Source organism: Cyprinodon variegatus, unplaced genomic scaffold (assembly GCF_000732505.1).
Source record: "Cyprinodon variegatus isolate N-32 unplaced genomic scaffold, C_variegatus-1.0 Scaffold468, whole genome shotgun sequence".
Taxonomy (NCBI): Eukaryota; Metazoa; Chordata; class Actinopteri; order Cyprinodontiformes; family Cyprinodontidae; genus Cyprinodon; species Cyprinodon variegatus.
In genome coordinates this window covers 636,025-689,017 of record NW_015150921.1, presented here as the reverse complement: position 1 = coordinate 689,017, position 52,993 = coordinate 636,025, and the positions used below count along the sequence as shown (strand labels likewise).

General features: G+C 36.2%; 1 protein-coding gene across 2 annotated transcripts; it reads right to left on the bottom strand.

Annotated features, from left to right (window-relative positions):
- Positions 1-18,507: 18,507 nt before the first annotated feature.
- LOC107094171 (egl nine homolog 2-like) lies at positions 18,508-38,635 on the bottom strand. 2 transcript variants are annotated; one of them, XM_015389615.1, is made up of 6 exons: positions 38,325-38,635; positions 34,744-36,135; positions 21,154-21,273; positions 20,755-20,891; positions 19,338-19,405; positions 18,508-19,255 (listed from the first exon to the last, which is right to left on the bottom strand). In XM_015389615.1, the coding sequence occupies exons 2-6, from the start codon at positions 35,932-35,934 to the stop codon at positions 19,203-19,205; spliced, it is 1,569 nt and encodes a 522-aa protein (XP_015245101.1). In that variant the 5' UTR covers positions 35,935-36,135; positions 38,325-38,635; the 3' UTR covers positions 18,508-19,202. The 2 variants fall into 2 exon arrangements, with proteins under 2 accessions (XP_015245101.1, XP_015245100.1); XM_015389614.1 differs by having other exon boundaries at positions 38,329-38,635.
- Between the last annotated feature and the right edge of the window lie 14,358 nt (positions 38,636-52,993).

Genomic DNA, 52,993 nt, shown 5'->3' with positions numbered 1-52,993 from the left:
TGTGTTTGGGTTGATGGTCCTGTCATGTCCCTTTCACAATATTTTGTCTGTAAGAAACAAAATTCCTACTGTATATACAACAATTATTTCTTAAAACAATGAGATTTCTTTATTAACTAGAAATACGGTAGTTCAAGTTTCTCACTCTAAAGAGGTGGCTGAAGCTTATTGCTGCTGTGGCAACTATTATGTAATCCCCATCCAGTGGACGACCTTTTGTTAGCATGGAGGACAGTTGATGATGGTCCGTGTTGACACAACAGTCATAAATTCTCAAGGTGTGTGAATCACATTCCTTTGAAAATTATGTTTGTCTTTTTGTCTAGGTAATATATGAACTGACCTAAATGGCAGGTTTTATGTACAAATACCTCCTACCCTCTTCTTCCAAGACCTTTATTAACTGGAAAGATTTTTTATCCTTGTTCAATCCCTTCATAATCTACATCTGTTTTTCTTGATGAAAAGCTCGACAAACATTTAATATTAAAATAAGGAGTCTTTAAATTCCACCGGATAAGTGGGTTAATATGATTTTGGTAGCTTGAGGCTTTGAGGAAATTAAAACACACATGAATTTTGTGGTGCTTGATTTAAAATAACGAATTTACAGTCCAGATAGTCTGGATGCCTTTTCCGTGCGAGTAAACAGAGACTGAGAAAAAAAAAACATCTTAATCTCAGATGAATTCATGTCTAAATTTCCTGATGCACTCCACTTCCTGTCCTTCTCAACGCCCCCTCCAACAGTTTGTAGATCACATGCCTGCCTGTAATCCCCTTACAGTAGCCGATAATGCCCGCTGTCCTGACCTGTGTGTTGCAACAGTAGATTAAAGCATTGGATGATTAGAAAAACTATTTCTGACCTCAATGACCCACTGAGTCCTGGAAAATGACTTGTTCACACTTCAGTAGCTGACTTGTACAGTAAATGATACACACTGTAGATTTTTGTCTGTAGATAGCCATCCGGAACCATTATCTTTCCCCTCGGCTGCAGGTCCTTAGTGCACTAATCCCTCTGCTTTGCTTTCGCACGACTGGATTAACCCCAAGTAACACCATTTCCATACACCTTGGCTTTATATAGGGATTTATAGACATTAACAACCTACCGGTACCTGTCATGTTAAGGCTTTTCTTTTTAACAAATTTCTGGTCGTCTAACCTTTCTTGAAGCTTTCATTATATCGGACATTGGTAGTTTTTTTAAATCTCAAACTTGAGGTTTTAGTAGCATAGTTCACAAATGTCCAATGGGATTGAGGATGTTGTCAAGCCTATTCTTGACGTTTGTCTTCCAAAATGTCCAAGTTACCATCATCTCATCCAAACAGTCATAAGAGGAAAGAAAAGTAAGAAAAAGGATGTTCATTAACAACCCAGGAGCCAACAAAAAGCACTTTATGAAAATGAGGGGACTGCAACTGCAGTATGACTGTTCACAGTGAAGACAGGTTCAAATTAACATGAACTTAGAAAGGGCTTAAGAAACATAGAAACTATCAAATTTGACAATAAACTGCTGCTTCAAGCATTAACAACTGAAATACATTGTGGGATTTTTAAATGCTTTTATTCTATTTGACCACAGCGCAGAGTTTTACTGAGCGGTGGAGGTAGCTGCATGCTGCCGGTCTGTTTTTCAGACAAATCATTGCCAAAGTAAATTAAATTATGAAAAAACACCTTTAAAGGGTTTCAAGTTTACCTGAAATTGACAGTAAGGGGGTTGAAATTTGATCCACAAAATACAACAAAACTAGTTTAGAATTGCTACGTCTATCCTGAGATGCAGCAGTTTTTGTTGAGTGGTGTTTGGGAATACATTAACAGATCTGTGTTTTTTCCAGATGAAAAGGAACTGTATTTTTTTCCATTGCACACATGCCTCATGCATGCTCAGTATGAGAGATTGCCGCATGGTCAGTGACTCAAAGTAGCCAACTGGGCCTTATCAGGCCCAATATGATCATTTCCAAAGCATGATGTCAAGCATTTGCCATTCTTATAAGAAAGAAACCTTTTTTTACTGGTTCAGAGCAGTATTGGGACACACATGCAGAGGTTGGTTATAAAAAATACAGTGACAGCATGACTGTACTGTTGCCAAGCAGGTTTCCTGTTTTTAGTTGTGTATGGATACTGTTATTTGAAAATATGCAGGTTTTAGCATGCAGGGGCCTGTTGTACAATATCATAGAAAAGAGAGTGCACAACTCTCAATGTTATATTCATTTAAGTAAACATTTTGGAAAACAATAGAGGGCAAACAGTTCAAACACTTCTTAGCTCTTTTAACTATTTTATAATGCTATTCCTTTATCACCCATGCACAAAGTGGTATTTACTTGATTCATGCATCTCTAACTTATTCTCATGAGTTCTGTCTGAGCAGCAGTGTTTAAAAATTGAGCAGATATAGAATAACTACGTGTGTTCCCCCTGTGGGAAGCAGCAACCATAACCGTGTTTTGCCTGCACTGTAAACAAACTTTTTCTGATCAAAGAGGGGTGATTTGAGTCAGAGCACAATGATTGTGGCTTAGAATTTGGACAAAGTGGCAATTTTGGCAGCCAAACTGAACACGACAGCATTTTGTTTTGTTTTTTTATTTTTTCTAGCTAATGTCTATGTCATAAAAATCAGTTTTTTGACTGTGAAAGGTCCTGGACTTTGTTCAGCCCTCAGAAGTGGTGTGATAAGTCATGAAATTGTGGCACCCAGATGGGAAAATTTGGCTTTTTCTTGTGAAGACAAGTGTTTTCCCTAGGATTGGAAAAAAGAAAAAAAAAACGATATTTCTTAAAAAATTAAAACCCACATGGCACTAAATGTATTATTTTATCATATATTAACCTGTAGGTGACTGAAATCCTTCAAAAAAAAGCCTGATGTAGGACCTTTAACAATTTGGCAACAATGTTGACATTGTCACTTTTGTTGAGAATAGTTGAAACATTGAAGGTCGGGAGCTGAGCTGTTTTAGGGAGACAGTAAATATACAAGCTTATTCAATCTTAGTTAATCTTACCGTGGGAAACCTTAACAAATAGAAACTAGAAGATTGGAGGTCCATGGAGAACAAGTAAGAAGTCAGAACCAGGGTTCAGACAGTCTGATCACTCCTCTGTGTAGGAATTGGCCAAGGGATAAGTGCTCAAACACACCATCTCATAAGAAGAGTCTCCCTGTAAAGCTCTCTGGTACAGGGAATTATATGTAGGCTCCATATTGACCCAAGACATTTTATACACACAGAAACAATTACATAAATAGGGGAAATATCAGGGAAGAATACAATAAATAGCTGATGAGGCCTATAACACGTCCCATATTTTTAGAAATGGATATACAAAAATAAAAGTTGCTGAAAATCTAAGCTGGATTTGCAAAATACAGTCTGAAGGTATATATATATATATATATATATATATATATATATATATATATATATATATATATATATATATTTAAATTATCAAACCTGGTTGAACTATTCTGATATGTGCTGGTTAGGAAACGCGTTATCGTTCATTATGACAAAATTACCTATTGGTGATGTTTCGTCACCTTTTTTTGTCATTCATTCTTACGCACTGAAGAGGGTTTGTTGCCGCTTTGAAGTTTTGCTCCCTGGTTTAGAAGAACAAAAGTTCATCTATGTAGAGGAAGGTGAAATTCCAACAGTGCTTGGCTGGGCTGGTGGAAAACAATAAGCCATAATGACACCTTTTTCTGAACAAGCCGTACTCAGTGTCCCAGTAGAACAGAAGAAAGAAGGTTGTTTTTTTTCCTGTTAATTGTCACTTTTGAGTCCACATTAAAGCAAAAACAACTCTAAACATGTGGGAAACTAACTTTGAGAAAAACAGCTGGTTCCATCTTTATACAAAATGTGAATCTAAAAGTGGAGCTATAATCTCTGAAACTAAAACATTTACTTTAAACAATGTGGAGTAGCCTGATTTATATCTGCACCCCTTTATCAGTCTGAATGGAACAGTCATAGACTTCATGTCAAATTTCTGACGCTCAGCAAAAAATTCTGAAAGATTTTTTTCTATGTTCTTCGTTAAATATTGTCATAACGTCAAGCATTTTCCTTTTTTGTCTTCAGTTCTGTATTTATAGGATTATTGTAGAATTTGTCATGTTCTGTTAGTCCTTCTTTTTTCTTGGTCTGTGTGATTTCTGCATTTTTATTCTCTTACGTAATAACCTAGTTTCTGTGTATTCCTTAAAGTTTTGGTGGGCATCTGGTTGCATGATATATTTCATCGTTTGACAATCGATCAATTTTCTTTAACCACATACTGGGTAAAGAAAAGTTCTGTTACTCTGTTTTATTGACCAGGTTTCTATTGTCTGACATTTCATTACTAAAGTCTTTTTTCTTATTGCAGTTTTTTCATTTATCATTTTAGCTCAAATTCAGTTAAGTTGGATAAATAATTTTTTTTTATTCTCTCAAATTAATTTTAATTTCATTTGAGTTATCATTGCCCCACTTGGTGTCTATATTATTCTGTGCTGGTCCAAAGCAACAAGCTGGAGTCAGTGAGATGATGAGGGGCCACCATTACTATTCAAATTAACCAAGCACACTTATCTAGTGTTGTATAAAGATGAAACAATATTTGATTACACCTCCTCTTCCTTTAATATTTCTGTTTATTGTTTTATTTTTGAGAAAAGTGCAGCAAAAACCTTTTATTGACAAAGATAACTTGTACGGGCAATGTCGATTCCTTTTATATGTAGCTGAAAATATTTTTTTCCAATAAAGTTAACTATTATTTTTTTAAATATGTCATGCTGCGCTCTAGATTGCAGAACAGCTTGTCTACCTTTAAACACCTATGAACTTGGATGGAATCCTACTTCTAATCCATTAAGGTTTGATATTAAGTTGATCCACCCTTTACTTGCATAACAGCATTAAATATTGTGAGAGGACTTTTCACAAGGTTTATGGGTGTGTTTATAACCATTTTCATCAGTTTCACAGTGATGGTGAAAGCAGTGTCATGGTCAACCTCTATTATCATTCATATCAAATGTATTCCATCAGGTTGAGGTCTATGCTCAGACCAGAGTTGGTCTTCCTTGTGTTTATGGAGGAGCTTGACTGGCTGGAAAACGAGCCCCTTTCACTGAAACTAAAGAAAATAACCCACCGGAGACTTTCATACACTCAGGTTTAAAGACAAAATCTTCACCAAGTGTAATATTACATCTGAGCTAATTAAGCACAGTGCCAGAAAACTCCTCACACCTCCTGTTTCAATCAGTATCATGATAAAGAATCAGTATATGTCAAATGCAGAATTGAGATTTTTAATACATCACTTTGAACAACAATGCAGACATTCTTTTATATTGAAAAGCTGTTAATTTATTGATAAAGCTCCTGTTTACAAATCTTTGTTTAGGTAAATTCTTGCTTTGATATTGGATGTAATTACCATAATATTGATAAGTTTAATCACTTGAGTTGCAGGAACTTTGAAAATAATCTAAGAGAAAATGAAATGTATGTTTCAGCCTTTATATTGTAGCTTTGAGGTCTCATGAAAAAATGAGGAACTGAAACTCTGGAAGTGCAGTGATAGTAAAGTCTTGATTAGAATCAAGGTAAATAATGAACTAATACAACCTGGCTGTAGTACACAACAAACAACAATAAAATACTTATGAGATCTTTCCTCTTTTTCTGTTCTAAATAACATAAAATAAAAAGTATCATGGTTTAAAAGAATGTTTAATTTTCCTGAATTTCCTAAGTAACAGGTGAAAATGACTGAAGGTACAACAGGAAAGGTAAGGATAGACCCAGGAAGTAAGTATCACACACATATGCTGAGATCAATAAAACAAGGATAAACCCAGACATCAAATTTCCTACATATGATAAGTTGAGGACTTAAGAGCTACTGACAGCTAAAAAAAAACAACCTAAAGTAAAAGCCCAAAGAGTCCGTAGATGAAACAGGCCAACACTTAATTAAGACTCGTTCTTCAACAATCTTTTCTTTCTATGCGAGGAAGCAGATGCACATACCACGTACCGCAGGTGTGGTATGTAAAAACTGGGTGACTCAGTGGCATCATGTGCTTCATTTTCAGTCTGATGCAACATTCTGGCCTTGTTTCATTTCTCAAAGCTCTGCACAGGTGTCCGCCTATTCAGTAGATCTACAGAACAGGATGCTGAGCACAAAGCAGCCAGTCTCTAAAGTTAGTAGAGAATTACATGATTGTTAGGTTTCTGTTTATCTATTTTATTTTATTCAATAAAAATGAATATTAATTACCCCTAAAATTAAATCAATTTAAGTAAATAATTAAATAAATGAAATTTTTTTTTTCTTTCTTCTGTTCTCTGTCCTTTTTCATTAGCAGTGCATAGTTAAGGGAAGATATTGAAGCCTTTCATCAAGGGAATTTTGTCCCAAATTGAGTTGCTTACATCACAATTTTTACTATCTGCTTTTACTGCCATGAAAAATCTAGGAGACAAAAAGACAGAACATTACATGATTAAAGAGCTACAAATTTACTGTTTAAGAGAACGGTCAATTAACATAAAACTTTACTGAAAATGTTTCAAATGACAAAACTGAAGGTCAACACGATGTCTCCGCACTGCAGCTCACTCGCCTTACTCAAAATCTCTCTGGTTAAAAAAAAAAAATTATAACCACCACATAAATAAAATACTAAACCAATAAACTGTTTCTTATCAACTGAAGCAAAACTTAAAATACCAGAGAAAATAAATTCTTAACATGTGAACGTTACCGTTATGAAGAAAATAAACCAGATTTTGCAACAACAGAGTTTTTATCTGGAACAACTGATAAAAAACTACAAAAAAGTGACACAACTCTGAAAGAAATGCATGCAGTTCAAAATCATCTATATTTGGAGAAAGGGCAAAGAAATAGGGGGTGCAAAGCTGGGCTTTAGGAGATTTTAAATCATTAGGATATTAAAATTAACAACAATGGGTTCTTGAGAGAAAGACAACTAATTAATGAATGGGAATAGACTATAGAAACAAACAAAAAGGTTAAATAGGAGTAATTGGATTCACAAAAAGAAGTAAAGCTGAAGCCATGATCAAGTTATATTATATGTCTACTTTCTCTAGTAAAAAAATCTGTGTTTAAATGAATAAAATATAGATTGGGAGTGTGGGAGTATTTAAGGGGAGATAAGCCCCAATCTTGTGCACTGTTAACTTCTTTATCATTTCAGTTTTTATTCATTTTATTACAACTTTTCAAATTTTGATTTTCTTATCTATTATTTATGCCTGTATTTAATTTTCTATTTTCAGCTATTTATTCTGTGTCTGCTGTTTTGAAATAGCTTCCTACATTAAGTTGGCTTTAACTGATTGGTTTTGCTTGAATAGTCTTGAAATCAGAAAAAAAACCTACTAAATAAATACAAAGAGCAGTTTTTAGTTGAAGGAGTCGTTCATAAAGGTTAAATAATCATTAAAAATTATGATCTTTACTGAGATGCAGTTGTGTGACTTTAAATGGTTAGAAGAGTCAAGAAACTCTTCAAAAGGGCCTGAAAGTGAACAGTGAAAAAAACCCTCCTCAGACTGGAAAATGGCAACAAACAGCAGCTCACTAAAACCATTTTAGCCAAAGTAGTCAATTTCTTTAGTTAAATGCAACAGTTTTACTATCAGTTGTTTAATATCTTAAATAAAGCTTTTTTCCATGTTTAACTGAAATTATGTGACTTTCTTTTATCCATCCATTATCTGACACACTTGTCCTAAATGGGGTCGCGAGGGGTGCTGGTGCCTATCTCCAGCTCAATGGGCGAGAGGCGACTTTCTTTTATATATATAGAAATAATTTGACATACTTGGGTGAACTATTTCTGATTAAAAAAAATTATATATAAAAAAATAATATTAGCAATGAAAGTCTATTTAACTGAGGACATTTAGTTAAAAAAGTTAAGACATTTTGGAGTTTTAGCATCACTAAAGTCTATACAAGTAGACTTCATTAAACCCTAACCTTCCATAATTTAGGATTTTCTGTATTGGTTGTATTGGTTCAAATTAGTTGTGGATGAACATTATATAGAGATGAGAGTTTATTTAAGAAAGTAGTGTCTGTCAGAGAGATATGACTGCATAAAACCTGTTAAATAGTGGAACTGAGGACAGCATGAAGGACACAGACTGATTATAAAAACAGCCTCTCCTCACACGGCATCCTGGATGGTCAGTGTGGAAACAAAACTATTTATGGGAACGTCAATAGGTCAATTGGATCATTTTGTCCAAAAGAGAGATTTTTTTTGTTTAACCACAGATGCTAACTTTAGATATATGTGTTAAAATCAGGTGAAGTAAAAATAACAGGAGGGATGAAATAGGTTGTTACTGATCTAAAACGACAAAATAAAGATTTATGGTGGAACTACAGGAGGTAAGGAAAGCACAGACTGTCCTTTCATGACATGAGAGCACATACCTTTGGAACACCTGTCAACATATCATGTGCTCTGTTCTCTCTGAACTATACAGGTTTGTCATTCTCATCTGGAGGCCTCGTTCTATTTCTATTCATTATGAAGACTTTTTATCCAAAGAATGGAGGATTTTATAGGTAGGCATGTTTTTATAAGGTCAGGTTTTATTTGTCTGTCAGTGTTACAGAATAATTTAGCCAGCTTTAGATGCAGAAACCAAGCAGAGAAATGCTCATTACTCTGCTGAAGTAAGCAATGAAGCATTTATAGAGTTGGTATTTTCTGTGTATTTCATGTAACATGCTGCCCTCTTGTGTTTTTGGTTGTATTACAAGGGAAATAGGTACTCTGCTGTAAACACTCCACATAAAGGATTATGGATGATCCAAGGAGTAACTAATGTCCTTGTATCTTCTTGATAATTTTATGTGAAGCTTGATGCAAAAAGTTTAGTTTGTTATACCTACAAGCTAAGCTGTGATGATTTTAAAGTAAGGGACCAGGTTTCTACAAGTTCTTTTACAGCTTTTACAGTTTCACGATTTTGTTCGTACTGCTATTTATCTGCTTAGTGGGATCTATTGATACATTTTTTTTTTATATCATGTTTTTTTTATAAAGATAATAGTTTAATTCATTATAAAATAAATATTATGTCTAAAGTATTTGTTGATAGATATGCAAAACTCAACTATCAGCTCAGTGGTCATGCTGTTGGAATATTTCACCTTTGGTCACACTTCAAAGACGATCTTAAATTAATTTTCTTATGATATTATTTCATTGTCTGACACAAAGATGCTCAGATTTGTAAAGTGAAGGAAAAATAATGTTTTAATGTTGTTTTTACCAGCAGATTGTGCCAACCAGTAAGATTTGACCTGTTAAGGACAGAAGGTTTTAGCACTTACTTATATAAGGGACCAAATAAAAAAAAATAATAATAATAAAAAAATATATATATATGTATTATATATAATTTTTTTCTTTCTTTTATTTAGTAAAACAAAGCTAATATTGACTTTTTTTTTTTAACTCTTGGACGTTGTCTCTGGACACATGTCCAAGTACATTCTGCACAATTTTCAAATTTTATTTGTAAAAATCTGTCTGTAAAGTTTGAAATAATGCATGTTATCTTTCTTTCGACAAAAAAATCCTATGAAGTACCATTTTCACTTTTTTCTACTTTTAACTTGAATATTAACACTGCAATTATAGTGTGTTATGTGGGCATATCTAGTGTTATTTGTCCCATTCTGCTGGAAAGTAAAAGTAAGTTTCTTACCATTAATTAAAGATGTAAAGGCTGCAAAGGAGCTGCACTATCTCCCTAGCCCCACTAAGTGGCAGTATATGAACGCCACACCTTGTGTTTCACATTGAACTGTTTCCACCAAGAAAATCTGAGGTAAATTTGGTGCAATTCCAGATAAAATGATGTTAACAGGAAATGCGTAATTTTCTCTTTTGAAATGTGTTTTATGCTTCTGAGGATCTAACTGGGAGCAACATGAACAGATAACTGCAAAGTTGATTTTTAAATAAAATTTGAAAATCTTTGAAATTTTATCTTTTTGTTAATCTTAATAATTAAAAGAGGAGCAATAAAATAATTTGAGTAATCCATCTGCCCGTCCGTTTAGAGATAGATACAAAATATATTAGATATAAAAATTTGTAAAAATCCGAGTCCCTTTTCGTTATAGAAAAAAAATATTTCTTATGAAGGTAGTGCTGAGTTTCACTTAAATAAATTTGGGGTCACAAGCATTTTAAACTAAGTAAATATTCATTCATTATAATCCTTTGCTGCAACAGAACAAACTATATTTACTTAATACTGTATTTTCACAAATTTTTTATCCTGATGTCTGACTTGCTTTATGAAATTATAAAAAAAAAAACATAGAACATTTTTCTCACATTCACAACACATGTTATCTCAAGGGACTTTACAGAGACAATTCAACCAGATCATACAGTCAAATTTGTTTAAATTTTTGTATCTAACGAAAACCAGCTGATTGCATCGACTCATTGACTCTACAGCAATCCCTCACACCCAGCATGCATGTAGGGACAGTGGAAGAAAAACTCCCTTTTAACGGGAAGAAACCTCCAGCAGATCCAGGCTCAGTGTGAGCGGCCATCTGCTGAGGCCGACTGGGGTTCAAGGAGACAAACGCAGACATAGCAGAGATCCAAAAGGCAACTGTCAACCAGCTCCACAGGCGGCCTAGTCCAGGAAACACACAGCCAGGCAGAGGAGCTCCAAGCCAGCTCCTATGTCAGAGGATGAAGAGAGCACATCCAGTTAGTCACACTCAGAGAAACAGGACTACAATGAAAAACAGGCCCAGCTCCAACATCTATAAACAAAGGTGTTGATGGCAACAGCACAGCTGATATTTCTCTCCAGGATGGAGTGACAACCAAAGAGGAACAGACCAGATGAAGCTACTATAAGGAAAAAGCAGAGAGAGCAGAACGTCAGAGATTAAAATAATAAATTCTGCAGAATGAGACAACAGAGATAGAATGAAGCAGAATGATGAAAAAGGGGTCCCTATGTCCTCCAGCAAGCTAAGCTTCTAGCACCAAAGCAATGAGATAGCTCAGGATAACCTGAGCCACTCTAACTATAAGCTTTATCGAAAAGGAAAGTTTTAAGCCTTCCCTAAAAAATAGACAGGGTGTCTGCCTCACCAACTAAAACTGGCAGTAAAACAAAAACAATCAAACAAAAAATAAATTAAAAAAAAAACATTTTTGATCATTGTTGTGACACTCTTTATTCTTAAATATGTGGGGATCAGTCCTGGCTATTGTCCTTTGTTTAGTTTTTTAATTTTCGACGCATGTCTTAGGTACCAGCCCCATGTATAACAACGCTGTTCTTCTGTGCCACTTCTGTTCTCTTCCCTGCTGGCTCCACCTGCTCCTTGCTGTAGTCATATTTATTATTTGTATACATCCTCAATACTTGTGGAATTTGATGCACTGCAGTTCTTTTCTTGCAGCAGAGGCCACAATGTTTACAACTGATCAATGTCTTTTTGATATTTTTTAACCTAGAAGTAAATTGCACCACGCTAGATTTAAAGCCCCACCACTAAATGATGCATGGTTATACTTTGCTAAAGGCCTTGGCTGCGAGCAGGAAAAACAGTAGTCAGCACTATTGACAAATGTGCATGTGTATTTACTTCTCAGTTTTGTTTGTTTATTTGTTTTTCTCCACACATTTGGTTTGTTACTATTGAGTAGCGAGTTCCTAAACAGTATGGTGTAGGAGCATATGATGAGTTTGTTGTTTTGTGCGTATGAACATTGTTTTCTGTTTTGATGAGTCATTTATTTTGGCAGAGCTGCTGTGATGATATGAGGGTGATAACTGTAAGGGGGGGAGTGATGCATGTGGAAACCAACCATTACGTGTGCCCCGCATTTGCTTCATGTCTGCAACAAACAAAGTGAACAGGACATTTTTGACTCTGAATTTCACAATTTTCTTTTTCTTTAATCTGTGTGTGTGAATGAAAGGAAAAACAAACAGGCTGAAGTGAGAATGTCGAAAGGGAATGCTTTAAATATTTAAAGAATCATTAAGGAAACTAAACAGGAAGAATAAACAATAAAAAGCAAAGAAACACATTTCATTGAGTTGTCTGGGAGACGGTTCATAGTCCAAAGATGGTCAATTTAGTTTAAAAAAAAAACACTACTTTTTTTTTTTTTTCCCACAGCCTGATAGTCTAATCAGACTAAATTTTCCTTTTCTTTTAGGACAGTTAAGATCATACATTTACACATAATATAAAATGGACTTTCCTCATGTCTTTATTTATTTATTTTTTATTTATTTATATTCAGAGAAGAACTTGATTGGATTCACAGTCAAAATGTATGGCCATAGTGTCGTATTCAGCAATTTAAATTTTGTTTAATCTCTCAGCAGTCATTTAGTAAAAAGTTCAGGCAGTGATCCAAACATATAATAATAATATTTATAATAATTTAACTTTATTAATCTCCCACTGGAAGAATGTTACCTCTGCATTTAACCCATTCCTTTGGGGAGCAGTGGGCTGCCATTGTGCGGCCCCTGAGGAGCAGTTTGGGGGTTAAGGGTCTTCCTCAGGGACCCAGAGTGGAGGCTGTAGGGATTGAACTGGGTTTTTGCAACCTTCTCAGAGCAGAAGCGCACTGCTTTAACCACTACGCCAACACTCCCCTACTTCCCTATGCAAAGACTTAAATGTTAGTGGAGTTATTTTTGAAATTGTATAAAATTAAAGTTTGAAAAAAAAAATTGTTCTGAAAGGGGGAAATTATTTTAAAAGTAAAATAAATATTTTGGGGAGAACTGATTTTCACACTGATAGCAAAATAAAATAGTTTTTTTAAATTAAAGATTGAAAAAAAAGTTTAAGAGAAAACATGTTTTCATAGAATACATATAAGATAAACTGAAATTCGGAAAAGGATTTCCAAGCGAAAATAGCTCAGTCAAAATGATATTAGCACTCTTAATTATTGCTGGGGTTTTTTGTTTGTTTGTTTTTTGCAATCAGAGTGTAAACATTTTCAAAATCTCAGCCATGACGCTCTAGTCAGGACTTTTCTCTGGATGTGAAAAATTTATTATGTCGGGCTGTGTTCCTATTGGTCAGTTTCAACAGCATTGACAGCTGAGGGATGATATTAGCCTGGAATGTGGAGGAGAGCTTATGGCTGTGCTTATGGGCGGAGCTTAAAATTTACTGTGTGAAGCTGGGCAGAGCTGTCTACAACTGCATGAGATGGCTGGCATGGTGATACATTAAAACACTTAGAAACACAGTAAGTTGCATAATACAAACACCATGCCAGCCAGGTTGTGTTACAACCTCAAAAATAACTTCGATTGCAGCAGATAACAGTCTGTCTTGTTTTAGAATATAGGGAGTATACCTATCACTAATGGTATTACTGATAAGTTTATGTCTGCAGCTAACATCTTATCTCATTGTGTGATAGATAAAACAACAAGGTCAATATCAATGAGTCAACGTTCCTTCAAAACGCTACATTATCTGTTTCGTTTTTTGTTTTTGTTTTTTTTTTTGCTTTTTTACTTTTATTTCAGCCTTTACAGGCTTCTCTCTGAGTATGTTTCACTCAGGAATATTACTCAAGCTCCAGCTGTTGTTTTTACAATAATACCAGCCAATGCAAATAAGCCAATTTAATGTCTGAATGAATTCCTATTGTGTTTTCTGATATTTTTTTTATCGTATTAGGTTGGTCAAAGTATGCTTTTGCCATAAACTCTTGGATTATCTTTAGCCTGTTCAGGTACACTGAAAACAACAAAACTCAAGAGAATGTAATTATTTAGTTCAGAAAGTGAAGCTTATATATTTTTATAGCAGGTATCGTAAATTCTTGCCCTCGATGTAGTGACCTGCACTTTTTATATGCGTCTGTTTCCACATATCTAGATCAAATGAGTAATTTACCTCCTCAGTATGAAGTCAAATTTTCCAGTCCTGCTAATTACCCGATTATTGAACTCAGGTGTGTTGAAGCTGAAACATATCTAAAAAGAGCAGGACACCCGACCAAGAAGGCCAGTATTAGAGAGGCACCATACAACAAAGGAACATTGGAAGTTACGTAAATCTTCTCCAATATGTTATTTATTTTAAAACTTCAGACAAGTCAAAGTTTGAATAAATTGATAACCTGGTATTGTACTTTTACAATCCTTCTTTGAATTTATAATTATGTTTAATAATTTTTAGGAGAGAACTAAAAGTTAATTAGAGCTCATTCAGACCCTTTTATAGTCATCTTTTTACTTGTGAGGGTACAAACAAGAATTTGGTTAGTGAGCATGCACATTCATGTGGATGTAGCCATAGTAACATTAGCAGGTTACCATATTTTGTGGTTCCCGGTCTCTTCCATGTTTCACCAGCAGCAACACTTACTGACAACCTGCAGGTGAGACCCTAATTGTTGGAATCCCTACTTTTGGTAGAATAGAGATAGAAAATAGTAGTGATAGCAAGGGGTTGTTAGCACTCTAGCACTGGCTCACCTTTGACCAGAATCACACTTTATATAGAGCATGCTATTGTGGGCTTTTCTCTTTGCAAGAGTCGAGTCACCTAAAAAACATGCCAGTTTCATATTTCGTATTTCTAGCAGGTGATTTCTAGCAGATTATACCGGTAATTAAAGAGCAGATCTTCAAAGTGGATGCAAAATAACTGCAATTCAGCAGTGTCAGGAAATGGGATTATGTTTTTCTTTTGTGCCCTGTCTGGTTCAGTTCTGCAGACTTTCCTGCAGGCTGGTTGCTGGGGTGGGCATGTCATCCTCTGCTGCATCTTCCCAAAGTACTTCTGAAAGTCAGATGGAAACATGCAAAATATGTGCGGCCATTTAGTGCCTTAAAGGAGGCAAAACACCAGGAAAAACACCAGAGGATGGAGAGACGTTCTATATTTATGTACACGTTTGGACTATCAAAATAGACAATAGTAGAATGATATAAGGAATGCATGTCCTTGCAGGTGGGCATAGATTAATGTAGCAGGAGGACAGAAAATCTTAATGCAATGAAATGAAAAAATTACTAAAATTGAATATTGTGGTATGTTTAGTAAAACATAGAATATCAAAAGATTCTACAAAGAGACAAAACATGTACCAGGGGGTACGTAAATTGCAGATCTCTTGCCAAGTGCAAACAGGATATTTCTATCCCTCAATATGATGAAACATAACGGTGTACTAAGCAAAGTTACCTTCATAAATTATTATAGATCCATTTTTTTTCATATATTATCATTATTCATGTAGATGGATAATGATTATTATTACCACCATCCCCAAGGCTTTCAATGTAACCTTTATTGTTCACTCTGAAACTGCGTGTAGAAATGCTCATTTTATCTGTTTAAACCAAACTGGTTAGCACATCTTAACATTAGTTGGGTAATCTTTGAAATCAATATGCTACTTATTTATTTAACATCCCAAAGAGAATTATTTCAACCTTTTATTTCTTTTCATTTCAAAGAATGTACCTTGCAGATATTGAAAACCCAGTTACAGTGTTTTAGAAAATTAGAGTTCAAATAACACTAATAAAATAATAAATAAACTTTACTATGTATATTATGTAATGGCCATATTTGTTAAATATGGAGCTTTATTATTTCTAGACCATAATCATCACAATAACAAGAAATAAAGATTTTAAAGTATTGTACCTAATGTGTGACTAATTTATATATCTTTTAATGTTGGAAATAAGTTACAAAAATTATTGATCTTTTCTAAAATATTTAAATATCTATGAGGACTTTAAGGTAGGTATGTCTACAGTCAAGATATTTCCATCTAATAGATTAATCTGGAAATTCTAGCTCAGATCTTAAAATGGTGCAATGCACTAATGCAGAGTTAGAATTTGTTGTGATGCCAACTGCTAACATCTATACAAGCTCAGAATTTATTGTTCTCAATTTTTTGCCTCAGAATAATGTAAGAACATATTTACTAAAGAGAGGTTGTGCTTCATGAGTAACATTGGATTTTTGAAACACCAACCATCAAAACATCTTAGTTTTTACACTTAAAAGAAAAACTGATGAAGGTTCTCAGTCATCCAGGTCATAGTCATTCTGTAAAAATTCAAAAAATATCCACTGGACTTGGTTTTCAAGATTTGAAGACGTTTCGCCACCTCTCCAGGAATTGAGAAAGCTTCCTGGAGAGGTGGCGAAACGTCTTCAAATCTTGGAAACCAAGTCCAGTGGATATTTTTTGAATTTTTATGGAAAGTTTAAAGAAAAACAAATCACAGTAATTACACACACACAGTTAATAATGAGATTCAGCCCTTTTTATTACAAGGAGAATACAATAGAAATGTTTACCTTCTTAACAGAAGCAAAACCAGGAGATAAAAAATGAGTACATATAAAAAAAAAGCAAACAATCGCTTTAATTCTAACGGTTCTTTTAGTATTCCTGAGGCATCAGTTAATGAAATATGTGTTTTAAAGAAATTTAGGCTGAAATGCTTATTTTTTTCTTTTCCATTTCAACATTGATTTTAATTATCTACAAAGAAACTCAACTAGTGAATTGTTGTTCAATGTACTCCTTAAACCGGCCTAACCACGCTCCACTGCTCAGCAGTAGAGGTGGTCAGCAGCACCAAATTCCTGGGGATGCACATCACAGACAACCTCACCTGGACTGTAAACACCACCTCACTGGTCAAAAGGACAAGGAAGCACCATAGAAAGGCTTTCCAGCTCTCACTGTGTGGTGTGGAGGCTGCAGCGCCTCAGACTTGAAGAATGTGAGTAGAGTGGTGAGAACAGCAGAGAGGATCATCAGGGCTCCTCTTCCCTCCATGACAGACATTTCGTCCCAGAGCTGTGTGTCCTGAGCCCGAAACATCATCAACAACCCCTCACATCCCCACCATGGATTGTTCTCCCTGCTGGCCTCTGGGAAGATGCTTCTCACCATCCACTGCAGGACCAGCAGGTTCTGTTGCAGCTTCTTCCCCCTGCCATCAGACTGTTGAACTGTTTAAGTCTAAACTGGACTCTGCATCACACTCGCAACATTATTCTGCACCATCAATGTGGCTGAAACTTTTAAATAGAACACAACTCCTTGTTTACAGCATTTTGCACCACTTTTTTTTTGCACTGCACTAGACCTTTCCATATTAATGCCCTTTTGCACCGTTATTTTTTTTTAACCATTTTTCCTTTCTGCAATACTGTTTACATAACGATCCCTGCTGCACTTTAAACAGTGTTTGCTTCACTGTTGGAAGCTTCTTATTTCACTGCTAGAAAGTAGACACTTTGTATATACAAGATGACAACAAGTATAAGTATATAAGTATAAGTCTAAGTATAACTTATGACTTGCTCATGCAATTTTTTTTCCAAATACATTTCATTTATACTTTAGCACATCCCTCCATATTGGTAGTTTTGATTCCATATTAGAGTCTGTATATTTAATTTCTTATGCATCAGGAAAACCTTTTTAAAACAATTCTTAGGTAAAAAAAAAAAAAAAAGTTTTCTTCAAGAAAAAAGAAACTTCAAAACAAGGCAAAACATTTGTTTATTTGTTCTTGTATTAGATGGAATTGCATTCAAAACTATATCATCCACAGCATTACAAAGCATTAACCTAAATCTTTACAGTTTTTTTCTATCATTTACGCATGTCATTTAATGAAACAATAAAGTGCTTTTCTTTTTTCCAAAAAACTTTCTCTTCAACTACTCAACCAAAACACTGAGACAATACATGCGGCCCCTCTCCAGCCAAGTGGAAATTGTCACAAACACATTTACACCCAGAAATACTCAGTCCAACAAGTGAGCAGGCGAATGTTTCACCCACAGTGTTTAGTTCAAACATAAAGCCGGAGCTTAAAACTCTTGAATTGCCTAAATTTGAAGCTAAGATTAAGAAAAACATTGTTGCATGAAGCGGTTGTCTATCTTGTCAGGTAGATTTAATCCTCCTTGGTCAGAAGAGACATACAGGCAACAAATTCACTCAGCAGACTTGTTCAACTCTGTCTTTCCAGCTGTTAGAGCAGCTAACCTGTTGTCTCTTATGTGAGCTGTGTGCAGAACTTGTCCAACACGTCGATGAACAAATCACTAAGATAGATTCTCACCTTGAGCCAAACTTTTGTGTCTAAGTAGAAATAATTTTAATGCTATGCTAACTCCTGAAAGCTAGTGTGAAATGTTTAATGTATAAGTGCATCTCATTAAATTTGAAAAGTTTATAATTGGCAATTCAACTCACTGGGTCTTTTTATACATTCGTTACAGATAAGGTGTTTATTTTGTTAAATTAATAACAGCTAAAAGATTAACAGTATTACTTTTTCTGAAATTATTTCAGAAAAAGTAATACACTTACACTGTATGAATGCAGTTCACACAGGAGATCACATACAAGTTGCATATATTTGGAAATGTGAACGGTAACGAAAATAAAAATAAAAAAATCGGAATTGAGCATTAAGGCCTGCAGTGTGAACGTAGCCTAAGAGGAGGAATTGAGGAGTCAAACTAAACCTTAAAGTTATCCTCATGCATTAATCTGTAATGTTTGGGGTAAATGTTAAATCAGAGGTATATGATCCTTGTTTTTCTTTTTACAAACACACACTTTGCCACATGAAGAGACAAGAGGACAGAGCTGCACAGGACTGGGAAAAAGGAACTCGGATTTCAACTATTCGCATTCTTTCATTGATATGTTAATAATTCACAACATTGCTGAAAACTGTAGAAGCAGAACTGCAACAAAATAAGTCGCTCATAATATTCTTTTTTTTTAGTGGGTCTTTTTTTTCCCTCTCACAATTGAAGATTTAGATCCCACTATTGGCTTCTTTGCCAGTCCGCTGGGCTCTTGTTATTTCTACCAGGTGTTCGTTCAGCAGCCCGATCATTATGCTGCAGCTCGCCGTGTGAATCCAGCAGCTGGATGCTCGTCGGGAAAAAGCTTTGTGTAGCTGCAGCGGCGGCAGGCGGTTTCACCCCGCCTGCCTCTGCGATGACGGCGTCCGTTAGCAGTACAGTAAGGCACATGATAGTTTGAGGGTGCTCTCTGGACACTTGTTGTTTTATGACCTGCTGTTTTGAGTGACAGGCACTTGAATGCCCTTCTGTCCTGCAGCTGTGAATAAACAAAAGCAAATATTAGTTACCGGCAATATTACATTTAATCAAATACGTGCTAAAATACTATTGAGACTTACCCAGTTTGTACTTTTCTCTAGCCTCCAACCTCTCTTTGGCATCAAAGTACCAGACTGTGATAGCATAACTGAAAAAGACAAGGGTTGAAAATGAAGAATTTATAAGTAACCGGAAAAAAATCTTTTCAAACACATATTTTCTTTTTATATTAAAGTAAAAATTATTCAGATCTTCTAAAACTTTTTTAAACTCGGACCACTTCTTATTCCCTTTGTTCCTTCATTTCAAATCCCAAAATGGCAGCTATCGTAAGTTCCAGTGTTAGCATAATTATCTGAATTCTGTAGTTTTTATTTTTTTTATACTGTGATTCATGCTGATTGCTAATATAATATTGCATTATAAGACGTTTTAAAATGCTAGGGTAGAAATAATTTCCATCTATCTATAAAACTGAAATGAAAATCAGTGAACGAAGCACTGATATGCTTTGGTCCAACTGAACAAAAGAAAGGTGTGATAATGAGCTTGTGAATTCACAAATATAAAGAAATATTTTGCATTCTCAGATGAAGTACACTGAAGCCTTTTGCTTGACGTCTGCGTGACCTTTCTTCTCCATTTCCCAAAACTGAAATTGTTTTGACTGGTGTCTAGAGCAGATAAATTCCTCTCCTTATGTACTTATACCAAAACACCATCTTTTCCTCCCAGATCTTACATGTCGCAGCAACAATAAAACTGGACGGAATAGAAATAAACCACTGAGAACAGACTAAGTGAATACAAAGTTAACAAATGGGGCCGATGCAGTTACTAACAGAAGGATTCCACCAACCATACAGCACCAATCCTCGGAAAAGGACATTAGAGGGTTAATTTCGAGGGTTTCTCATCTCTCCTGTGGGCCTTTGTTGTTTATTCCTGTGTGTGCCTCTTCAGCACGAGTCCTGCCATCGAACCTTCCTCCCCTCGCCCTCCCACCGACCACCACAGGAAACGCATACTTCCTGCTTCCAGCCCCACCTCGCCCCCCAGCAGTCCAACCGGCAGAAACGGGAAGGGGAGTTTTCACGTGATCTCCATGGACAAAACTCCTTTCTGCAATGATGTAAATAATCCTGTTGTGTAAGTGTTGACATTGGCATGTTTATGCCCAGAGGGTCTATCGCGTATCAGAATCAAGGAAAAGTAAACTGTTGTTAATCCTAATTTCACTACATAATTATGAAACTGTTTTTTTCTCCTGTTATTTTTTGAGAGTAGGTCAAAGAAAAGGAAAGCAAAACCTCAGTTTTTATGAAGAATTTTGATTATTGTTCTATTCTATATAAAAACGTATATAAAATAGAACATATACATATTTTATATATATATATATATATATATATATATATATATTTAATTAGGTAAAGAAATAATTCAGAGGCTTTATTTTGCCAGAAAAAGTTGCAAATTCCAGCAGCTGTCACTAACCGAGTGGCGAAAGATGGCTTGACTTCATGTGGGTTTCTGCGATCAGACCAGAAGATGAGCAACCTGTCGAACAGAGGCTCGATGTTGGCCACAACGTTTTTGCCTTCAGGGTAAATCTGCAGCAAACCGCCATGTGTCTACAAAGACCAATGGGATGGATTAGTCACATTCCTGCAGGCCACAATTGTGACCTAATGTAAGATTTAAAATAAATGAAAATAAAAAGACTTGATATAGAGAGCTCACTTACACAGAAATGAAAAAAATAGCTTCTAAATAGTTATAGGAGCAATCTTTTTTTTTTCTATTATACATTTTACTATTCATGAAAACAATAAAGAATAAAATGAAAAAGAACCCAGAAGCTCTATGTTGTGGTAAAAGAGGACAACAGCCTACCTTAACATCCCAGTTCTTGTTAAGATAGTAAATGCATGTGATGCAGCGTCCATCTCCATTGGGGTTATCAACATGGCGGACATACCCAGCACCATTCCCTGGGTAACACGCAACCATGGCCTAAAAATAATGAAAATAGGAAAAATAAGTAATGTACACTTTAGACAAGAACAACAGGTTAATTATCATATTCAAATGTGCAAATACAAAAATGTCTATTGTTTCATTAAATGTGGGAAGTGCAGAGGGATTGATGTTTCAATTTACTTTTTGAGAAGCATATAGAAATTGAACAGGACAATTTTCTTTTTAGTCATCTAACCGGGTGACAATGAACTCAAGAAAAAAAAAAATACCTGTTTTCTCATGACCACTGAATCCATATTAGTTTTATGTGATTCCTTCCAACTAAAAACACTCTTCAGTGTGGAAGTCGATACTAACTGGCAAGGATTTTGTAGTTAATAGAGCTAGAAACTTGAGCTTTGAGGCCATCAAAAGGAAACTATTGTGTTTGACTTGTCAGGAAATTTCTGTAGTTCATACAGGCTGAAGGAGGCTGCAAGATAAGTAATGATCATAGATTTATATGACACATCATCTGCTTCTGCTATTAAAAATATGAAGACTGAAAAGCAAGAAAAGATCATCAAAATGCTGTTAATTATTGTTTTTCAAACTTTTATTGGCTAAAATCCGAATTGGCAAGAAAAAAACATCATGAAATCAGGTCTCAAAAGTTTGCCCCAAAATTCAAAGATCTCTGTTTGATAAGAACAAATAAAAAGGAGCATCTCTTTCCCATTTTAAATTCCTCGCCACAATTATCTAAAGGAGCAATAAGCTAAATATCACCATTAGGCGGGCTGTTGAGCACTGCCTGTAGACCAAAGCAAGATGTGTAACAGACGACGCCTCTCACTACTTCCAATCCAGCTCGCAAGAACCCAAAACACACTTAAAGTCGAATTTTATGTATTCCAATGAGTTAATAAATGAATCATTTTATTTTTGTTTCCCTGTAAGCATAAAATTGAGCAAAAATCTAGAAAGGTTAATGAGCTCTGTGTGAAACTGTGAGCCGTAAATGAGGGCTGGCAATAGGTAATAAGTAGGGCACAACTCAAACTGATTTGGCTGTGAACAAGGAGGGAAACACCAGTGGATTTGGAGAATAGCAGCACAGAAAGCCTCAGAAGGCACTGAATTCATTTGAGTGATTGAAAAACAACATGGTGACAGGTGTGACTGGCCTACCTAAAGGTGAAATCGATAACGCAGCAGAGCAGAGGCTGTTATTCATGAGTGATGGGCTCATCGCCCAGCTGAGGCGAAGCACTGACTCAAGCCTTTCCGTGTGGAACAGAACGTTTGAGTCTCACTATAGTTATTCCAAGAAACTAGCGGCTTGTTTTAGTCTGAGGAAGCAGCTTGTGAAGTATTTACCCCGGGTCTGAAACATGATCGTGTTCCACTAGATCACACAGCCATGGCACACACCGCCGCCACTTAACTTCCAGTACGTCTACAGACTCTCAGTCTCGTGTTGACCCTTGTGTGGAATGTGCATTGACCCAGCAGCTTTCACGCAAGCCTCAGTTTCCTCCGAGTCCCCAGAGAAAGCAGCGCGCACCAGCCCAAACAGCCTCCAACGCTCAGACGTCAAGCAGGGGAAATACCAGCGTGAGACCATTGTTTAGGAGACGGCATACTGTATCTGGAGATCATTTCTGAGCTGGGAAAAAAAAAAGCTGAACCCTGACATATTTCTCAACATTAGTGAAATATATATAAACTGTTAGTGGATGTTTTTAAGGATAGTTTATGCTACACGTCGGAGTTTTATATGCATATCTCTGACTGCTCATCTGTAGCCAAATGAAATAAACCGAGATGAACCCATAAGAATTCTGCAGCCAATTCATATCGAACCATTTATACGTCACACAAGGAGCAGAGACAGAGTTACATTGGCTATATTACAGGATTTACACAGCAAAAAAAAAATGTTCTTAACCCCTTAAAGCCCGATCCAAGAATAAAACAAAACAGAAAATTAGTTTTTTTTTGGTTTAAAGTTCTTATTTGGCCTTTTAACAAAATATGTAAAAAGAGAAAAACAGAAATACATTTTTGATATTATTAATTTATTACTATGCGATAAGTCAAGATGATTTATGTGTAGTCTTCTGCCCTCTGTTATCACGTATTTCTGATTGTGTACAATAGGATTTTGAGCAAAGTTTTTACCATTAAATTATGCAAAAGGTGTCAGACGCAAAACATTTCAAAAACCGTATGTATCAAATATGATACATTTGGCATTACAGGGTTAAAATAAGTGCAATTTTTCCTGAATTGAGCAAATAGGTGAGACAATTTGCCAATGTAATTAAACAACTTATGTTTAAAATAATAAAAAAACAACAACTGCAGTCTCTTATTTCAAATGCATAATACCTAATTATCTTATTTTAAGGGTAAAAATACTGATTCATTGGCAGGTAATTTTATTTACTCACTCAGCTTAAGGGTAATTACACTTATTTTAAGACATTTTTAGATTGTTTTTGTGGTGTACATATCATTTTAAAACAAAAATAATTCTGAAACTTTGACTTGTGATTCCTACTAAACATTTTACCTGTAAAATTTCTCAGTTATTTCCCAACAGAGGCTAAATGTTCAAAGATTAAACCTGACCAGTTGTGTTTCATTATTTACCAACAAGTGTCTTCTGACTGAAAGTAATACCTAAATTTTAGAGTGACCCAGTCGGAGTCTTGACTTAAATCTGAAAGACAATCTTTTGAGGGGGATAAAAATTGGAGTCATAGTAAGGAGGCCTCCAAACTTCAAAGGTTTGGATCACATCACCAAAGACTAATTCATCAGAATACCGGTGGAAAATGGAAAATGCTGATTAGAAATTAAAAAAAAGGTTTGATTACTCCAATGCCAGAAAAAATGTGCCATTTATACATATTTATTAGCTGATATATTTATCCAATTTCTACTGGTGTGCCAATAACTGATGATTTGTGTATCAGCTGAGTCGAAAGATTGAAAAAGCTTTTGTTTTTTTAAATGGCACTGTAGGTCATTGGAATGCAGACTGTGAATGCGTGGCACCTGAATGAATCATGTCCAATGTCCTAAACCATTAGGCTTGTATTAAAACACTTTTCATTGAGCCCATATTACTGAAATTCAAAAGGTCTGATACAATATAAGGATATCAATATATCAAAATCATCATAATCACCAAAAATCTAGAGTGGGAAACTTCAATCTGGGTGTAAATAATCTATTTGAGGTTGGTGTAGGGAACTAAGTCGTTGAATTAAACATTTCAAAAATATTCTAGGACTTCTTATTTCACAGTTTTATTTTTTTATTATTCTCAGTGTTTGCTGATTGCTACATTTAACCATTTGTTTATCATGGCCTTTCTGCAGCTACCTTAAAAATCAATCTCACATCTTATCAGTACGGAACCCGAAAACCTAAATACAAAGAAGGAGGGGGGGCTGCAGTTATGATGCTTTTGTAAATTATGTCAACTATAACCTCCTTAAGATCCTTTGGGATTTTTGGCTGATGGTGATGACGGTATGGGAAGATGTTTACAAATGATTGTTCCTGTTTCTGCTGGCAGCTCATTAAAGCATCATTAGGAGGCGTTGTTTTCAATTGGTTTGCTAAAATGTATGGGTTTAAAACTGGTTTTTTTCAGCAGTTCTAACCAGAACGTAATCGAGATCCTATAAAGATTTGATCCTTATGGATTAGACGTGCAGACAACATGAGAAAACGCTCTCTAAAATGTTTTTTATTTTCAGCAAAACTGAGAAAATCTGTTCAGAAAACCCACATAATGACATTTCAACAGAAAGATATTGGGAGCTGCTGTCATCGTCAAGTTCAGATGTTAGTCTTTGCTTCATGTTATTGTTCCTATCATGGCTTCTAATCTGGAAACAGCCCCTTTTGGGCAAACATGAAACGCTGTTTGAGAGAGTATACTGAATGCAAATGTTTACCTTTTTCTTCTTCTTTTTTTTACAATTTTGGTGTAATTGCTGCTCAAGGTGGGTTGCTCTATCAGCTAAAGGCATGTTTAGGAGTCTCTAAACTCCAGTTAACGATTAATCAATTACTAAATTAGTTGATTAGTTGATAATGAATTAAAAAGAAAACTGTAAAACAAGTTGGAAACTGGAAAGCAAGACACAACAAACAAGCATAGATCAATAATTGGTGTCAATGGTGCTGATGGAGAGATGTGTCGTGACCTTAGTTCTGATGACCGTGTCAGAACAGTCACGGTCACAGAGGCACACACACTGAAGTGAAGATACAGCAAGTCACTGTAAATACTTTGTATGTGTTTTGCTTTGTTTTTTGTTTTGTTTTTTTATTGCAAACTGTAATATTCTTTTGCAGAAATTCCAAATAATAAAAACCCAACTAATCTAGGCAATAAGCTAAAATATGGCAACTTTTGCTTTTATTACTAACAGGGCGTAAGCCCCATTCAAGTGTTGCAAATATTTATTTTTATCATTAAATTCCATGTCTGCCATTAAACATGGTCGATTTTAAAATCTAAGATGATTTAGTTGCAGAAATCACTGGCATCAAAGTTATTTTTTCTTCTATCTATAGAACCCAAATTCAATTATATCCTAGCTAATTTGAAAAAGGATTAGAATCTTTTTTTTTTTTTTTTGCACAACCTTTTAACAACCAAGTGTTTGTTTTTTCTTTTTTCTTTACATCAATTTATTTACCCTAACAAGTGGCTTATCACTGCAAAGGCTGTCCTCTGCTTTTAACAAATCTGTCTGAGAAGCCTTCTAGGTCTAAGGTTCCCACTTAGGAACCCAGAGTGGTAGTCTGCTGGATTCAAACCAGAGAGCCTGAACTCACCAGTAGGACACCGATTCCCATTGGCACTCCAATAAAACATAAAATATTGGTAACATTCAAGAGACATCTCATCCATAATTTTTACTCCTTCCAACCCAACTGTAAGTATAAAAAAAGCTTCATGCACCTTTTTTTTTTTTTTTTTTTTACAATTTATTCCCCTTGAAATACTGAGACACAGAGTCTGAAATAGTGCATCCTATCTGCCCTTTCCTGCTTCCTGTCTGCTGAAATCTGTGCCCCATTCAAGTCTGAGTGTAATCACCACCTGTCTGCAAGGTATAAGATTCAAACCCTCCTGTTCGGTGGCATGACAGGAAAACTAAAAACAAAACGAAAAAAGAAAACACTAAATGCAATGACGTCCAGGCAGGCAGAACCTGCCTGGTCGGGAAGAGAGCGGCCATTGGTGAGTGCTCATCTAGATAAGAGGAATGACGGTGGAGAGCGCCATGAGAGGCTTGATAAGGCTGAACAAATACAGGCCTGAAATATGCTTGCGTATGAGAGGTGGGGCACTGACGGCGATATCTAGGGCTTTAAACATGGCAGGGTAATTACAGGTTGTAGTTTATTCAATATTTTTGAAACTGCAACAAGCTGCTTCTGATGCTTTCAGCTTCTACTGTGGAAACATTGTGACATGTTAATGCATCAAGAGTGTCCAAACTCATTTTATACTGTATGACTGGGATTTAGGTTAGAGGTCTCCTCTACTTGACCTTTCAAATGCATCATGACCTGCAGAGCTGGCATTAAGATACGAGCTGCAGGAGACTAAAGCAGAGGTGAAAAAGGGCTTATTTATCTATCCTCTATTTATTAATCTAAAGCTTAGCAGGACAACTAATGTGTAGTTTGAGCTTTAAATAAATTTTTCTTTTAGAATAAGGTTAAAACAAGTTGGGGGTTTTTCCAGGGGGTGTAAAACTATAGAATAATAATTAAAGACCAATAGTCTTCCAATAGAAAAAAAAAGGAGAGCCAAATAAGAGAAGAAAAGCCAACAAAATGAATCGCACCACTTAAGTCATTCAGCAGGTGGTGGAAGCTGTCAGTCAGCTGAATAGAATAAAGCTTCCCTCACAGAAAACACAGATTCATGGGAAACAGTTATGGTGTTGAAATAAAACAATTACCGGTTGCAAAGTCAGCCTCAGTCCACAGGAACATGGCTTATAAAAAAGCCACAAACGGTTTATAAAAAAAAGTTGCCGCCACTTCAATGTACACATCGCCAATGAGAACGCTGCAGTTATATAAGCCGGTTCCGTTGATGGGCGTAACAGAAGAAATCAATGCCTGGATGTGCCATAATTTTCTTCAACTGAATGAAAACAAAACTGAAGTAATAATCTTTGGACTAATAGAGGAGAGATCTAAAATTAGCACACAGCTTCAGTCGCTTCAGCTAGTAACCACCGATCAGGCCCGAAATCTAGGTGTAGTGCTGGATTCAGACTTGAACCTCCAAAAGCATTCAAAGACAGTTACAAGGTCAGCTTTCTATCACCTGAAGAACATTTCCAGGATTAAAGGACTAATGTCTCAGCATGATCTGGAAAAACTAATCCATGCGTTAATTTTTTGTCGAATTGATTACTGCAACAGTGTTTTCACAGGTCTGCCTAAAGAGTCGATCAGACAGCTGCAGCTGATCTAGAACGCTGCTGCCCGTGTCCTCACTAAGACTAAGAAAGTAGAGCACATCACCCCAGTTCTAAAGTCCTTACACTGGCTCCCTGTATCTCAGAGAATAGACTTTAAAATACTTCTGTTAGTCTATAAATTTCTGAATGGCTTTGCACCTAAATACATCACAGACTTGCTATCAGTGTATCAATCCTCCAGAGCACTCAGGTCTTCTGGCTCCAGCCTGCTCTGCATACCTAGAACCAGAACTAAACATGGAGAAGCAGCATTTAGTTCCTATGCTCCACTTATATGGAACAAACTTCCAGAAAACTGTAAAAGTGCGGAAAGCCTGAGTTCCTTTAAATCAAGATTAAAAACACATTTGTTTAGGATTGCCTTTGACTGTTCTAGTTAAACAGTTCAACTGAAACATCATTAGTTCAACTTTTTTATTTTCTTTAGTCCAACTGTTTATATATTCTTTTTTTTTTCTGCATTTGGTATTTAATTTTTTTCCTACTTGTTTGGATTCAGTTTTATTTTCCTATATTTTAATCATGTAAAGCACTTTGCATTGTCTTTGTACTGAATTGTGCTATACAAATAAATTTGCCTTGCCTTGCCTAACAGGGGTGGTTGACCTACAATGTTATTGATGTAAAAAAAAAATAGATGTGGCTCAGATGCACAAACCTAAACATGAAACTAGCATTATCAGATTTTTCCAATCTGAAATCGGTCTAAAAAATGATGGTTTTTGCTCACCCAAAGCACCTACTGCGTTTGGATACACAGCTTGAACGTCAAACTGTTTTTGCAGTTACACCTAATCTCGTCTCCATGTGGATAGGGCCTAAACGAGGCCCTCACCAATGAGGCCCTTGGAACCCGATGCTGATACTGATTTTGTGTTCTCTTGAGGTCTGACCTGAACTTTTTTTTTTATTTAACTCAAAATAAGGAATATAAATAATGATCTAAATTGAAGAAATTTGAAAAATGATTCCAATCATTTGCTGAATCTCTACTGAGACCTGATGTTTGAGAAAAATCAAGTGATAAATACGCAAACACAGCTGTAATGAAACAATAGAAAACCATTTAAAGAAAAAAAAAAAGGAAACTGACAAAAACTTAGTATATGTTCTCAATCCTTCCAACCACCATATGTTCTCAATCCTTCCAACCACCAGTTTTAACCTGCTCCACAAAATAAAATGCCTCTGAGTCACTGCTGGAGAAAATCTAAAGGAGGCCAAAGTTTATCTAAAGGACGGTTCAGATGCAGAGGTTTACGTGTGCAGCGTGACACTTTGCTTTTTCCATGTCAGCCCAGATGACTCAGGCTCTGAGAGGAACACAGAATTAAATAACAATCTATTAAAAACATGTCTACTACATCAGCGCCATCTTTCCTAGGTTACCGGTATATCATTTTCTTTTTATTTATCAATATCATTTAGATAAAGGCCAGGCTGAGATTTCACTTTCAGCTCTGAGCTGTTAGGACTTTCTACAAATCTTCATCGACACACGACGGAATCAAACAAAAAGGAAATGCGTTTTCTCAAACTGTGCTTTCCAGTTTCATCTCTATGGAAACAAAGTACCTCACCACAGCTGATGCTTAAACACACAAACACGTCACACCACAAGTCATAAGTTGTTCCAATTGCCTGCCGTCAATCACATCTTCTCCCCCCCCCCGAGATTTTTACGGCACTAACTGCTCGCTTTTAGTGGACTGACAGAAAAGGGGGTACGAGAGAGAGGAGGAGAGGTAAAGGACCACAGGCCAGATTTGAACCCGTGTCGGCCACATTGAGGACTAAGGCTTCCGTACATGGGACATGCACGATAACCACAGCAGAAAGTTGTGCCCCTATGATGGTGTCACTATGGACTGTGTTCAAACACTCCGGATATGTTTACATCTTCACCAACAGTGGCTGATTTCCAAACAATAAGGAATTAATTTATGAATTTATTCTTAGACTAACAAGAAAAATCAAAAGGAGAGTAGTATATGCAAATGTTAAGGGGGCTAAGGACTAATGCAAATGTCAGCATGATGTGAAGGATTATCATGAGATACTCAGATTAAAACTTGTAGCTGATCGGCTGCAATCCTTCCTGTTCAGAGTTTTTTGCCCTAATGACGAGTGTTAAGTCCCAGTTCTATACTATATGTAATCCAAAATAATAGATGACGTGGAAATAACAGTTATGGAAAAAAATATTTAACCACCATTTTTTACTCTGTTATATTATTTTTTCTATCAGGTAGTAAACCTTCCTAACAAAAATTTAAAGAAACATACCTTTAGTATAGTGATAATGTCCCTTATATCTCACTAATGGTATTAACCTATGTAGAAAGCTGCCATTTTGCTTAAAAAACTTCAGAGATCTGCATTGGAGCTTAAGCAGCAAATACAGATTATTTCTTACATTGTTAAGGATAACCAGGAATAATTATTTAACAAAATAATGTCACAAGAAGGTATCACAGTTTCCAAAAAAAAAAAAAAAGGATTTGGGATTAAAAAAAAAAAAACCCAAAGAAAAAAAAAAGACAAAATTATGACCCCAAAACTTGCTTCTTTTAGTTCTGTCTTCATAAAAAACATTGGAACCCCCAAACTAATATATGGGAAATATAATATAGTTATAAACAAAGATGCATTATATTGTTTTTGGTTAAATTAGCAAACAAAAAGCAGAAAGAGCTTTTCTGAGAAAACAAATATATACCTGTAATGCAGAAACTTCTTTTCGGAAATGTTCATGCTACCAACCATTGTTAAAAGATGTTAGCTATGGAGAAGCGATTGTCTTGGACTTCGGCTTAATGCCACCAGCTGGATATCCTAAGATATAAAACATTTTACTAACTGGAACAATAAACTAAATTTGACTGGTCAGGATGATAATTAGGACTAAACTGGAACAAATAAATATACCAGAGTTCCTGCCCATCATTGGTTTGATTATATATTTTTGAATTTAAACTGAACAAATTTGTCTTGCAGGAGATTTGAGTTGGGATCTGCAGCTCAATAACACTAACTGAATTGAACAGAGAGTTATGTGTCTTTTCAAAGCAGTTCTTGTAAAATCCTAAATGTTTTCATTAAATTGTGCATATTGGGGGCGAATCTGTATAATGCAGAGATCCACTGTAACCAGAAAGAATATCTCCGACAGCAAATCAAGGGACACTCTGTTAACGCTAGCAAGGAGCTGTCCTGATGCCCTATTGTCGTACAAATTTCTAGCTGCTACTTGCAAAGCTACCATGCTAGGCCTTAAAGAGAGGCCGTCTAAGTGTGCACTGCAGCAGCTGACATAATGCTGATGCTTGCACTGCATCATCATCCCCCCCCTAAATACTTTGCTCACGAATCTCCCTTTCCCTCTCATTTCCAGTCCATCCCCACCCGCTGCCTTTAACCAACTCTCAGCTGCATTCTTTTCCTTTTTGGTCATTTAATTTCATTTATCTATTTGCTCAAGAGTTGCATGGTGATATAATAGACATTTTAAACAAATGCACTCAATTTCAGCCGAGCCTGGTTTTCTATTGGTCCCCCCCTCCCCTCCCAGATGGTACAGGCTGAATGACCTTAAATAAAAAAAAAAATTAAAAAAAAAAGATTATACAAGACTTTCTCTACATAAGCACTTTATCACTACCTTAGGGTAACTTTATAGTCAGTTGGTGTATATATATTTATATCCCGCAGTCCTGCTGACTAACAGACGACAGGCATCAGAAACGTTACTCACTCCTGGAGAGGCAGCATTCAGGACACCGCCAGCCAGCCAGCCCATCCATTTCTCCCTCATACACCACGTACCCCTCCACTCTACTCTGTATGTGTCTGTTACCAAGGTAACAGAAGGCAAATATTTTGTAAGTGAGGCAAAGCAGGGTTGATAAAATAAAGGAGAAAGAGAGTGAAAGAAAAAGGAAGAGTAACTGGATGGAAAAGCTCCAGTGACCTTTTACTAAGCTGCACTCCAACCAGATACACCTCCTCTCCTTTCCAACAACTTCCTGTCGTGCACATGGCACGGCTCTGCCCATGTCTCTCTGCTTTGTGTTTTTAACTTGTCAGAAGCACCAAACTGCATTTGCTCGTAGCACATACACTGCAGCCTTATTAGCTGACGGACATTTTTACCAGGGGGAATACATTTAAAAAAAATAAAATAAAAAAAGCCAGACAGAAATAAAAAGATATATATGCCAATATATACATATATTAGGGCTGCAACTAACGATTATTTTACAAATCAGTTAATCTGTTGATTATTTTTTCAATTAACTGATTAATATTCGGAGAGCCAAATGGTCCTTAAAGAAGATTTTAACTAGATTAGACCAGGTGAAACTAAAACTCTGGATACAGCATATTGACAGATGAAAATCTGAAATGCAAAATGTTTATACATCTTTTACAGTTTTGGTATAATTACAGCTCTGAGTGGGTCACCGTCGGCTAAAGACATGCAGTTTCTTGTTAGTTAATTTGAACAGTGTATGCCTGGCTTTAAATGCTGCATTGCATGAAATGATGCATTATCTTGGTGAGGGATAATGAAACCTGACAATTTAGAAGACTTTAAAGAATAAAATAAAACTTTAAATTGTAAGCTATGAAAGGATAAACAAAATGTTCTGATTTATCTTGGAGATTCTCCTCAGCAGATACCAGGAAAATTAATTATCCTGCTATCAAGATATATCAAGGATTTATAAATTTAATGTTTTAGAACCAAAACAACTGCTCGAGTCAGACTGTTCCTACAGTTTTAAGGCTGGTGCCATCCAGCTTGATCGTTCTAAGCAGCCTGGTTAGACTTAAGATTTAGTTAAAAACAATAAGAAAAGCCACCAGCAGTAGGCTGACTATTGCAGCAGATATCTTAACTAGTCAACCAGCTGATTTCAGCCTAATATCCAGTAAGAGCTTCACTGTAAACACAAGAAAAGAATGAGGGTGCGACAATAAGCAACGCACTGACTTTCCTCAGTTCCAGTTTCATGGTTTTCGTTTTAAATCAGGTCCCTTTCAAATTAATGTTTTCCTTGACAAAAAAAAAATGGGACGCAGGTTCTTCAATAAAACTTTGAAATAGATCACCTCATATATATATATATACATATATATAGTCTAAATATATAAGATTTTTCTCAACTAAAAGATGCATTGAACATGAGGCGTCTGAAGTTTGTTGCTGTTTTTATGTGCAGTAAATAGAGGAAGTTCTAGTGATTTTTTTTAGGTTAATGCTTTTAATAAATAGGAGAACAAAAAAAAAGAAACAAAACACAATCTAAATAATTCTTATGCTTTAAAAAATGACACTAAATAAGCATCTCTAAATGCAGCAGGTATAATTCCTTATACTCCGATCTACATCAGTTCAATAGAATCAATTAATAGAAAGTTAAATGATAAATATAATAAGTATAATGATATGTCACTGTAGCAGCAGTAGCAATAATTGCCAGGCTGTTTTTTTTCATAACATTTAGACCCCTGCTTCACATTTTTGGGGAGAAAAACTTTTCAAAAAGTGCCGTGTCATGTTTCTTAACAGCTAAACAGACGTTCACTCCTTGTAACTTTAAAAGACACGTCGTCACTCAGGTCTGAAAAGAGCACAGTCATTCTACAGCCGAGCAGGCAAGGGGCACCGGGCTGACCTTGCCTCATGCTTATGTAAATTACAACAGTGTGCATGCACTGAGGGCAAAGGCTGATTTTAAAACATACTGGATGAACAAGGCCATGGTGCAAATACCAGAGGAAGTAGATAGGAGCACTTAAAGGCCACACAGAAGAACACCAATCATTGCAGATAAAATGCAAGGCTTCTCCACACCTTTTAAACTTCATTAACTAAAAGATCTCATTTCCAGGCCTAGACTGTGGGTGTTTGGTCTTTAGCTGCCTGTATTCAGGTGTCGCCTTTCCCTCGATTTCCCGTTGGGAGGTAGTAATGTGAAAGGAAGCCCCCTAGATCTATTTCCTCATGGGACATAACAGTTTACACAGTTCAGCATGACCAGAATAATCTGAAGCCAAGGCTTGACATCGGGTTTTGATCTTTCTGCCAGGGTTTTACAAAAACAATTTTGATTTGCATTGTCAGGAGGTGTTACAATGTGAATCCTGCTGGCACTGTGAGCGTTCTTTGGCTAGGAGCTTGCAAGATCCTGGAAAAAACACAGTTACCACTAAAAAGTTTATATATGTGGAAAAAAAGAGGTGGAGAGGAATTCCATGTGTCTTTTTGTGTGTTTTTGCTTTGTTTTGTCCCCCCCCCTTCCTTCAAACAACTCACGTGGAATAAGAGATCAGATTACGGGAAGAAAAATAAACAAAAACATCTCCCTTCGTCCATGCTAGCGTCATGTTTGTGTGGTCAAAGTGATGGTAGAAAATACCGGCAGAGATAAAGCGATGACAGAAGAGATATTTTTTTTTCTTTTTTCTTCTTCTTCTAGGCAGCGGTGATAGAAAAATGCAGAAACATGGGCAGTGTCCTCCCGTCTCCACGTGCTGAAAAGTCACATGGCTCATACTGACACGCTACCTTTGGAGGGATTGCGTTCGTTTGTGTGTGCATGCCCACATGTCGGCTTTACAAACGCAAAGATAAAGTAGAACAGATGCATCCAATAAACCATAACGTTGAAAGACGTCATCCGGACACTACTAAGGGTTATTTTGTCGGCTCTATTTACCCTGAGAAGCACTGGAATAACATTTCCTCTGTATGTTTGGCTTCTGTATGGGAAGCTTGGGACCTGCATTGTTTCTCCTCTATGCAGATAACGCCAACACCATAATGCTGCAGCCACTGTGAACTAAAATATCTCTACCTCTGAAAAACACATCCAGGTATGCTGGGGAAACTAAAGGTAACAGTCTGACCTACTAAGCTGACAGTATGAGTAAGAAGGTAATCATTAAACTGACTTGAGCTTGGGAGCCCACACCCACTCACCTTAGTGCGTCCGTTGATGACACAGTTCCCCAACTGTCCATTGGCAGCGCTGTACATGACGGCCTCGTCGATGTAAGCCATCAGTGTCCCAATGTTGTGGCATCCGGGCTCGTTCCCCTTCACCCAGGCGATTTGGTCCCCCCGGATGCTCCGGGAGGGAATGCTTTTCTGGCTCACCAGCTGGCCGCCTCGAAACTTCCCACTCTGGTTCAGGACCTCTACCTCGCCCAAGACCCTGTCGCCCAGCTGCGTCCCTAGAAAGTTGTCCTTCACACAAATACCGTAGTGCTTCATGCAGGGGATGATATACTGCTTGGCGACGCGCTCAGATGACCAGCCAGTGCCCGAAGGAGGCAGCAGAGCTGGGATGGACGGCAGGCTGCGGACAGCTGGAGGGTCTGAGGGTGCAGCGTAGTGTCCGTTATGCAGGTTGGCATTATCAGGGTCATAGTTTGGATGGTTATAAGAGCCACTGCTATTGACATTGGCCCTAAGTGGGGCGACTGGTCGGGCCACCCTGCGGGGTTCTGATGACTTGTTGGCAACACTTCCGTCTGACAACTTCCTCCGCTTTAAATCTGAATCCCCTGCTCCGCAAGCCGGCTCTGCTGAGCTTCCTAAGCCCGGTGACCCTGCCACATGACCATTAGGGATTTCTGATCCCATGTCCCAGTTCTCCCCACCCCTCCTCTTCTGTTGCTGTGCCAGCCTGACTTTTAAATCCTCGCCGATTCTCCTCATTCCTAAAGAGAATTTCTCCTGAGTAATTCGGTCCACATTCTCTACCATGAGGCCTCTGCTGTTGAAGGGGCGAACTGATCCAGCCGTCTTAGCGCCCATCCCGTTCACCTGAGCCTGGTAACCATAAGGCGTTTGGGCCAAAACCTCGCCCTGGCTGGCTTCCACTGTGGCTGACGGAGACACCACCCCATCATTGTAGAGCGGGACACCGCTTTTGGACTGCTTCGTCGGGCTGGTGATGCCCGGGGAGTTTGTCTGAGAGGCCATGTCCGCAAGCAGCTCAGCAGCCGTCTGTGTCCCGGTGGGCCCTGTGCAGAAACTGTTTAAACCCATGTCTGCCCGGTACGAGCTATGGATCTCTGTCTGCTGGTTTCTTCTGTCCTCTGGGAAGACGATGGATCCGAGGGGAGAGTTTGGCTTCAAGAGCTCAGTCAGCCCCAAACTCTCCATTTGATCTCGTCGTCTGCTGATTGCACACGCACCTCACGTCCTCGCTTCATTTTCCAACTGAGCCCCTGTTTCCTCTTACTGAGAGGAGCGCTGCAAGTATCATGTCCCCACTCCTTCGTCTGCTCTGATTTCACCAGTCACTCTAAAGCTCTGTGTTTGTTTCTGTGCAGCTTTTAAACACATTCAGACAGCGTGGGACATCTGTGGAGAGTAAAATGATACGTTTTTAGGGTCTATAAATAGATGTCATGAAGACCATCTGTCATGGTCAGCATCAGTAAATAAATCTCTACAATTCAGTAATGCATTGCAGACATGTTGCTGTATAATGATCAATTGTGCCACATATCAACACATCGATAGGGAATTAATTACATGTTAAATTAATAATTGTTCATATGGTTCATAATAATAACATCCTAAATTATTTCATTATGGTTGGCATCAAAGACAGTATAAAAACTAAAAGTGGCTATAAGATTTCTAACATAAAATGAAATCAGACTTTATTTAAGGAGTTTGACAACCATTTGTGTTTTTATATCTTGGACACATAAAATATTTACATAGATAATTTTACTTTAAAATATTTTTATGAGACTTTGCCATTGTTTATTACCTCAATAAGTTTTTTTTTATGGTAAAGAAATTAGAAATTTAAGCTAGAAACAAACTAGTCAATTAATAGCTCCATATTTAATTGATTAACTATGCTACACATTCAATGCATTACAGCAAGTAATATGAATTTGTTTTATTTGTAATCCTTACGTATACATAGTGGGGGAAAATAAGTTATTAATTACATTAAACCATTTAAAAAATTGACAACAATTACTTTTAAACTGACATTTTTGTTCATTTTACCTTCCTATGATTATATAGTATGGTAAGCAAACTTTGTAGTTAAAAATCAAAATGGATTTATATTTTAACAAGTAAAATAAGAACATACCAAAGACACTAGTATTGTATCTATAGATTATAAAATAAAATAGAATTTTTAGGCTGAAATTCTAAGAAAATCGATGTCTCCAAGTCCCTTTGTGTGAAGAATGGAGAACAAAATTAACAGGAACATTTACCATTTTTTCAATATGTTGCCTTAAAACTTTCAACCATCTATCGGTGACTGGAAACAATTATTGAAATAATGAGGGGACACTGAACTTTCTTCTTTTTTAAAAAATGAAACAATACGATTTGCAATGGCGTAACGACACAAAGAAAAAGGCCCGTAAGCAACATTATCTGGGTGGGCCCCATATGCAGTTGCTCTTCTTTGCTTTTTCTTTTCTGGAATCTAACACATTTTACGGTTATGGTTTTATGGTTCTGGATTACCCATAATTCCTAGTCATAGTGTGGGAAAAAAAAAAATCTTTATTGCGGTTTGAAACATATTATATGAGTGTATATTTTACCAACCGTTTAATGTACTCTACACAGTTATTAACATAGTAATTAAAAGTGCCACTGTCTGCTTTGCTATTGGTGTGTTTAAACGGCTCACGATCATGTTGAAATCTGCCATGTGTTGGGGTATAAATAAGGTTCCGGTCAGTCAAACTAGTACCAGGTGGGTTTAAGATAAATTTTTTGCACCATTATATCTGCAAAAAGACGTCCTAGTCCACAATTGATTAGGGGGGCAACCAGGTGTCAATGACAGGGCCCCTAAGAGGTCGGGGGCCCCTAAGCAACTGCAGTCTCTGCTTACCGATAGTTATGCCACTGACGTTTTGAAAGGTCGTTATGGAAACGTAGCAACTGAATTAGTAAAGGATAATAAAAACTTAATGAGGGTTAGGGACTACTGCTGGTGGGTGTGGTTTAAACTTGCAAGTGGGCCCTAAATCAAATTCTGCTCAGGGCCTTGTACAATCTTAGTTCGGCCCTGAAAGGTAGCCTGGTGAGTAAAAAAATCCAAACATTTTGTCAATGCCTGCATTCCTGTGTGTCCTTTGTCTACATCTAAGCAGTAAAAAATTAATAAATAAAATGCCCAGCACAGTGGTGTTGCATTATCACTACATACAACCAGACTCAATGTTTGTGTCATGTTCTTTTTCTCAATCACACTGATCTGAATATGACAGAAACCAATTGTTTCACTTTGATGACTTTAACAAAACTAAAATGAAAGAAAATAAATTAAAAACCCATACCCTCGGTTACTGCTTAAAAAAAATTTGCTTATATTTAAACAAAAAAGATTACGCAACCATCAAAATAATTTATTTCGTCTTTGTCAGGTTTTGATCACATATATTACGTTACATTTATCAGAATATTGAATTATTAACCTTATATTTAACGTAGCAACGTGTGTTTTTAAATCTATATAATGAAGCAATAAGGTAGAAAATAAAAGCATGTGAAATCATTACCTACCCAGGGCAGCCATACAGCAATGCAAATCCTCCGCGAGCCTACGTGACAGGCTGAGAGTACGCATGTTATTTCCGGGAGTGTCTCTGCTGCGCGCGGCGGTGCGTCCCATCCAATTTTACGTCGGTTATAAATAATGCCCAGGTGCCGACAGCGATCAAACACCGCTCTGTGACGCGTTAAATCCCGACCTAGAGACGGAGGGGGGTGCTTTGAGCCTGACAGCTTTCACTTTAACAACCAAAGCCAGCGGTCCCCGTTGTGTCGAGGAGCGCCCCGAGTTTCTGTCTCCCTCCCCCGTCCTCCTCACAGCCTCCTATCACCATCCTCTGTCTCTGCTCCCGCCTTTCATTTGCATGCACGAGAGCCATGTGACCTGCATCTACCGTTAACATTCACATGTGCTGTCATTATCCGCTCAGTGTGTCTGAATATTTACTGTACTGTAGAAAAATGTATATTCCAGGCAACCTTGGAAAAGACAGTGCCAACTTATGATTAATTATGACATACAGGAGCATTTTCTGAAACAAGAATGTTAAATGACCTCTTATTTCTATGGAGTGCTCTGAACTACAAACAGTCAAATGCTACTAAAGCCTTAGGTCAGGGGTAACCAATTAAAACTGTGAAAGAGGATTAGGGCCACTGAAAAAAAAGTTAACTGATTTTTTAAATATTATTTCAGTTTAATATGGGAAAAGTCAGAATTCTGACTTTAATCTCATATTTCTGACTTTTTTCTCAGAATTCTGACTTTTTTTCTCAAAAGTCTGACTTTAATCTCAGAATACTGACTGAATGACCTCTTACTTCTACAGAGTGCTCTGACCTACAAATAGTCGAATGCTACCAAAGCCTTAGGTCAGGGGTAACCAATTAAAAGTATGCAAGAGGTTTAGGGCCACTGAAAAAGATAAAAAAAAAAAAAAAAAAAAAAAACGTTTTAAAGTTAACTGATTTTTAAGTATTATTTCAGTTTAAATATAGGAAAAAGTCAGAATTCTGACTTTATTTTCAGAATTCTGACTCACTCTCAGATTTCTGACTTTTTTCTCAGAATTCTGACTTTAATCTCAGAATTCTGACTTTTTTCTCAGAATACTGACTGAATGACCTCTTATTTCTACTGTGTGCTCTGAACTACAAATTGTCAAATGCTACCTAAGCCTTAGGTCAGGGGTAACCAATTAAAAGTGTGGAGGAGGATTATGGCCACTGAAAAAAAAGTTAACTGATTTTTAAATATTATTTCAATTTAATATGGGAAAAAGTGAGAATTCTGACTTTAATCTCAGATTTCTGGCTTTTTTCTCAGAATTCTGACTTTTTTTCTCAAAATTCTGACTTTAATCTCAGATTCTGACTTTAATCTCTGAATACTGACTGAATGACCTCTGACCTACAAATAGTCGAATGCTACCAAAGCCTTAGGTCAGGGGTAACCAATTAAAAGTATGCAAGAGGTTAAGGGCAGAGATGGGAAGTAACGAAGTACAAATACTTTGTTACTGTACTCAAGTAGATTTTTCTGATATTTTTACTTTACTTTACTACTTATTTTTATGGTGAATTTTTACTTCTACTCCTTACATTTTTACACAAATATCTGTACTTTCTACTCCTTACATTTAAAAAAATTGGCTCGTTACTTTAGTTTTGAATCATTTCAATGGAGTTACCGTTATTATTTTTCACGTCATCAATACCAAATTCAATCTAATTGGATGGGAATCTACGTTGCATTTGACGCACCACTACAAGATGAATCGACAGATTCGGCGGTATTCATTGGCGGCAAATCATTGCAGCTTGGTGGCGGTGGCGTTAGCATAGTAGTATGGACGACGAGATGATTGAAAATGAACACAACGGAGATCTAGTCCTATTGGCAGACATCCATTTAAAATGTAGGCAACGGCATGAAAAAAGTGGTTTCTACTTTTACTTTTATACTTTAAGTAAATTTACAAGCCTGTACTTTGTTACTTTTACTTGAGTAAAGAAGTTTAATCAGTACTTCCACCTTTACCAGAGTATTTTTTAACACAAGTATCTGTACTTTTACTCAAGTACGGAAAGTGAGTACTTTTGCCATCTCTGGTTAAGGGCCACTGAAAAAGATTTTAAAAAAAAAAAAAAAAAAAAAGTTAACTGACTTTTAAGTATTATTTCAATTTAATATGTGAAAAAGTCAGAATTCTGACTTTATTTTCAGAATTCTGACTTTAATCTCAGATTTCTGACTTTTTTCTCAGAATTCTGACTTTAACCTCAGAATTTTAACTTTAATCTCAGAATACTGACTGAATGACCTCTTATTTCTATGGAGTGCTCTGACATACAAATAGTCAAATGATGCTGAAACCTTAGGTCAGGGATAAGCAATTAAAAGTATGCAAGAAGATTAGGGCCACTAAAAAAGATTTTTAAAAATGTTAACTGATTTTAAATATTATTTCAGTTTAATATGGGCAAAAGTCAAGATTTTGACTTTAATCTCGGATTTCGGACTTTTTTCTCAGATTTCGGACTTTTTTCTCAGAATTCTGAATTTTTTTCTCAGAAATCTGACTTTAATCTTAGAATTCTGAATTTTTTTCTCAGAATTCTGGCTTTAATCTCCTAATTTTGGATCTTAATGTAGATCGGCACCATGAAGAAAGAGGTGTGGTAGCAATCAGCTTCACTGACAAATATGTGAGTTGTTTGAGAGGGCTAGTAACACATTGGTGGAAAATGACGGAATTTACTTTTTACGTGCCAGAGGGGTCCCCAGTGATGCTATTTTATAAAAGGAAGAGCAGAAGGAGATTGAAACAAGAGAGCTAGTTTAGTCTCTAAAACAGACATGGCTACGGCTTGATGCTAACATGTTTGTTAGCTGTCAGAATTCAGTCTGACAAAAAGTCAGAATTCTGAGAAAAGTCAGAATTTTGAGAAAGAAAAGTCAGAATTCTGAGATTAAAGTCAGAATTCTGACTTTTTCTCATATTATACTAAAATAAAATGTAAAAATCAGTTAACTTTTTTAATTTTTTCAGTGGCCCTAATCCTCTTCCCTATAAAAGTCAGCGAGGTCTGAATAAAGAAAATCAACAAAGGTCCGATGACATTTTTAATTATAATTTGTTACCTAAAATAGAATTGAACACTGAAATAAAATGAGGTTTTTATGCATCTTTGTTATACATTGACCTATTAAATGAAAAAAATATATAGAAAAAAATTTGACATTTTTCCATTATAAAATCAAAATGTTTTTTTTTTTTTTATAGAAAACAACAATCGTTCTGTTTACTATACAGACAATTTCCTGATTCAGCACCTCCATGGACCCCCTAGGGGTCGCATACCCCCTGTTGAAGACCTCCGCCCTATATAATCCTTCTATGACCCCTTTAAACTTGTGTTTGATTGGCGACAAAGCCATTCTCAAGCACATATCAAGGTGCTCATTTTGAGCTTGGATCCATACTTATTTTTGACTAAGGTCATGGCGGGGAATCCTGCTTCACAGCAGTAGGTTGAGCCAAACATACTCAAAATGTGCAGGGACATCTCTGAGTACACTGTTTCACTTTTCTGTTACACCGCAGTTCTTCCAGCAGTCCAGACATTCTTTCACTTTTTCTCATCGCCTTCTCCTTCTTTCGACACTGCTGTTGGACAACATCTGGTAATTTATAAATGTTTTAAATCAGGTTGGGTCTGGATTAGCCAGCTGGTGAGTCCAGATCCGGACCCCGGTCCGCTAAACCGGTACCTCTGTCTTAGGCTATTAGCCAGTATCTTCTCAAGTTTCCACAATGGATCTGGTTGTGGTCCTTCTTTAAATGGCAATCTTTTGGGAATCCTGACCAGAAGTCCATAAATCAGTTTATTGTCATTAAACTGTCACAAGTACAGAGCAACGAAATGAACTCTCTGCAATTAACCCATCCCCTTGGGGATCCCCTTTGGGATGGGTTGATTGCAGAGAGACCATCATGGGGGCCGCTGTCCTGCAGGTTTTAAAGGTTTCCCTGCTTTAGCACAGCTGATCATCCCTCTATTTACTTTGCTATCAAATCCAATTTGACAACGGTAAGACTGTCATTTTATGTATAAGGACAGTTGCCCAAAATATAGGTTAGTCTCTACATCCTTCAGACTTTTTTGTAGCTTTATTGTTATATTCCTGCAAGACTGGACAGAACCATATAGGCTTGGAGGTCTACCAAGGCTAATCCTCCGGCTTCCCTTTAGGATTTTCATTTCCAGTGTAATTCCTTTAATAAACTCTTGTGAAAAAAAAAGGTTTGAAGCATGACTTATTATGATATCATCCACCTAAGATGTTGCATAGCTTTTTGGTTTTGGCCTAATATTTATATATTCCGCCCCTTCTCTACTTCCTCTGGCCTTCGAGATGAAGACTTGACCAAGTTTCCATTGTTGGACTGAAATGTCTCCCTGGATTTGGCCTCTTTTGGGGTAACTCCCTCTCCATCTGTTGGTTGGTCAGTTTCCTCAAAATCGGAATTAAATTAGGTGTTTTTCCACTTCTGAGAGATCCTCTTATACCTCTGCTTTACCTTCAGGGCCCTCTTCATCCTGTTCCAAAATCTAGAAATCCAGAGCTTCTCTCACAGAGATCATTGTGTACAGTGACCTTCTCATTGTGCTCGGAGTAAAAGGAATGCCGGGCAAGCAACATATTGGGGGTTTGTATGTAGATATGTGATTGTTTCATTAGTGAAAATTGGTTTATGAGAGGAACAACATATAACCATCGTAGTATAAACCCCCCAAAAGATGTTACCTGTTAGTGAACACTTAAGTGTATGTGTTGGACTTACATTGTGGGGACCATTTTCCATAAATAATTACATATTTTAGGGACAGACTGCTCCTCATTTGGACCAATACCTGGTTGCTATGGGTACAAATGCTGTTTTAGTGTTAGGTGTTAGTTTTAGGACATAGGGTGACTTTAGTTTAGGTTGGGGTTATGGTTAGGTATGAACCAGTAATGGTTAGATTTAAGGTAAGGGTCACAGCTGGGCTGCAGAAATGGATTAGAAATTGCTGGAAGTCAATGGAGAGTCTCCACAAGGATAGAGAAATGTGATTGTGGAATAGGCATTGCTTCTTAGCTGATTGATAAATAGATAATCTGTATTCATTTCATATGGTGGTTCGTTTTGATCATTAACACTGGAGGAGAAACAAGGTTGACTAAAACATTCGAAATCCATTAAAAGTCTTAATCATCATTTTTTTTATTGTGTACATGTTTACCGTGAAGGATATTGTAAAAACTTGAGGCAATTAGATGTGAAACAAATTATTCATAGGTGTATTACCACTGAAATCGGTCAGATTTTATTTCGGGTGAAATTCTAACATGTCATGTCATGTTAAGGACGCCTTTCTAAGCTGAATAAAACAAGTAGCCTACTATATGAGGTCATTCTTATCGTAACTTAGAATCAACCGAATTATTAGTTGTAGTATAAAAACCTGGACTCAATATTTTTGGGAAGTTATTCATTTTCATTTGGCAAAATAAACAAACTAGCTGCTTTTTGCAAGCTAGATCCCCTGAAAACGGATTTAAATATATGAACACAGATTATATTGCCTGTGGTTTCTTCAAAATTAAGAACAAATTGCTATATTTGATAACTTTGTGGAAATAAGCTTTAGTGCTTAGGGCAGATTGTTGAAGTTATGAACTGCTGCAAACTTGATTTATAGTCTGACACCAGCTTCAGGCAGAGGGATCATATAATATTTAATCTAATTTCTAGTGTTGCTGTTTGTTACCTGCCAATGTGCTCTTCATATACAGCTTGCATTTGTGAATTCAAAATTTTTATATTTCTGTACATATTTGTTTTGAGTGTATGTTTTACTTTTCTATTAGTATCACCTCATTATCAAAGCAAATCCCTAGTATGTGTAAAAACCCTATTTGGTAAAAAAGTATTTCTGATTTTAACTTTTAAAATCCCTCCTCAGGTTTTTAATGGGACAATCATATTTTGCAGGATGTCTGGGTTTATTATGCAGTATGAGTATGATGTGCATGCAAAATAAGTTATATGTCTTCTAATATCTGATTGTAATAACAATATTATCATTTTGCATATTTATAATCACTTTTAAATTGTTACTGTCATATTTTGAACATTAATGTTTTTATCTTGAAGACCTGGATTAGAAAACTTAATCAACAAATCTGGAAAAACTAATATTTTTTCCCAAATTATACACAAATTGTTACCATCCAAAATAACCTCACATCTCCAAATGTATTGTAGTTGTATCACACATAATGCTGACCTATTTTTGACCTCAGTGGTATAAATCTTTGCTTAGACTGGCTATTTTCCTGTTCACTTCTATATTTGCTTTGTTAGAGGAGATGAGGTAATGTGCTGTTATGCAGTCGGGCCAGGGGTTAGGGGCTGGATTAACGCCTCACCCTTGAGGATTAGGGACACAGGGTTATGACACAGAACTCTCAGGTCCATGTCTATCTCCTATCAATGCAGCCTCAGGACAAGACTAGTAATTTTTACCTTTGGCTTTGCCTTCATCAATATATAACAAATGGTAGAAATATATATATATATGTATAGTGATTTGTGGCTATATGTATCTGTGCTGCAGAAAACTTGAGTTATATTACAGTATCATTTGGAGTGGTGACCTAGTGGTTAGTGCATAGAGCTTGGAATCCTGAGGTTCTGAGTTTGAGTTCCACTCCCACAGACTGCCAGTCTTGGTCTCTGAGCAAGACCCTTAACCCTACAATGGCAGCGGTACATTTCTCTACTGTCAGTTCAATAAAATTCAGTTATTATTATCAGATATCAATGAAGACAGTAGTGGAATTAAGAAACCTTAAGAATACAATGTAGAAAGTGATTAGTCTAATCTGTATAAATGTTTTTTTTAATACAAAATACTAAGGAGGAGAGGTTTCCCAGTTCTGTTTATGAGGTAGGGTGGCACACATCTTCAAACAAAGGAGTAAAAGCAATGTTAGCAAATAAAGCCCACAATGAAAGTTGTGTTTGCATAACAAGAGATTTACTGTAACACCAGTTGCAATTTTTACTTTCATCTCATGCAGTATGTTTCATATTGGTTGCGTAAAAATAAAAAAAAAATGACTAAGAATCTTCATCAGCATGTTTCATATTGGTGTATTTTTTTCATACAGAATTGTATGCTGATGTTAGACACAAGCACCAAAATGTTTGCATGGCAAAAACTGGTAAAACAATCTATTGTTCACATAACCAGTGACAACTGATAATGCATTATCACTCTATTATTTTTGAAAGCATAAGTTCTAGGTCAGATGATTAGAATAGAAATCAAATTTTGCTTTTAATTGTAGGACAAAGGTTAAGCCTAACTTTTCTTTTGTAATGAAATAGCCCTCATTGAGGCTCAAATATTTTGTTTGATATATTTTTTTGTCTGTTTGTGTCTTTTATTCATGATGAAAAGAAATGTGTGAAAACGTCAATGTCAAAATTATTATAAGTTATGTTATTTAAATTTATAATAAGAAAAAAACAAGGAAGCAAAATCAAATATATATGGATAGGTAAATAATGGTTTCAGCTATTAGTAAAATTAAATGCTATAAGTAAAGCATAGATTTCTATGACTCAAGTTTCGCACATTACTGTCGTTAACGGTTAGATTTTAGACCATATTTAGCACAATAAATTTATATATATATATATATTTCAAAGGAATTTATATTTAGCATTATCAGTAAGCATCTGTGTTTGGTCGGTTATTCATTTGATGTAACAATGCTTCTTGGCAATACATTGAATACTAAGTCTCCTAGATGGAGCCACATTTAAAAAAAAAAAAAAAGCATTGCAAGGGGTTATTGCTGGTGTATTTAAGAAAAATTGATGGCTTCATGTATATAAAAAAAACCATGATGTTGGCACTGAAGCAGCATCTCAAAATATCAGCAAGGAAGTTACATTTCTGGGTACAAATTGGTTGTTCAAATGAACATTTCAATTCCTACAGTGAAATGAGTTACACAGAGCCGTATGGACAACATAGAAAGTGTTTTGGAAAAGAAAACATTTATGTGCTGATATGAAAAGTTGTGTTTATGAACAAGGCAACATATGAAAGCTGACTTTGTTACAGCAGCACTGTCAGGAGAAAACAGCAAAAACTCTAGAAAAATAACTTTCTGGAAAGAGACACACACTGTTTACGCCAAGTTATGCAGTTTCCAAGGAAATGCCAAATAATGAAGAAAAGAAGCTGTTTTTTTCCCTCTGATGAGATGAAGATAACGTTCCTCTCTTCAAACCTTGGAGGTTTCCTGGTGTTGTGCAGCCCCTGGATGTCATCTCTTCCGAGAAGCCAGAGCATTGCCAACAACTTTTTTTTTTTTTTTTTTTTTTTTTTAATAAATTAAATTCTACACCAAACTCAACACTCCAAGAGAAATGCACAATCATTCCCAAAGAAAAATGTGTAAAAGATTTCAAGATGTTTAAAAAGTACTACAAAAATTTAAGTAAAAATTCTTTAACAAAAATTGGGTTACACTAGAAAAAGTCTTCTAAACATTTTTTTTATAAATGATAAAGAGACTATTAAGATAAAGAGACAGTTTATAAATGTTTGATAAGTATGTATATCTGCATCTAAACCTTCGATGAAGGTAAATAGATAATTTATTAAAGTATGAAGCCTACTGATGTTAGGACAAGAGCAAGGCCAACATGACAGGGCAAGTTTAATTAAAAATAAAGGTTATTTTTAGGTCTTAAGTCCATTGTTGTCAGGGTTTTTACCTTTTATAGTTGGCTTAAATGCAGTTTATAAATGATCAAATATTAAAAAACCATAACCAGATTGAATTAAAAGCAAAAGCACAACATCATTTTTTATTTAAAAAATGTTTTTTGCAAGTCACTTTACTACTCTTGTGAAAAAATAAATTATTATAATTTGTTGAAAACCTGCTTTAGCAACAGGAAAACAAAATATTCAAACAGTGCTTACCATAAGAACTCAGAATGCCATTGTGTAAAATGACATGCAACCACAACTTTGCTGTCTGCTTGATAAAACTAAAAGTGTTCTCTGTAAAAATACAATGAAAACGTCTATTCTGTCGTAGAGAAAAAAAACCCCAGCTAAATTACATTTTGTCAAATAACTTACAAGCAAAATGAGAAATTTCACTATACATTACTGTCCATAATGTAGAATGGTTGTAACTTGCGCTTATTGGCTTTTAGCACAATATGTAGAATGAAATATAGCAGTATAAATAACTTTATCAACCCCCTATAAAAACAAGAAAAACTCAAAACAGCTTTAAAAACTTGCCAAACAAAAAAGTGGCGTATTAACAGCATTGACCATCAAGAGGGTCGGCCAGGACAAAGAGAATGCATCTCTTCTTTACTTTGCATGGCACACGTTCACATAAAGAAATCATTTCATGATGAAATATGCATCATATTCAATTGGTAGAGATTAACAACATCACAAATTATTATCACAGAAAGAGGTTAAATTACCATTTTTATGTCTCTAATGTACAAAATGAAAGTAAAAGTCTCAAATCTGAAAAAAACAAAAACAGTAACAAACTTTGTAACTTTGTGTAACAAAGTAAATATTATATTTTCTAGATCAGGATAATGTATTGAAAAATAATAACAAAAATACCTTTAGTACCTTAATACAAAAAAGTACCGGTAGATGTATATGTCTGTCTTTTTAGTGTGTGAAAGGTTATTCATATTTAGCTCTTGTTTGGCTTTAGTGAAATAATTTGGGAAGAAGCTTATCGTTACATGACAATCTGATCATAACAATTGCTCAATGACAATATAGTGCTAAGTGGTGTGAATATAAGATTTCATCAAAGAGGGGTTGACTCTGAAATTGGTCGCTTGTAAGGGGTGCAAACGGAAAAACAAAAAAAGGAGCGACAGGAAGTGTTTGATTCTGAAGCAGCATTTTGGTAAGTTGGCCAAAGGTTAACTTTTATTGAGGGTGGGGAACTGAAAGGAGATAGTGTGCGTAATGGGACACCAAATAATTCCCTGAAGAAATTACTTCTAACTCAGTGTTTGATTCTTTGCATTATTTTCTCAGTCCTCATTCTTGTTGACAACCTTGGTTTTCAGGTATTACTCTGACAGTGATAAAATAATCTCAACAGCAGTAGGAGAAGTTATTGTTTAGGTTTCATTAAAAAAGTTCTCTGCACCCTTCCTGCTCAGTCAGCTAAAACAGTAAACAAAACATTCAATATCTTGACCAAAATCTTAGTCATAATTTTTTTTTCAACAGAAACCATCACACCAAGAATCCCATAACTTTATGCTATCTAAAACACAGTTAGATAAATCAATGAATAAAGAAAGTGAATAACTTATTCTGGAAATGATTCACACCCATCCTGTGATACATATCATTTATATTCTTGTGTATTTGCAGAGCAACAGGCTGCATCGTTAAAGTGTAACCTTTCTGGCTTCATTAGTGTGAGTCAATCATTTATCTGCTGACCGGCTGACGCTTGTATCTAACACTTGTTTGTTCCAGGGGCTGAAAAACTGCATGCTCTTTGCCAAGGTCAGTGCTCCCTGTGCAGCTGGCTGGAATCCCCCAGACTGTGCAGCGCAGATTAGTGCAGCTCCGCACGTATACACATCTCCTCCTCTGTCCCTCTCCCTATCTGTCTCTCCCTCTACTTCCTCCTTTTTGTTGATGCAACAAAACTCATGTAGAGATAACAAAGAGTTAACATATGGTGGAGGCCTAGAGCTGGACTTACTTTTCACAACGGGTTTGTGCACCTTGTTTTTAAGTTTGGCTTGGCTAAAACACTCCATTTAAAAATCAATTAATTCATGTTTAATCTTGTTTTTAGAAAAATACATTTAGTCACACTGAAAAGCCATCATCCTCAGAGGGCAAATGATGAGTGTCACTTCAGAAGACCCCTCTTTAAAAATAGATGGAAGTACTCAGATGTCATCTAAGGTTTGCTTTTTATCTATGTTGGTAGAATGCAAGTGAGAAAAAAGTTAAGGGTCATTTTTCTATATGTCTTATAGTAAGACATATAAAACAAATGACCCTAAACTTCAAGACATCTGAAAACAAACACTGACTGTACGGAGTGGGTGAAAACTCATTTATGTTATCAAAAATAAATACATTTTTGGGCCTTTTCAAAGCAACAAAATGTCAAAATTTATGAAATGTCCCCCTAAGAATGTGATATATTACTATCATGTGCAAAGTCAAAAGTTAGACTATCCAAAGCAAATAGAATAGTGCAACTCTGTTAATTCTAATTAAAAAAAGATACTACCTGACAAAAAAGACCCATCTAATCATTGCCAAAAACATCTTGATGATCTTAAACATTTGGGAAAATTTTCAAAAGGCCAATGAAATGAAAATAGAATATTTTTGGAAGATGGATGTCCGATCAAAAATACACTAAATATAGTGCATTTTAGTGGAGAGGCCTAGTCAAAGTCCAGGATGCTGTGACTTGATTTCGAACAAGCTGTTCCTGCTGAAAATACCATAATTAAAGCAGATCTGCAAAGAATAGTGGCCCATATTCCCCAACATCAATGCAGAAGGCGGATATGCATTGGGTTCATAATGAGGGTTTTGATAACTTTTTACGCTTATCATTTGGCAACAGGGGAGTTGAATGCAGGATATTGCTCTGCAACAGAAGTGTCACCTGGCTTTCAATGCCGTCTTTGGGTAGGATACTTCACCTGCATAGCCAACTTATGGTTTTCAGAGGGATCAGTGGCAGCTGTGTATTGCAACCTCATTTCTATCAGTGAGCCCCAGGGCAGCTGTGGCTGCTATGTAGCTTGCCACCATCAGTGTATGGGGGAATGTAGAATATGGCTACCTTCACACTGCAGGCCTTAATGCTCAATTTCGATTTCTTTAGTTAAATCTGATTAATTTGTGTGGTCATTCACATTTCCAAATAAATGTGACTTGTGTGATCTGCATTCATTAAGTTTAACTTTTCGGCATGCGCAGTAGAGGACGCAACAACGTCACAAGTGCTCTGTATTTACAGAAGTAAACATTGACAGTAGTGCTGGAGCATATTAAGCAAAATTTCCTTTCTTTTCCAAACAGAGCAAGGGCATTAACAATGCACTCTGTTCAAGAAGATCAAAAAGAAAAACTCCTCTCTGCATTATTGTCTGCCATGGTTGTTTTTTCTTCCTGCTTCTTTGTTGCAGACGTAATGTCATAAATGCCATTAAGATATGAATGTGAGTCATATTCAGATATGTATCAGATTTAGGGTCACATACCCAAGTGGTCTTGGAAGCATTTGAAAATATCGGATTTGTGTTGTTTAGACTGTCATGAAAAGATCAGAAACAAGTTGGCTCACTTCAGGCTGCAGTGTGAACATAGCCTATAATTACAGGCCATTTACTTATTAAATTCAATATGTATTTAAAAGTCACGTTTTGTATTCATGCAGGTCTTAATTCATCGAGGGACACAAAAATCCCAAATTGAATAAATATGTAAGTGGGAAATGCTATTTCGGCTGCTCAGTGCTGCAGTCAGTGGCATTGCTTCCTTGCAGCAAAGAAGCAATGCTTTGATTCCCGGCCCGCGGTCTTTCTGCATGGAGTTTGCATGATCACCCTGTGCATGCATGGGTTCTCTCAGGGTACTCCAGCTTCCTCCCGCAGTCAAAACATGACTTTTAGGTCAAATGGCTTCTCTAAATTCTCCTTAGGTGTGAGTGTGTGTGTAAATGGTTGTTTGTCTCTGTGTTGCCCTGCGATGGACTGGCGACCTGTCCAGGGTGTACGCCGCCTGTAGACAGCTGGAGATCGGCAACACCTGTGAGTGTGACGAAAATGGATATAAATGCTATTTCTTTATATCTAATTCCCTGCCACAAACTTACAGAGGAGACCCATTTGTCTTCTTTATTGACATTACACTAATTAGTTGTGTTTTTCGCAGATATACATTGTATTTACTCACTCATCCTATGAATTAAGGAAGCCTGAAATAAAGCAGCCTGAGATGACGAAGGAAATCTCTCCCTCTGATTCAGGGATCTATAATCTGCTAATCATAAACAATACAGTTAAAGCAACTTGGCCTTGTCCAGTACCTTTGAATACCTGGGATTTTATCAATTACATTTGAAAACAGAAAAGACAAATTACTTTAGTTACAAAAGTCTGAACAAACTCTTCTTACTGTTGAATTATCAAAATTATTTTTATTTGCAAAATTTCCTTTTTTATGAAATTACATTTTTTATTACTTTGTTCAGAAGATTACATGCAACAAAATAATAGTATGCCTCCTGAGATTTTAGAAAAGCCCCTAAGAGATGTGAGAGTATGTTTAAATGTCAAATCCCAACTGTGTGTCTAGCACTTGCAGTGAACACCACTCTAGGTGTTACCCTGTGCAAATCTGTTTTTTTTTTCTAAGTATGGGCGTATAACAACATTAGTCTCCCATTGTGTTGGGAACAGTAGCGTGAGAGTGGACAGTAGGTCAGCTGCAATGTTACATGAAAGGTTTGGCCATCTTTAAAGACCGTACAGCACGCATATCATAACAAACACACAGGAACACAAATACAAACTCCCATCTGTGTGGCTCACTTTGCTCCTCACACTAAAACAATCTGCTGTGATAATAGCACAGCGTGTTTCTGGTTCCCAGTGGGCCTAAAAAGACAAAAGAGGGTCCGGAAAAGGCTGCTCGCTCATCCTCGCCTAGTGTATGTAGGAGCACTGATCCTTCCGCAAATATACACTTACAGGCACTTTTTCACATAGTATGCAGACACAATGTTTATGTATATTTGTTTCCAATATATTAAAATGATTTTCTTTTCAGGTACACACTCTTTTTAGAACCTCATGCAGACAAAACCTGAATTTCTGAGGGCCTATATTGGATTAGTAATTGGAAAGTTAGAAGACTAATAAAGCTGACCACATTTACCTTGAAAAACAGCTGCTTTTTATGAGTAGTTATGATTTAAATACAAGGTACAACTTTAAATACAACTTTTTATCATTTAAAGTGAATTTTTTGTTTTTTATTCTGAATCTCCTACCCGAGTGTTTCCTTGCTTTTGAACATCCTTAAATGTATAGTATTAAGTGTATCAATGCCTGATAGAGCAGATTCTAATAATTTTTTGTGGTATTTATTTGCAGCAATAAAACAAAAAACAATTAATCTTTTAGTTCCTAAAAATATATGAGAAAATAAGACTGTTTAGTTTTAAATGGCTACTTTAATCTACGATCACAGGAACCCTTTCATTCCTAAAAAAAAATCCTATGCATGCATGTGTAAAGAGGATATTTAAAACATACTGCTTACTCCACCTCTATAGTGTGTCACACACACCCCTTACAGATTGAAGGTAATGTTAGTATAGTTCAACAAAAGGTTGTTTAATTTGCTTCTGTTCTATTTAGTTCAATTCAGTTATATACAGAAGGGAAGAGAGCCCCCAGAAGTTGGGCTTAAGTAAGAGTAATTTTACTATATACTATATTTTACTCAAGTAAAAGTGAGAAGTTTCCACTCAAGAACTTTAATCAGACTT

What these genes read in the sequence shown, in the direction of transcription:
- LOC107094171 (XM_015389615.1), bottom strand. Translation starts at nt 35,934, where the DNA reads ATGGAGAGTTTGGGGCTGACTGAGCTCTTGAAGCCAAACTCTCCCCTC. An exon ending in TCATCAACGGACGCACTAAG is followed by an intron (nt 21,274 to 34,743) that starts GTGAGTGGGTGT and finishes CATTATTTTTAG; the next exon opens with GCCATGGTTGCGTGTTACCC. An exon ending in TAGAGAAAAGTACAAACTGG is followed by an intron (nt 19,256 to 19,337) that starts GTAAGTCTCAAT and finishes GTTTATTCACAG; the next exon opens with CTGCAGGACAGAAGGGCATT.